The sequence below is a fragment of the Leptosomus discolor genome, chromosome 1, assembly GCF_034619465.1.
Source record: "Leptosomus discolor isolate bLepDis1 chromosome 1, bLepDis1.hap2, whole genome shotgun sequence".
NCBI classification, from domain to species: domain Eukaryota; kingdom Metazoa; phylum Chordata; class Aves; order Leptosomiformes; family Leptosomidae; genus Leptosomus; species Leptosomus discolor.
In genome coordinates, this window is record NC_141391.1 from 18,799,371 (window position 1) to 18,870,596 (window position 71,226).

General features: G+C 44.2%; 2 protein-coding genes across 3 annotated transcripts; both read left to right on the forward strand.

The window, feature by feature from the left end:
- Positions 1-15,902: 15,902 nt before the first annotated feature.
- LOC147416185 (E3 ubiquitin-protein ligase rnf213-alpha-like) lies at positions 15,903-29,329 on the forward strand. The gene is made up of 10 exons (XM_086475008.1): positions 15,903-15,981; positions 16,141-16,272; positions 16,907-17,496; positions 18,530-18,695; positions 18,884-19,101; positions 19,687-19,824; positions 20,361-20,537; positions 21,427-22,897; positions 23,707-23,900; positions 25,649-29,329. Exons 1-10 carry the CDS (start codon positions 15,903-15,905, stop codon positions 29,327-29,329), a joined length of 6,846 nt encoding a protein of 2,281 aa, XP_086331134.1.
- Positions 29,330-37,839: 8,510 nt separating this feature from the next.
- Positions 37,840-60,100, forward strand: LOC104348635 (E3 ubiquitin-protein ligase RNF213-like). Of its 2 annotated transcripts, none has more exons than XM_086476098.1 (29): positions 37,840-37,912; positions 38,173-38,376; positions 39,565-39,755; positions 40,642-40,762; positions 41,183-41,283; positions 41,854-42,027; positions 42,581-42,756; positions 42,835-42,931; positions 43,016-43,130; positions 43,794-43,977; positions 45,897-46,108; positions 46,665-46,766; positions 46,969-47,184; positions 47,973-48,054; positions 49,343-49,377; positions 49,480-49,574; positions 49,935-50,085; positions 50,238-50,403; positions 50,569-50,660; positions 51,090-51,344; positions 51,556-51,691; positions 52,744-52,827; positions 53,095-53,263; positions 53,397-53,592; positions 56,375-56,452; positions 56,984-57,184; positions 57,370-57,459; positions 57,839-57,999; positions 59,370-60,100. In XM_086476098.1, exons 1-29 carry the CDS (start codon positions 37,844-37,846, stop codon positions 59,545-59,547), a joined length of 4,131 nt encoding a protein of 1,376 aa, XP_086332224.1. In that variant the 5' UTR covers positions 37,840-37,843; the 3' UTR covers positions 59,548-60,100. The 2 variants fall into 2 exon arrangements, with proteins under 2 accessions (XP_086332224.1, XP_086332231.1); XM_086476105.1 differs by having other exon boundaries at positions 45,903-46,108.
- The last annotated feature ends 11,126 nt before the right edge of the window (positions 60,101-71,226 follow it).

A 71,226-nucleotide genomic window follows, 5' to 3' on the forward strand; every position in this document is an offset into this window, starting at 1 on the left:
TTAGTCTGCAGCTCCCTACAATCACTGCCATGGGCCCCAAGGCTTCCTGTGCCTCTCTGCTAGCCAGCTAGTGGTTTTGGACCACAGAGGGGAGGGCAGGCACCTGTGATGGGATCAGGTGTAAACCTTCATCTCACTTTGTGCTCAGCTCCAAATGCCGTAGAGGAAGAGAAACTTCAGGCACGCATGACAAGTGCAGAACTCTTGGTAGATCACCGTGCTGGACAGAAATCATCCCCCAAGTCCAGAGATGACACTCCTGCCAGAGCTAATGAGGTGAGAGTTTTTAATTGATTATCACTGATGTCGAATGAACACACTCAGGCCAAAAAACTGGTCATGCAGATAGAAAATCAGGCTTAACCTAGGGCACTTTCACAGAATCATGGAGTCACAGAATGGTGGGGGTTGGAAGGGACCTCTGGAGATCATCTAGTCCAACCCCCCTGCCAAAGCAGGTTCACCTAGAGCAGGTCGCACAGGACTGCACCCAGACGGGTCTTGAATATCTTCAGAGAAGGAGAATCTTCAGCCTCTCTGGGCAGCCTGTTCCAGTGCTCAGTCACCGTTAATGTAAAGAAGTTTTTCCTCATGTTCAGGTGGAACTTCCTGTGCTCCAGTTTGTGCCCGTTGCCCCTTGTCCTGTCACTGGGCACCACTGAAAAGAGTCTGACCCCATCCTCTTGACACCCACCCTTTAGATATTCATAAGTGTTGACAAGGTCTCCTCTCAGTCTTCCCTTCTACAGGTTAAACAGCCCCAGGTCTCCCATTCTTTCCTCATAAGAGAGTCCCCTAATCATCTTTGTGGTCCTCCTCTGGACTCTCCAGTAGTTCCCTGACTGGGGAGCCCAGAACCGGACACAGTATTCCAGATGTGGCCTCCCCAGCGCAGAGTGGAAAGCTTTGCTATTATTGGTGATTGAAACACTTAATCTGAGATATTTAATGCTAAGGAAGATATTTGCCTCCTCTGTCTCACTCAAAAGGCCACATTAAGAAGCTTGAGTATGGTCCTTGCTTGCTCTTCCAAGCATGTGATCCCAAAGGGATGCTCTGCCCCAGCACAGGGCTCTGGCATGTTTTGGGGTGGAAGAAGCAGAAATAAAAGGTTGGGTCTGACAATACCAGAGTAGCTTGTACTCTGAAGAGACTTCCATGTGGCCATATCAACTCAATATCCAGTTGTCTTATAGATTCAGGATAGTTCTGGGAACTTCTTTGCCTTTGGCTTCTTTACCATCATCATCATGGCAAATGAAATTGGGTGTCCCGCTTCTTTTTCTTTATCCATATAAAGCAAACAAAAAAGTAAAATTTGAGGTCTGACCTGTTTCTTTCCCACGGAAGAAATCAATTTTCAGAAAAGAGTTTGGAGAAAGCAAATTTCTGCCAAAAGACCATTTGATTTTGTTCACATAAAAAGTAAAATCTTTGCTTGAAAATTCAAGATTTCCCACTGAATTTCTCTTCCTTCTGCTGCTGGTGATCAACCCCCCTGCAAAATCATAAAAGTTTCAGTCTAACAGACTGTATTGATGCATTACAGTCTAGGAGCAGGGTAAAAACTCTGAGTGCAAGTACACTTCCAAATTCCAGAACTTCTTGTGAACATTTGGGCATTACTGGATTGGGCTAAAATATTCTAAAAGCCTGGGATTTCTGTGCCACCAGTATTTCTGCTTTGGGACTGTCATGGAGGCTCACACAATCGAATTAGGCAGATGTTAAACTTAACGAGATTTATTTTTTATTAAAATTGTTTAGAACTGACAACATTAGCAAACAGGTTCAGGATGTAAGATGAGGTTAATATTGCACAAGTGACTTAAGAACTCTTAAGCTTTAGAAATGCTGACCCAAAATATGCAGATGACTCACCTAAAAGATTAGGGCTCTCAATCTCAAGGGGTTTCCTTAGAAGGCATCTCAACCTAAGAAGAGAGTCCCCGACTGCAGACCCACTGCTCCAAGGAGGACTGGCTCAATTTGCCCTCCTATGAGGATCCATTTATACCCTAGTTGAATTGGATCTATAGTCATATATGATCATTGGTCTAGAAACTTCTGTCGACTGAGGTGTTTCATTGGCTGAGGGCCTTGCCTTTCAACCTAAGTGTGGATGTGACAGTTGTCAGCAACTGAAGTGGGTATATGACCATAGTGACCATGCAGGCTGGGCAGCTCAACCCCCAAACTGCAGCTTCTAGTGGTTTTTTCTCTTCTCAGCAGTCAAGAAGTTTTGGTCTTTATTGGGGCGGGTGCACCTACTGCAGAGACAAACAATATTAGGAACTACTCTGTATATGTCTTTTTCTTGTCTGGTTCAGTAGGAGTTATTTCCTGGCCTGGCCACAGCCATGCTTTGCTTTGACATGGTCTTAAATGCTGGAGTTCCTCCAAAAGCCCTTTGACACTGGTGGAGACCTGGGCTGATGTGGCACACAGCCGGGAAACTCTAATTACCGCCATCAGTACACATATTCTTCTCCTTTCTATGGCCCAGCTGTCCCATCCCAATAGGAGACCTGTACCAAACAACTCCTGGCATACCAACAGCAGTCTGCTGTGTCAGTGGCGAGGGAGCATTATTCCAGTCAAGTGGGGCTATCAAAAATGCAGGACTCCCAGCATTCAAGGAAACCAGAATGCCTTCTGAGTGGGAATCACACTGTAACGGTCAAAGAGCACACTCATTCATGGCTGAACTCCTTGGGAACCCCTGAGGACAATGGATAAGGGCTGTATTTTCCACTCCTACAGCATGCAGGATAGCATTGGTTTTTTGGGTACAGGAGGTCACTAGCATGGAGTTTGCAAGGTGATAACCTGATTTCACTTGCAGTTACGCTGAGATACGACTCTGTTCTTTGCATTCATAATGTGGCGCATGCAAAGCAGAAACCGTGAAAAGAAATATTGGAAGAAAGGCTGAATGACTTCTTCAGCTCTGCACCCTCTCTGGCCGTGTGCCTCTTCTGTCATTCGGGCTTTTAGGTTTGAATCGTTGCTGGGGGTCTCCTTTTCTTTAACTTTAAAACTTTATTTTCCAAGAATAAGATCCTGGGTCACCAGAGAAGAGAGGAACCAGTGGAGCAAAGAAACTGTAACAGAAGAGGTAACTGATGAATGTATTTTAGCATTCCCATCTGTGACTATTGTAAAGAGCAGGCCTGAGTGTGCAGGGCCTGGCTGGGAGTCAGAGGCTCCTGGCAATGCCATATGTAAATTGTTTGAATGCCTAGAGGTACTTGGCTTGCTACCAGCTACTGTCCATGGAGGAGAAAGATAATTGGTAAGAAAAGCCTCAAAGCTGATTGTTCAGTGTAATTGTACATGTCATCCTTCCTCCCATTGCCCCCATCCTAACTCCACCAGTGTGGGGTGTGCTAATTATTGTCCTTAGGCCCATTCCCTGTCCCCACCCTCGCTCCCAGAAGCGCAGATTGGTCCGTGTCCCTATCCCCAGGAAAGCTGTACCAAGCATTGGTGGAGCTTGGCAAGATAGGTAGGAGGTCACACAAGAAGTGAGCTGGGATTCTTGATTCAAAGACCCAGAGGACTATACTTAAGCTGTGAGGATTTTAAGTTCAAGAGCTTCTCTCCCATTCCCAGTATGCCACTGCCTTCTAGTTTCTCTTGACCTGGTGCATCTTCTGCTGATGTTAACCCAAGCATTCTCCTTACTTGCAGATGACCGTGAAAGCAAAGAAAACCTAGGAGCCAATAGCAGGTTTGTTAAGTGGAGATCTATGCTATGGGATTTCCATCAGACCTTAAGAAGCGTGAGATCTGGGAGCTTCCTGGGAAAAGAACTGTCTTTGGGAGGAGGTGTAGGTTTAGTACTGTAAGGCTACTTCACCCTTAAACTCCTTCCTCCACAGCAGATGGAGATGGAGACAGGTAGAGGCCCTCCAGGACAGGAGTCAGTCTCTTTGCAATGCCCCTTGGTCTACAGCATGCTGTCTATATCTGTGTTATTCACACAGTGGTTTGATACTTGCATGTGAGCTGCTGGGACCACTGTAAATGCTTTATGGTAATCAGGATATTTGTACAGGACTGGAAGAAATTATGTGGAAGATAATCCTCTTCCAGGAGCTGCAGCCAGAAGCTGGGAGAAATGCATGTGAGTGTCTGAATGTTGCCTTGAAATCCTGAGACAGACCAGGTGAAGTGGTGGAAGGGGGCTTGATGTTGACCTTACGCTATTTCTTTCCCTTCCAATAGCTGCCTAGAGAATCCGTATCTGTTCAATGAAAGACTTCGAATAGAAGAAACAATGACACTAGAGTTTGTGGCTGTAACGTCAGAAAAGTTCAGGTTTTCTGAAGAGACATCCAAGATCTGTGTTGCTTTTTACAAGCAACCTGGACAATACCAGGAATTTGCTGTTCTGAAAAAAAGGTAAAAATCGTACACAAACGTATGTTGATGTCACATTTTTGGAAAGCATATAGCTTACCCCAACTTTAGGGTCTTAGCCTGGGACAAAGACATCTAAATTTAGGTGTCTGTAGAACTGAATTATAGTGTTAAGTTTAATTTCTGTAGGTCCTGTGTCAGGTCTACCAGATCTGCACGGAGGTCTAAAACATTATGGAGCTTCCCAAATGTCACCAGATGCCTTGCATGAGAGAAGATGGAGTGAATAGGGTCACCTCAGTTTTGGTACAGTTGCAGCACTCAGCAGGAATATCTCTAGATGTATTTCCCATCCTTTTTACAAGGCAGCTGCAACTTTGGCTGGGGGCAGGGTTATTCACATCAAGATTTCTTAGCAGTTATTTTTATTTCTTTCCTATCTGATAAATCTTCAAGCTCAGGTCAGAGTGTCAAGTTTTTATCTGCCATTACAAAGGCCAGAGGCATTTTGCCAGACATTGCATTTTGACTGAATGTTGGTTGCCCATTCTTGCTGCATGAACTGATCTGTACAGCCAAAGTCCATCTAGGGTTGAAACTGATGGAAGCTCCTTGTGGTGTAGTAAATAATTAATCACCTTCTTTATTCTGTTCTAGAGGAAAAGTGATCACGGGCCATGCAATGATCCCCATTTCTGACCTACAGAGAGGACCAATTTTTTATAAATATGCTATCCTTAACAATGTGCTCTTACCTGACTATGAAATGAGATTGTGTGATTTAGAGCATATTTATGATACGGATTCCAAGAATACAGAGAGTCAATTACATCGAGTCATAAACATTCCCAAGGAAAAGATCAAAGCAGATGGTAAGTGTTGTACTTTCTTCAAAGCTTGGACTGGGGTGAACAGCAAATTCTTGCACACAGCAGGTGACTATAAACTCTCCTTTGTTTTGCTTCACAGTGGGGAAGCACTTGTTTCCTACAACAGAAGCATTGTTATTGTGAGGATTTTTGACACACAGGCTTATGGGCTATTTATTTAACACAAACAAATTCTTTATATAACACAAACACAAAGTATTCTGGAAGGAGTATTTAAGTTATATTATTTTTTCCCAGATTAAACTCAGACTTTTCATTGTTGGGCAAGGGAGAGTGTGTAATGAAGCCTTGAATCACCTTTATGTTTACCATCAGGCCTTCAGTTAACATTCCAGAAGGGTGCAGGTTAGCTGGAGGTCCAGTGTCAGATCTACCACACTGTACAGAAGTTTTGAATATGCCAGGATGATTCAAAAAGTAGTAGAGGCCTATTATTTGGGCAATTGAATCAGCCATAGGCTATGGACACTAGGCCCACCTAAAGTGTAGGTGAGATAACCTAGGGCTGAATTTAAATATACATGGTGAGATTTGTACGTTAGTGGCTCAGTTATGGCTCAGCTGGGCTTGGCATTCATATAAAGCAATTGGTATTGTTAGCTCAGGGCTAGTTTAATGCTCTTCATTTACGGGTCTGAAGGTTCATTCACAAACTCTGATTTCTCCCCAGGAACATGGACCATTTTTGAAAATATGAAGTGCTATTTTCAGGGGAAAAAAAAAAGTTACTCAAAATTCTGGTCTTCAACAACAGTACCCCGAAAGTCAGTCAACTATGGTATCGTAGAACACCTTGCAGATGAATTTCTCCAGCCCATCAGGCTCCAGAAGGGCTTTAGGAACATAGAAAGGAAACTGAAGATCTACACGGAGACATTCAAAATCTATCTTGGGGATGCAGCAAAAGGAAATACCCAATCTCCAATTAATCTTCCTGAGCAAGTGGTAAGTGTACAACAAGCCAAAGTAGCAAGGAGTTTCCAGGTAGACAGACGCCCGAAGAGAAATTTCTGTAGCTACCTCTAATTCCATGTAGGGTTCATTCTGAACCACAGCCAGAGAACATCAAAACATCAGACCTTATTTTCATTGCTTTTTTCAGTTTTTCAGTTGGACCCAAAGCCTGATGAGGTCAAAGGACATCTTCTGATCCACCTGAACATGAGGAAAAACTTCTTTACTTTGAGGGTAGCAGAGCACTGGAACACGCTGCCCAGAGAAGTTGTAGAGTCTCCTTCCCTGGAGATATTCAAAACCCACCTGGACGCAGTCTTAGGCAACCTGTTCCAGGTGAACCTGCTTTAGCAGGGGGGGTTGGACCAGATGATCTCCAGAGGTCCCTTCCAACCCCTACCACTCTATGATTCTGTGATTCTATTGGAATCAGACCCAAATGGTGTCATTTGTACAACCAGCTTTGAGTCTGGGTTATGGAAAGACTACCATGTTTTTGAGAATCCTGCACAGAAAAAAAATAATTTCACATGCAGTTATGTTCTGGCTTCATTGCCTCATTTTAAAGTCTAAAATTAGATTCACATTTGACTGACTTCTCACAGGTATGAACCAAAGGTAGGATGCATTTTAAGGTTGCAGACACCTAAAATAAAACTGGCATACTGAAAAATACCTGGGTGCATACATGCTGTATGTCTTAGCTTCTGTTGTAGGTGCTGAGAAGTAGTCAACAGAGTCACTAAAGGATTGGAGAGAGAGTCAACCATCCAGTAGGCACTGACGTTTGGTCAGAGGAACAGCTTATCAGTCCTTATCGACTGCAATGATGGATCCTCTCTGGGCTGAAATTGCTTTTCAGGTGTTTACTTCCCTGAGCCGAGTACTACTTTCAGTGTTAACAGGTCCACCCGGGCACACCCTGCTCCCCAGTTCCCTTTTTTACTAGCAGAGATCCATCTGCAAGAGACAAAAGGGAAGGATGTTTGTCTTATCATAGGGTGGACAGGTGGAATTTTGCCCTGGACAAAATCTCTTCCCATGGATTGAGCAATAATCCTGGAAGAAAGTGTTAAGTCAATAATCTCATTGTTCATGGAAGTGAATCCCTATCCTGCAAATGCAATAAAAAGGCAAAATTTCCATGGCTAAAGGAGACCACTGATGTTCACTCCCATGCCAGCCTGGCTTCTGTCTGAGATGTTACTAGGTCTGGCTGGGATGGAGTTAAATTGCTTTATAGCATATGGTGCTGTGTCTTGCATTTGTGGCTAGAACAGTGTTCATAACAAACGAGTGTTTTGACTGTTGCTGAACAGTGCTTGTACAACATCAAGGATTTGTCTCTCCCCTCTGCTCCCCACAGTGAGTATGCTAGTGGTGGACAAGAGGTTGGGAGGGGACATAACCAAGACACTGACCCAAAATTGACCAAAGAGATATTTCATACAATATGATGTTGTCCTCAGCAATAATAGCTCAGAGAAATGAGGAGGAAGGAGATAAGTTTGCAGTTATGGCATTTGTCTTCCCAAGCAACTGTTATGCATGCTGAAGCCTTGTCATCCAGGAAGGGGCTGGACATCTGCCTGCCAATGAGCAGCAGTGTATAAATAGTCCTTTTTGCTTTGTTTATGTGCACAGCTTTTGCTTTCTCCATTTAACTGTCATTATCTCAGTTCACGAGTCCTCTTCCTTCTATTTTCATCCTGGCCCACAGGAGAAGAGATTAAGTGAGAAGCCTCATGGGTGTTTGTCTGTTGGCTGGGCTCAACCCATCTATGCTGTTTAGTGGAAGTCCTGTTTGAGCTGAGGTGCCACATCCACGTGGCATGGTCTGAGGCTTGCCTCAGAGGGAGTCAGCAGGGTACATCCAGAAGAGGGCTGGGTACCTAGGTTACAAACAGCTAGGTACATTGTGGAGGTATCCTAAGAGGTCATCCTTTCCACTTAGTGGAAAGCCTGAAATATACCCAGGCTACACAAGATGCGGAGCAATGCCTTGCAAGTCATCTGTAGGGAAATCACAATGAGAGGAGTTGAGTGGCAGGTGCTGCATCTCTGCTTAGGTGAAAGTTGTTTATTTGCCCTTTGGGTTTCTCAGTCATGGAATCATACTCCGACACTATCCTAGGCTTCTGAGGGAATGTTTGCTATTCCTTTTGATCACCTTTGATTTCCCAACTCAGCTGGGAGACTGAAGATCTGCTTACCTGTACTTCATCTATGGTAGTGCTTGAGCATCCTAGAATAGATGGCTAATAGGTTCCTAGTGCTGGTGTGGATTCAGCACATAAAAACTGCTTGGTAAACTTGTGACAGCCAGGAAAACATTCTGCCTGGGGTAGTGCTATCTAACAGCAAGTCTTTTGCCTCCAAATAATAATTCTTAGCAACTTCTATCTTCTGTCCTCCTTCCTGAACCATTCCCAGCTTTACCTTCAAGTAAAATTGTCTTGACTATCTTGGTGAAACACCTCTTCCTTATTCTCATTGTCCAGTTACGTGATAACATGAAAAAGTTCATGGACAAGATCATTGGATTCCTGGAGAAAGAGGAGCATAAAGATGATGGGCTGCTTTTTGCCTTACACATTTTATCTTGTTATAAAATCCCACTCAGCAAAGAGATAATCGTCAAGGCTGAAAAACTCTTCCAGGACATTGGCCCGTTTCAAGGCAAATTCAAGCATCTGAGGGGAAAGAGGTAATTAAAAGTGTCATCCTACTCTCTTGAGTTACAGATCCTCTGTAGTCATTCAGTTCATTGGGCCATTTTCTCTACGGAGCAATTATGTGAAGATAAAGGTAGAATTTCAATGCTTCCTAGGTGTATTTCTGCCACTGGCTGTCATAACCTGTGCAGCCTGTCCCCTTTGCCAAGTTTCTGATGGAAGTAGAGCCATAGGTCCTATTTTTGGCAGGGATTGATTTGAGATTCAGACCCTTATATTTATGTGCACTGTAGGTGTCTGTGCTTCTGTTATAATCTTTGGAGATCCAAGACTCAGCTGTGCATCAGTGTTGTCTTAGATGCCATGTGCTATGTCACCAAGCCTCCTGCTGACAATTTGAAAGGATTAATATCTCCCAGAAGTTCTGGTTCATATCTGAAAACACTGTAGATCTGTCTTGGATGTCCCAGACTCTCAAACAGAATCAGAAACTTTGGCATAGACAGTTGAATTGAGCCCTACAAAAATGGATATATTAGACCACAAAGTCAGATTACTATATTCTGTCGTGCTGTTTTGATGTAACCTATATCATTTCAGTTATTTTTCTTTTGATTTTATTTTTCTACATAGAACTTATGGAGGGAGACTGTTTTGGGAAAGCTGGGGTGGGATTTATTTGTTGTACATTAATGCCTGCTGATAAAGTCTCTAGAACCAAGCTCTTGCTCTCACACACCCACATGCATCTACATGTTGGCTAGATGAATGCCATCGGGTTGAGGGGAAAACACACAGCTCCCACTGCCATCCTAGGAGTGATTATGGGAGCTCAGACCACTGATGGAGATTTTTGGTGGTTATCTTTCTTTTCAGCCATTACAGTTTAGCTGTGAAGGAAATTTGCTTAAGAAATGAAGACAACATTTTGTGGATTTGGCTGATTCCATTGCTGTATGCAATCACAAAGAAGACAGAGGACCCCTTCTTTCCAGAAACCATTCCCTTACAATACTTTTTGCATCTGAGAAATGATGAAGAGAAGCAGAGGTAGGTTTGAAGGGAGAGAGCATCAAGGCTGGATCAGGGAAACAAGCTATTGTACTGTTAGAATAATTTTTCATTGTTCTTGATTGTGGAGTTGCAACCACTAGAAACTTTGTGTTTCTTCCCTGGGATGCAAGCCATTGCCTTTCTCATACATCCTACTCCTGGCCTGGACTCTAACTGGAAGGAGGATGTCTGAAGTGAATTGAAGGAAGGGGAAGTCTGAACTGAGGACTGCACAGTCTCATTCAGACAGCCTGTTGGGAGTGGCCTTAGGAAGAGAACTATCCCTAGATCCTCATTTGGGCACTGTTTCACAGGGAGAAAATTTGGCTCACACAAAATTATACTGTCTGCAGGCAAACCAGACAGGAAGCAAAGGCACATATGTGTATTCACACAAGATGATGTCACCTGGACTGAAAGTCTCAAACACAGAATTTCTTCTTTAAAAGCCTCAAAAAACCCCTGTGTAAATTCATTTGCTATAAAATTCCAGGTATCCCATTCAGTGTCCAGACACCTCTTCTTTCAGTCCAGTGCCATGTTTGCCAGCCACAGGAGTGTATAAGAAAGCATAAAGTGCCTCCTGATGCTCCAAAGAGCATCTGCTGTTGATGTTCCATTTTCATAGGAAAGTCCTGGCAATGATTGAGATTCACAAGTCATTAATTGAAAGCTGCTTTCCACTGGCAAAGACAGTCTTGGAGATGTTGGCACTGAAGAATTTCACCAAGGACTCCCTGCTCCAAATCAAGCTTCCACCTCAGCTTCTCCTGGATACTGTGTACCAACGCATTGTTAACATCCTCTGTAAACCATCCCAAGTGCACGTAAGGCAATCAGACAATGCAGTAATAGATCAACTTCTTGTTAGTGTTTCTTTCCTATGTTATGGAAAGTTGTGCAGATTTGTAACAAGTGAGCCAGAAAGTCTCCCTGGCTTCTGAAGAAATTTTCAACAAATCCAAAAGGGTTGAATCATAGGAACCTAGAGCAAGCTCAGTACCCATGTTTTGAGAGAAGTAGCAAAAGAGAAAAGGCAAGGGGATCTCATTGTCTTTTGTCCTGGTTGGAAAATGACTAGCAAATGCTGTATCGAGCAAATTTTAATCAGAATCTTTAAGCAATTTTTATATCCTGTCCCCGAAAGCAGTACCCAAAATGAACACTGGGGTGATCAAGCAGTGGGAACTTCGTTGAAAGTTGGAAAGGATGAAAGAAGGAAGTTAAAGTTCTAACTTGCATTTTTGGGAACCTGCTTTCTGTCATTTGCACTTATGTTTTAATGAGACTGTTGTAATATCCTTTGAGGCCCTGGAGAGGAATTCCACCTAAAACCTACTTCTTGGGTCTTATTAGAGGGTTTAACCCCAACACACTCTGATTTGTACTTGAAAAAATCTGAGCTAAGCCCTCCCACACCATTCTCTGAACTCCAAAGGTCTTGAAGACAGATAGCTTCTGTGGGATTTGAAGTGATTGTTCTAGTTGGAGCTAGATCTGCCTTTTCATCTGGAAGCATTGTTTTGTTTTGTTTTTTAATCAAACATTGGCAGAAAAAAAATTCTCTGAAGGTTTAACACTTGCCAGTTTTCATAAGAGACCTGCTTAGCTCTAGGAGTGGATGTGTTTTCACAGTTGTTTTCGGTGTATGTTTTTACCCTCTATTCAGGAAAAGGATTTGAATGGAGTTTTGAACAACATTGCCAAAAGGATGGAATTCTGGTTCGAGGACTTGTAAGTGCTAACCTTTTGAGAGGAGAAATACTAGGACAGCTCTGTGGAGGAGGTGGGAAGAATGGCTAGACTTGTGGTTGAGCAGAACAAGGGAGGTTGTAGTAATTTGCTTTGTTAGTTGGATGTCATAATCTTTTAAATCCCTCTGAGGCTGAGGTGTATCATGTGGGAAGGAGGTCGACAGGGAAATCTATTCTGTCAGACAGTCTACCTCCATCTCATGATGTGGGATTCAGCTCCAAATTCAGACACATAAGTGGCCCTGGTTGGCTGAAATTGCATAGTGTTGTCCAGCAAATGAAGGACACTTAAGCTCAAGGGTTTGTTGACCATTTTTTAAAACTAATGTTAGAATTAACACAAGAGGTGTACAGTGCTTTTTCGTGTTCACAGGTGCCTGCCAGGGAGTACGGAGCAGCTGACAAACACCACAAATAGGGAGGATGCCATGCCGTGTCTGCTTTCAACATATGCGTTGCTTTCACTTTCCTTAAAGCAGTGGCATGCAGTGCCATTTAGCTTGATAATGTCACTGCTAAGGATACTTCACATGTTTGCTGCAAAATCAGACGTGTTGCAAGCAAATCAGGTAAAAACAATACTCATAGCTTTCATGAAGACATGCACCCCTGTCTTTTTAGCTAAGAAGGTCCAGGAGTTCAGGTTTGCTTCATTCAAACGTGGCCAACTGTAGGAGTGACAGCAGAGCATGTAGCTACCTTTCTCAGTTACTTATTCCAGCCTTGTCAGACTTTGTGCTGGGGTGAACGAGGAGGGTTTGAATGGACAGAGAGGTTGAAACAAAGCTGTTAGTATCACAGAGTGTGCCAGCCATTTCTCTTCTTGGAGGCCCTTGATGGTTGTGGGAAGGACCTCATTTTCATTTTGTACACAGCAGTTAAGGATCAAAAGCCAAAGTGAAAATCTGGCTCTCCTTGCCAATTCTCTCCTTTTTTTTTTTTCATTTCCCAAGGAATTTCAGCAGTTTATTTCAGAAAGGTTCAATGAGTTTGGAGATTACATCAGCGAGTGGCTGGAAAAATCGTTGCCCAGGCCACCCACGGAAAATAGGCAGTTCCTAGAGAACATCAATGTGAGTAGCAAGAACGCACACAAGGGATAACCACCCACCCTGGAAGGTCTGTCTATACCTTGAGGCTCAGCTGACCAGCTTTGCTTTTCTGCCACAGGTATGGCATAAGCTGTTCTTGTTTGAGATCCTCTGTGTGGAATGGACCCAGAAATGGCAACGCCTGATATACAGCATGGTTGAAAGATGGCTGGGGAAAGTAAGTTATAGTTACTTAACTCCAAGCAGGGGAGTGATGCTCAGACTTCTCCTGACCTCAGGATGCTCTGTTTTGTCACAGTCAGTGTTTGGACAATAGGAGCTCAAGCACTCAGCTCCTTGCCGGTGTAGAGGGACATAACTCCTCACCCACTGTGAGAACTCAATGATATTTGGCAGAGCCCCAGAAGGCATCTGCAGCTTAAACACTTCATTTCTGCAGGTAGATGGCAGAAAACTTCTGGATTTCTACTTGGAATTCATGAAGAAGGACAAGTGCTGGAATACAAATCTGGAGAGCTGTTTTACAGATTGTGTCATTCAAAGGATTGAATGCTTTGAGAAAAGTGAGGTACAGAGTTTTTATGTAAATACCACCACCCATTCTTGCATATCTGGGAGTTTCTACCTCCTGCCATACCAAGCTGACCGACTTTGGTAGCTGTGCTTATTTGGTCTGTGGTGGGTTAATGGAGTGGGAGAGGAATTTTCTGTAAAGCTACAGGTTCTGCGAAGCCTATTTACAACTAAGAGAAGAAACTTCTTGTTCTTACAGGTAGGAAAAATGGTTTCCAAAGTCCTCAAGACAAACAGGTCCACTGTCGGGAAAGTGCTTTCTGCTGTTATTGAGAAAATATTCTCAGACAATATGAACATGTTGGAAAAAGGAGACAGATTTGTTGACAGCACAGGCCCAATTCTCACTGAGGTTCTCAGCTCTTCTGTGGTCTATGATCTCCTCTCCACTTTCAGTGAGTTTCCCACAGAGTGGCGTTCTCAAAATTCTTGTTTTGGAAGTGAACTTTGATGGGCTCTGAAAGCCAAGCAACATCTGACGCATGTATCATTAAAATCCCACAGGCACGGAGCTGGGTGAAGTTTGCGATCAAGTCCTTTCTTTTGCTAAAAGAAATATGAGGTTTCACCAGCTCTGTTCAAAGTTCTTCCAAGTTTGTTGCCAAAACAAAATGGAAGGGACAAAATACTCACATATCCTGGAAAAATGATGTTTCATTTCAGAAACTAAGAAGCATCTCAATTTCTTTTTCCAGTCAAAATCGTGGTTTGTTGCACATTCATGGGAGATGTTTCATTTAAAAAATGAAACACCTGAAAATGGAAAAAAAAAAAACAACAGAAATGCTAACTGAAGCACTCCAGAGGTTTGTCTCCTGCATGAAGGAGGACTATAACCAAAGCTAGGCCAGGGTTCTCTAAAGATATCTTCTGGTTTTCGTGTACCTGAAACAACTGAAAAGTGCTGTTTCATATTGACTGGGAACAAAGTAACATTTTTCCCATATGCTGGTGTTGGCCACTTAATTTGAAAACAACCAAACCTGTAAAGTCCACAAAGGTGGCTGTAACAGATCCCCTTGCGATTCATGGTTTGGAGGCAGTGTGCTGCAAAGCTGTTTACTCATCCTGAGGATGTCTGTTAAAAAGAAATCCAGTGGGGAAACTGCTTCTTTTGGATATCACTTGATTTCATCTATTTTACAGAAAAATCGGAGCACAAGCTTCAAAATCAGATTAATGAAAAAGCAAAATTCCTGCTTTCCCAGTTTGCCAGTTTCTTCTGCAGTTTGAAACATCAAGTTTTCTCAGGAGACATCCCCTGCAACATACTGTCAATTATCTTACAGCATCAAGTGCTATTTCAGAATATACTGTGCATCTGTGGTAAGCCGATAGTTTCTAGATTTATTTCCCAAAACAATAGTTCTGTATGGTGTGTTTTCCTATGCAATGGGGCCAATAGAAAATATATCTATTGAAAAGGTACCTAAAATACAAAGAAAACAAAAAATTTTATGCAAGAGAACAAACATAAAGGCAAAAAATACAAAAGTTAAATACAGGCAATATTTTTAAGCTGTGTTAACTCTCTGAAGGACAGAAAATAATACTCTTCTTCTGTGCAGTGGATAGCAATTAAAATATTGCAGTGTTCTTATGATTTATTTATAGAATTTTGTTTGCATTTTTAGAATCATAGAATGGTTTAGGTGGGAAGGCATCCTTAAAAGTTGTCTAGTCTAGAGCAGGGACACCTTCCACTAGATCAGGTTGCTCAGAGCCCCGTCCAACCTGACCTTGAATCTTTCAAGGGATGGGGCATCAACCACTTCTCTGGGTAGCCTGTGCCAGTGTTTCACCACCCTCATCATAAAAAATTGTCTCCCTTATATCTAGTCTAAATCTACCCTTTTTTTAGTTTAAAATCATTACTCCTTGTCTTAATGCAACGAGCCCTACTAAATGTTAGTCCCTATCTTTCTTGATGCCCCCCCTACAGTAAAGTCTCCCCAGAGCCTTCTCTTCGCCAGGCTGAACAACACCAATTCTCTCAGCCTGTCCTCACGGGGGAGGTGCTCCAGCCCCCTGATCATTTTTGTGGCCCTCCCCTGAACCTGCTCCAACAGGTCCATGTCTTTCTTACGCTGGGGGCCCCAGAGTTGGATGCAGTACTGCAGGTGGGGTCTCACCAGAGCAGAATAGAGGGGGAGAACCACCTCTCTCAACCTGCTGGTCACATTGTTTTTGATGCAGCCCAGGATGCGATTTGCTTTCTGGGATGTAAGAGCACATTGCTGGTTCATGTCCAGTTTTTCATCCACCAGTACCCCCAAGTCCTTCTTGGCAGAGCTGCTCTCAATCCCTTCACTCCCCAGCCTGGGTTGCCACAACCCAGCTGCAGAACCTTGCATACAGGCCCACCTCTCAAGCTTGTCCAGGTCCCTCTGAATGGCATCCTGTCCTTTAGCATGTCAACTGCACCACTCAGCTTAGTTTAGTTTAGTGGTTTTGTTTTCCTGTTGCTATTTATGCTGGCTACAGAATAACCTTCAAGGTCACAGGCCAGTTTCAAAATCTGCCTAAATTTTACAAAAACTTGGAAGAAATTTCTTTCCAGTTCTTCTGCAGTAATAAACTTCATCCATGTGTCTCAGAGTGTTTCAGACTTTGGCAGTGATCACATCAGAATGGCTCTGGTTTGATACTGCTGCTTTTAGACCAAGTGACGCATCCTTTGTGCAAATTCAAGCATGGTGGGGTTTTTTTAATGGCCATTGTTATGTTTCCAGTAGTTCTTCTCTCCCTCCAAGTGATTTTTTCTCAAAAATCCTTTATATCTGAGGTCTGGGCATGGGTGTTTTTTGTTTTTTTCTTTCCCCAGATTCCTCTGTCTCCAACTGTATATCAACAGTGCTGAAAGACAGAAAGGAGGAATATGAGCAACTGGAAGAGCAGAAGAAGCACAGGCGCTCATTTCTGCGTCTATGCAGCAGCATAGATGGTGTCATAAGAGGTACCAACCCATTGAATTTGAGAAGATGTGATTGCTTATGCGTTTTTTGCAAGGGGAACTGTCTCCTGAAATAAAGAGCTAGTAGCAAATCCTCCAGAAAATGGTGCTGCATGACTGTCTAGTGGCAAACAGTAGTTGGGAGGAGAGAGTAAGCAGGGAGCTGTTTAAGGAAAAAAAGGAGTGGGGAAAGGCTTGTAAGGGTTTATACATGGAAGGAGTTCAGAATAGTGGGAAAATCTGTTGCACTGGGGAATATTAAACAGTGTCAGGTACTTAATTTTTCTAAGAGACATGTAAGGTTGAGTTGGCCAAATGGTGGAGTAAGTCTCCTCAACTTCTACTTCAGGGCCAAGTTGTTTTCCAACAGTACAGACACTATTACAGATTTCAAGGATATGGTTTGAAGGCTCCCTTTCTCATCATGGAGAAATTGATTTTGCCCACCATTTGTTTTGGTGTTGAAATTGGCTTCAGTTTTGCCCAAGAACTTTGCCATAAACAAACAAACACACACACCACACACATCTCTACCTCTTTGGTCTTGCAGTCAGGTTCAGAACACTTCCATACTTAGAGGGTAAGTGTCTTTCTAGCTGGAGAAACGCACTGATTTTTTTCTTTCCATTTTGTTCAGTGGATAGAAGTGCTGTGGAGAAAAGCATCAGTGAAAGAGGAAGTTTTAAGGATCAGATGTCTGCAAACATATTCTCTGTGAATGGCAATAAAATTCCTAAATTGCACTTCCTTGCAAAATACAGTGAGATGATGAAAAAAATTCATATCTTAGAGGAAAGCAATTATTTTCGGAGACTGTGGAAGCAAAAAGCAAAGCAAAAAGCAAAGCAAATCAAAGCCATAATTCCCAAAAAGAAAATTTTCTTCTTGATAGAAGATGTGCAAGAAAACATTTATAAGCCAGCCATTGCTGAATTTCAGAGTACCTATCTGGCCCTCAAAGACTTTTCCATCACCCTTGGGACTGTGCAGAGCCATTTTGAGAAGCAGTTATCAAATGAAAGCCAACTCACAAAGGAATTTAAAATTATGGAGAGGAGCGAAGGGAAAGAGAATGGAAAAGCTGCCTGGATAGATGCTGCAGTAGAGAAGATTAAAAACTACCTGACCCTGTCTACAGTGGTGAACACTGCCAAGATGATTGATGAACTGCGGAAGACACTTGAGCTTAATGGAAATTTTCAGATTCTCAACGACCTAACAAAATATGTATGTAGGCTGCACATGGATATCTGGCTTATACTGAGTGCTCTTGTGGCTTCTGTGTTGGCAGGCCTGAATGGGGAACCTCTGTTTTCATGTGTCTTATCTTTAAATCACACTGGACACAGTGGATGGAATCTTTCTTCTGGAATAAAAATTTCACAGTTGTAGCAGTCTCTCTTTTAGCGTGGCACCTTTATAGTGTAGTGAGTGGAGTCAGGAACATGATTCAGCTCAGCCTTAGTCAGACTCTTGGTTGCCTGCAAATGAGCTCTCAGTGCTATTAGAGATGCCCGAGGGCATCTGAGGCAACTGTGTGAGGCCAACGGATGCAGGCATCTGTGTGTGTCAGGAACCAAATTCTGCATCAAGTGATCTGGAATAGACAGGGAAGTATTAGCTTCACAACCTCCATGGAAACTTCCTGGCACAACCAGGAGCTAAAAACTCCAGGAGTTAAATAACAGATCCCAACCTAACATTCTCTACCAACTCCAGCAATTCTTCATTTGGCTTCCACATGTTTCTTTTTTGCTGATCTCCATGCCTGATTGCTCCAACCCTTGTTATTGGGTTATATTGTCATAAACTTTCTATTGTGGTAGCAACGATGGGGCACTGCATGGGTAGCTCCCAAGGAGCAGCTGGATGTTCCATGACTTTTTGTACTTCAGATAACTTTCCATTTTTTGGATAACTTTCTCCAGAAATTTAAAATTGGAGCAGACCTTGTAAATTTTGTGGAAAGGTCCTATTAGTGATCAGGACTTCAATACAGACATCAGACAAATTTTGTATCGTCACTCTGTGCCTCTCCTTCAGGGAGTTTTACTGAAATAACCAGACTAGGTTTATAAAATAGATTGGATGAGAGGAATAGGAGTCTCTGGGGAGCTAGCTGGCCCTTTGAAAAAGACCCTGAGTAGCTGATGAAATTTTGACGTGCAAGGCAGAGGCAGAGCTTACCTTCCCTTTTCTCTTACCATGGTATACACACCAGTATGTCTTGGTTGTTTGTTGTGTTTTGGTTTTTTTTCAGGAAGAGCAGGAATTCAGGAATAAGAGACTTGATTATATGACCCAGGACTTAATGCAGGTGAAAAATAGCTTGAGCAACCTCCCAGAAGAAATGTTAGACTTTTTGAGGGAACTTCTTGAATGCACAAGGACAGGCTTTGTCTCTTGGATCAAAACCATAATAAAAGGTGAGTTGTACTGGGACGCAACAGAATCATCAGGTAACAGAGGCAATAGAAAAGGATCAGTTAGTTCCTACTTGTCACAACAGCCAGAGGCATCATATGAATCAACTATGAGAACTCCTCAACTATGTCAACTATGAAACACTTCAACTATGTGTTTCATTTTTGGATTTTTTTTTCTTTTTTTCCAGATAAAACAGAAATCCCTGTGTTTGTGGAACTGGCATCAATTTCTGCAGGTGAAAATGACATTGATATTGATAAAGTGCGGTTCTTCCGTGATGCCATGGTTGCTTCAGCACCCATTATATTTGACCTGACACCCACATCTGGATTTGAACAGCTCTCTGCAGCACTATCATTCATCAGTGAAGCCACCGCAAAAGACAATAATCTGCCCAAGAAGTTGGTAAGTCTACACACCCCATGTTCCAAAATTACTTGGACTTGTACTAGAAGAATGAATTGTCAAAGTCTGGTGCCATGCCCTAGGGGAGTCAAAACATCCAAGTGGGTGTAGCAGGTATGAAATAAGACCTACAAGAAGTATGTGCTATTTGGGACTGAAGTCCAGTTGGGAAACTTTAAAAGACATCACATGCCTATGTGAGGTCAAATGAGAGACCCATTAGGTGTCATAAGCAGAAGAAAGTTAATATGATGCTCTGTGTTTTAGGAAAGTCTAGTCTAGCACTGGCTTGCACAATCCTCTCCACAGAAACTATAACATCCTACTCAGGGTATAATTTAAGTGACACCTTTCCTCCAAATTGCCAAAGACTGGCAGGGAACAGCAGCTTCACAAAATACATATTCACTGGTTTCGGCTTCCAGAAAGATTGTAAGATAGGTGCAGATTTGGGTACAACAGTTGTGCTTTTTCTCTTCAGGTGCAGCAGGCACAAGAAACCCCACTCTTACCAAAATTGTCCTTATAGAGCTGCCAACTGGTTGTTAGGTTTCAATCTGTCATGTTGGGTTTTTTCTTTAACAGAAAGATTCTTGTGATAACAAAGAGTGGATACAGATGGTTCATGACTCTCATGGCTCCATAGAGTGTTCCTCAATCTCTCAAGCCAAAGACATCAACAGCAGTGGGATTTTTATCGTCTCAGCACCTCAAAAATTCAAGGTAACAGTTCTTCACACTTTGAAGAGTGCTTTTGTTTTTCGGGGGGCTCTTTCTGCCCAAAGAAATGAATGTTCTTGAAATCCATTTCCAAGGAGTATGTCAGATAGCCAATAGATCTATAGTCAGGTTTGAAAGAAGCACAACCTCATGTCATATTTTCCATTAAGCCTTGGTTGTTTCCAAGGCAAAACAGGCAGGTTTTGTCCCCAAGGGAGGAGAGGAAGCAATATTTTAACACAAAAATTAACTCACCTGATCACTGAGAAAGTGAAAAAAAAAGAAAGGGAAAGATTTAAAATGAGAACAGCCACTTCATTGTTCAAGGAGAGTGGTGCTTGCAGAATACCCTGAAAGAGTCAGTCCTGCACAATAGAAGAGGGAAGGAATGATCCATATCTTAAGACATGGGAAAATTTGATGTTTGGCTGTGATATGCAGGGATGTGCTACTACTGTTCTTGAAGGCTTTTTGCACAAGGATGGGGAATTACACAGAGAAGAGGGAGAGCAGGGCTGATCCTCTTACCTGCATTCCAGGCTTCCCTTGAGGACTGTATTTCAGTGCTACTGCTGAAGGATACCACAGAGGAAGCTTCTCAGACAGATCTGAAGGCTAAATACAGCCTGGCTCAGCTCACAGAGCTCCAGCACAAGCTTGTGTTGATCACCACAAAAACTGAGCAAGGCGGAGAGGAGGCAAACCGCTTCCTGGAGGTAAGCCACAGTGAAACACCAATATGTGCTTGGAAAACAGTGTCCATAAGGCATGGGGTTTTTGCTAGAATTCTTTCATGGAGATTCATCCTTGACTCCAGCTCTGACTCTTCAGGAAGCAGACTCCCAGATCTCACATGTAAGGCAAATTATAAATACAGCCATTCCTTTGCAACTCTCTGAGGTCTTGGCTTCACTTGCATGTTAATGATGTGGATATGTCCACCCAAGCAAGCCATTTAAGCTCCTACTTCAGTGAATGAAAAGAAATAGGAAACTCCAGGGATGTGGTGGAGGTCACGCCAATGTGGGCGCTCACCACAAGCCAGATGCTTCACATACCAAAAATGCCTTTTCCTTATTTCCTATAAAAGCTGTTCGTTCAGAAGGCGTTTGAAGTGAGGTGTTGTCTTACATACCTGAGGAATCACCTCTACTGCTTGCTGTCTGATCAGTTGTAGGCAGTGCAGTGCTTCAGTCAGAGAAGAATAAATCTCACAAGGGCCAGAAGACCTCACCAAGAATGGTGATTCTGAGGTTGGGACAAAGTTTATCATAATCTTTAGGGCTGGGATTTGCTTGCTACCTGAGGCAATGCAGCTGTCCTTCCTCTATAGACCTCCTTCCCCCAGTAGACATGTGTCAGTTACCATGGAACCGGTATTTTTGAAGAGTAATAGAAGTCTTCCAGGAAAACTTGCACTTCTAGAGCATGTCCTTGGCCAGGGAATGTATCCTGTACGTAATAATTGAGCCAAATCCTTTTTTGTTGTTGTTGTTTAACAAGTTTTAATAGATCTTTGGAAGAAAATACAATGTGAGAAGTATTCTGCAGTTGTTGAAAACACATGATAATCTGTTTCCCTATTTTGTCTGTGGCATCTTACAGATCCTGGAAAAGGTTCAAATGGTTGGAAAGTTGTACTTACAGCTTCTTAGTGTTGGCAATATCCTCTTCACAGACTGGAAGGCTGATATCTACTGCAATCCCCAACACAGGGTAAAAGTTTATACAGAATTTGGAATTGCTGGCATCCTTGTTCAGAGCACCAGACCCATCCTGGAGGAACTGGATGGCCTTTGTAAAGCAATGGAACACTGCCTGGTAGAGTGGAAGAAGTATCTGGAGACTCAAAGGGACACCTACTGTCATCTTAACCTTTTCACTGCACACCAGCTCTTCTATTTATGCAGCCAACTGGCCAAATCTCGCAATGGTGTAATAGAGCCACAGATTCTTAATATGCTTTCTGTCATAAAGCACGACATTAAAGCAGAAGATGTTAGAAAAGCTCTGGAGCAAGCCCTCATGACTCCACTTGACTCTGTCAACACATCAGCAGGACTAAAGGAGTCTGTTACCTGGCATGACTATGTCATTCGTTTTCCCCAGCTCATCAAAAGCCTCACTGAATCTGGCTACGATACGTCAGTGGCAAAGGCAGCCCTGCAGAGCTGCCTTCCAAACTCTGACATTACAGAGCAGAAGCTCATGAATTTTGCCTTTGATCGAGGCAATAACAAGGAAGAGGTTGAAAATCTGAGCAAATTATATGATGAGCAGAGAGAAGCCTTTCTGCAGAAGTCAAGGAAGTTTAGAAACGAGACCAGAGATGCTGACCAGGCAACTCTTAGCAACCTTGCAGAAGATGAACTGGCCACGTCCTTTGAGAGTTTGCCGTCCATCTGTGACAAGGTGAATCTGCTCTGGGACGCTTACTGTAAGAAATTCAGTGGCCTTGTGTCAGACAAATACATCAGCCTGGATGTCTTTGGTGAAACACTGAAGCAATTAGCAGCTCTTGAAACCACATGTATCAAGAGACATTTACCCGTAGGCCTTGAAGCCAGGAAACCTTCTCTCATCATGTGTAAAGAAGAAGAAATGTTACTCTACATGCTTTCTGTTTACAGACACACCAAGACAGCACCTCTCCCAACATACGATGAGGTCCTTGTGTGCACACCCGACACAGAGGAGGAAGAAGTGGAGCTGATTGTTAGGAGAGCTCTTTCATCGGATTCTCAAAATGAGAAAATCTACTGCTTGCTTGGTGCTGAGAAATTAGTGTACAAAGTTTCCAAACAACTAGAGTCCCACTTCTTCCGCTTTCTGCAATCTTCTACAGTCCCTGACTACAGATTCATTATCTTTTGCAATGCCAAAGCTCACAATTCTTATGTTATCACAGCCTTCGACACCTACAAAGTTACTATCCCGTGCTACTCTGAGACAGAAATCCAGGCATACTTGAGCACACACCTCAAAGTGCCTTGTGGGACAGCCCCTGTTGCTCAGGCCTTCGAAGAGCCCTATCAGCAGAATGTGAAATTCATATTTTCAAATCAAGCAGGAATGGGTACGTGTTAGTAGTCCTACTGTGAGTCATGTCTCAAACCAGGAGGCCTTGAGAGGAACATGGCATGCAACGGAGAGCCCTCCATGCTCCTACATGTATTTAGTTTTGGGTAGTGAATTTCAAGAGGAATTTTAGGCCATGTGGAAAGAGTCCAAAGGGGAATGAAAATGCCATCCAGAAAACATGACCTTCAAGGGAGCTACAGTTGTCCAATCTAAAGAGAAACAAATAATGGTGTGAGAGTCTGGGAAAGAGCAAGAAACAGGACTGTCTCCCTGGGATAAGCTAGATCATAGGGATGAGAGTCAGTTGCCTAAATAAACCCAGATGTCCTCTGAAAGACCATAGGCTAGCCCAGCTGGCCTCCACCTGCCGTTCCAGAATGGAACAAGTGATCTGTAGACCCTTTACAAGCCTCAGCAGGAGGTTTCATGCTTCCTACCATTTCTGAAATCTTTCAAGACATGTCTTTTTAGACAGTAAGGTGTTCCGATATTTGTAGGACACATCTGAGGCAAGCTGGTCAGGATCCAGGCCTTCTGGTTATGTCTATATTGGTAACCTCAGTGGGGTTGGAGTGGGGGCATGAGTTCTGTCTTGCAATGTGCCATGTTGCTAAAATTGTAAGCACAGACTTGGAGGCCCTCATGTGACTGGGTTCTGGTCCCAGGCATTGTTCTAAAGAGGCTGTTGAGAGATGACCGCTCAGTTTGGTGGGTGTTCAGATGTCTGGAGAAAGACTGTCCCATGCATGTGAAAGGGCAGACTGACTCCAAGGGTGAATCTTGACCATCTCTTCTGTTCCTTAGGCAAGTCTCTCTTCGTGGACAATACCCTCCAAAAGATCCGTGCCCGGCTGGATGATTTACCAGTGGTTCACAAAACCATTAGGCTGATGGAGTCAGAGATTGATTTCCAGTTCCTTCTGGAGGAGCTACTGTCTGTTGAGGAATTCCCAACTGAAACTCAACCCACTGTCTTCCATATTGATGTGTCACCAGTGGTGAGAGTCTTAGTGTTTGAATGTGGAGTGTCCAAGACTTTTTTAGGGGAGGGTATTTGGACAGCCTCCTGTTCTGGCTTATTCTCATCTACAGTAGTGACAGCAGGTGCTTAAAAGCTAAAGTGAACAACGAGAGTTCTGGGTACAGTTTGGAAGTTCAGGTACAGCATTTGTCTAGTTCCATGCCCACAGGTGGGAAAGCTATGTGAAATGGGTCCCATTTCATAAAAGCAATCTTTCCTCCTACAGTGGTATCCATCAGAGTGTAGGGCACTGGAGGATGGCTGAATTCAAACCAAGTGATCAGGCATTGAAGCCCCTGTACATGGGGAGAAGAAGGGGTGGATTCTCCATCTCACATCCAGCCTTGTACCTCTCTGGAAGGGACTTTATTTAAAGAAAACATAGTGGGCTTAGTGCAGAGGGTGAATCCAAATGATCTAGTCCTACCTTGGAAGGGTTCAGTGTACCAAGGAGCCAATCATATTAACAGTTACGGCTGTCTCAGTGTGTGCTAGAATAGCAATCCTACATAAGAATGGGAGCAAAGCTGCAGCCTGGCTACAGGTACCACTACCTGTCATAGGTAATGGAGTAAGTGTGTTTTGATAGACATTTCTTTCACAGACTTTCAAATGTTTCTTCCCTGTCAGGTGTCAACAGGTCTCTACCGGCTGCTGATTGAGCTATGCATCCTAAGACACATCCAGAGTCCAGACGGTTTGGTCTGGAAGTGCAGATCCTCTCATCTTTACCTGATTGAGTGCCTAGCAAAAGGGAAAGGCTTTAGCAGAATACGGAAAAAAGAGGTATTTCTTTGGGGATGGTGTGCTCAGGTCAGAGGAATAGTAAGGGAGATATTGTTAACATAACTAGGCCTGTGCCTGCAGTAAACCTGTTAAAATCCAGTCTTTTAAAGCTATATGTAATTTAGGGTCTGTCACTCCAGTGGAGTGATGGCTCATCTACAGAGAAACAAGCAGTCCCAGCATGTGTCTACTCTGGAAAGTAAATGTAAGGTGCTGTGCAGGGTTGGGTTTTTTTGGTTCATTCCTGATGTAACATAGACATCCCACATGTTCAAAAAATAATAGATGTCTTCCATGTGAGAAAAGGGACGACACTTTAAAAGAGGAAATTAGCAATGTGTTGACAGTTACAACATCCTGAGTAGCCTGACGAGGGTGAATGGGGAGCAAGCATCCACCATCTCTTCCAACACAAGAATACGAATTATCAAACAATGTTAACAAGATCAGCTTAGAACAAATTAAAAGGGGGTGATTCTTCATAATATGGGCCGTAAATCTGTGAGGGTCCTTGCCAAAGGGGGCTGTGTGTGCCCCCTTTGATAGGTTGACACAGGTGCAAGGTGAGTCTGGCCATGTACTTGGAAGGGAAAGCATTGTGGCTTACTAACTAAAAAAAGCAGATGAAGATGGAGAGTAGCCTGTGCTGAAACCTGTCTGGCAGATCGTTTTGTGGGTGGAAATAATCATGCTTGCTCTATTCTAGCTTGTCATTGGACACTCACTCAACACTAGGACCTTACAGGTTATGGGCATGTCAGCACATATCCATCTAGGAGCATGCATGCAGGCTTGGACAAATTTGATCTACATATGATTTTTCCAGCTTCCTGACCTATTTGTGTGCAGAAAACAAAGCTCTTGAACTATAGGCAAATGCAGGCGGTTGGGCAACTGTCCTTGTTGTAAGCTGTGCACTCCTTATTGACTTTATTTTAGATGTCCAGTGAAACAGAAGAAAAGTTCCTGGATCTTTTTCCTGCAGTGAATTGTGTATCACCAAGGCGGGCACTTGAATTGCTGGAACACCCCAGTTCTGGTCGTCTTTCTGAAATTAAAGAGGAGCAGTTTGACCAAGACAAGTTAAAAAGTGAAGCTTTCCAGAGGTCTTACCAGTACCTCAGCAGATACAAGAGGAAGGAAGACCTTGACCATTTCCTTTTCATCCCTGAGATGACTGAAGGGACAGAGAAAGAGTGCCTGAAGCTCTTACTGGAGTTCTGTGGGAGGCACAACCCTTCCTGGACTGAGCTTAGCAACTTCACTCATTTCTTAAGCTTCCAGCTAAGCAAGTGTGAGAAATCGGTTTTCTGTAGCCCAGCAGTCGGAAAGGATTTCCAGGGGTTTAAAACATTTGTGGTAAAGTTCATGATCACCATGTCCAAGGACTTTGCTGTGCCCTCTCTTGACATTGCTGATGAAAGTGTGTCAAGTGCAGAAAATGATGATGAGGAAAACAGCATTATAAGACAATACCAGCTAAGACGAAAATGGGAACAAGAGTCCCACCCCTACATAGTCTTCCATGCAGACAACGACTCCATGGAGTTCTTGGGTTTCCACATCAACAATAAGTTGGATGCTATTGATGCCCATTCTCAAGCTGTTTTGGAAAGGAATGTTATCAAAGATGAATTATACCGCACTTTGAAAGCCCAGCATGTTCCTTTCAATAAGAAGTTTGAAGATTTGCCCAGAACAATGCAGCTAAAGGCCCTTTGCAGAGTTTTTGGTGTGAGCTACACCCAAGATCCAGATGAATCATATCAGCTGACACTGGACAACACCATGAAGATGCTTGCCATTCATCTGAGGTTTCAGTGTGGGATCCCTGTAATCATCATGGGTGAAACAGGTTGTGGGAAAACAAAGCTTATTCAGTTCATGTGCAGCCTGCAAAGGGCAGGCAGAGACATTCAGAACATGGTGGTAGTACGTGTTCATGGTGGCACTACCTCCAAGATCATCCGCAAGAAAGTTAGGCAGGCAATTGAGCTGGCACGCATCAACGAAGAAAGGCACAAAGTGTATACTGTACTCTTTTTTGATGAAGCAAACACATCGGAAGCTATCTTTGCAATTAAAGAGGTGCTGTGTGATTCCAGCATAAATGGAGAGAAGATTCTCACTGACAGTTTAAAAATAGTAGCTGCTTGCAACCCTTACAAAAGACACACCAAGGAAACCATAGAGAAACTTGAAAAAGCTGGCTTGGGGTACCGAGTTCGGAGTGAAGACACACTGGAGAAAATAGGCTACGTTCCTTTGCGACAGCTGGTATATCGAGTTAAGCCTCTTCCACCTAGCTTATTGCCTCTTGTCTGGGATTTTGGAGAGCTGAATGAAAAGACACAGAGCTTGTACATCAGAGAGATTGTAAAATCCGCCATGAAGAACAAGATCAGCATGGGAAATTTGGACATCTTTGCCAGTGTCATTTCAGCCTCCCAGAAGTTCCTCAGAAAGAAGAAAGATGAATGCAAAGTTGCCAGTCTTCGGGATATAGAGCGCTGCATGAGCGTTGTGCTGTGGTTTTATAAATTAAGAGACCTGTTATTTCCTCTAATTGATGAGAAGAAGTACAAAAAGGAACAGGAGCCAATCTTAAATGATGCACAAAGGGCCTTGGTCCTTTCAGTGGGAGCTTGCTATTATGTATCTCTGGAGAGCCGCAAAGATTACCTGGAGGAGGTCGCAAAATGCTTTTCTGTCCCTGCATCCCTTCTGAAGCAAGAGATTGAGCTTTGCCAAGAGGTGTTTCTTGATAACCTCTCTGTTCCTGAGGCAACAGCCTGCAATGATGCTCTGAGAGAAAACATCTTCATGATAGTTTTATGCATGGACCTACGAGTTCCACTCTTTCTGGTTGGGAAGCCTGGAAGCTCAAAATCTCTGTCTAAAACCATTGCTGTAAATGCCATGAAGGGCAGGCTGTCCAAAAGCCCATTGTTCAAAAGATGCAAGGAGATCCAGCTGCTGTCTTTTCAGTGTAGTCCCCATTCAAAGCCAGAAGGGATCATGTCCACTTTCCGACAATGTGCACAGTTCCAGAAGGGAAAGAATCTGGATGAATTTGTGTCCGTGGTCCTCCTGGATGAAATCGGCCTCGCAGAAGACTCACCAGAGATGCCGCTGAAGACACTGCACCCTCTTCTTGAAGATGGATGTGTTGATGATGAAAACCCAGAACCTTACCAAAAAGTTGGCTTTGTGGGCATTTCAAACTGGGCTCTAGACCCTGCCAAAATGAACAGGGGTCTCCTTGTATTTCGGACTGACCCTGACAAAGAAGACCTAATTAAAACTGCAGAGGGCATCTGTGCTGCACAGTGTCATCTTCAAGGCATTGAGGATTTCTTCCCTGTGCTAGCAGAATTCTACTGCAAGGTGCTAAAAACACAAAAAGTTGAGTTCTTTGGGCTCCGTGATTTCTATAGCTTGATCAAAATGATACTGTCCTACAGCCAGGACAAGAAGTGCATCTCTCAAGAGGAGATAATTATGAAGGCCATTCAGAGAAACTTTGGAGGCTTCAGTGATATCAATCCTGTTGAGCTCTTCCGAAACCGCATCAGTGAGGTGTATCTTCCTCCTGACTTGGAAACCAGCCACACACTTCATTTGCTGAAGGAAAATATGGGCAAACAGCAGGCAGGCTTAGTGTCTCGGTACCTCCTGCTGCTGACAGTCAACAACGCAGCTTTTCACATCATCCAGATGACACAGCTTATAGATACTGAGAACTGTGAAATCATATTTGGCTCTGGTTTTCCACAGGACCAAGATTATTCCCAGGTATGCCGGTCTGTCAGCAGAGTGAAGATCTGCATGGAGACAGGCAGACCTGTTGTTCTTTTAAATATACACAACCTTTATGAGAGCATTTATGATGCACTCAACCAGTGCTTTGTTCACCTGGGGGGAAATTCCTATGTGGACTTGGGTCTTGGCACTCACAGGGTAAAGAGCCGTGTGAAAGATGAGTTCAGACTCATTGTGATAGAGGAGAAGAACATAGTCTACAACCAGTTCCCTACCCCTCTGCTAAACCGGCTCGAGAAGCACTGCTTGGACATGAACACCATTCTGAACTGGCAGCAGCAACAGCTGAAGCAGGACCTGCAGACCTGGGCCAGGTTGTTTGTCTCTATTGACAGCAGCAAGTTCTCCAGTCTTTGGTCCACCAAGCTCAGCCCCAAGGAAGAGGACGTCTTCATCGGTTTCAGCAATGACACGTGTGCAGTTGTTGCTTTGGAGAGCACTCAGAGCAGGTGCTGGGGAGACCTTGAGCCCTATGAAGAGCCAGTGCTCTCCATTGCCAAAAGGAAACTTATTCAGTGTGCAACCCCCGACTCCATCCTGCGCCTTAGATACTCCTTTTTGCATGAGGCTGAGCAAATCCAAGACTTGTACTTCCACAAGCAGAAGCACAACAGCCTTGTTAGTGTTTTGGAAGAGACAGTTAACCAGCAGCCAAGGAAGGAGAAGACCACTGGGTTCTGCCTGCAGGTACGTGTGCTTCACTATAAAGCAGTGAGAGTGGTCTTTGTTTTCCAGATGGGGGAGATTGTCACACAACCTCCATTAAGGCACTGGATAAGTTCCACTGTTGAACAGTGATGGGCTTGTTTGGCTTCTGACCCATCGGTTGTATCACACATGTGCCTGACTTCTGCCTTGTGATCCTCTGCAGTCAGGGTGGGCTCTGCTTCTCATCTTGACCCAGATGTGGTGGATCTGCTAACAGACCAGCAGTGGGTGCCAGCTCCTAACTCTGAAGGCTCTGGATGTTCAAGGCTAAGATACCCAGGGCATCATGCATTGCGTGCAGACAAGTGAAGCACCATTGGTGATGCTGTGGGGATCTCACCAAGCCTCCAGCAGGACTTTAGGTGGTTCATATAATTCTGCAGGTCCTGGTTCATGCCCACTGCCCCCTGACATCTGTTTTCAGGAGTTATTGTCCATGCCAAAGAAAGCATCCTGATCAGTTCTCCAGTGACCATCACAGGAGCTCAGGAACCTGTGTTGCACAGACATCTAACAGGATAGCAGCTGAAACCCCAAACAGAACCTACAGTATTGGGAGCCTACAGCTTTGGGAGAGAGTCAGCCCAGTAGAGTCACATTTGGGGACCATCGTGCTAGGCCCATAATGTTGCACAGAAAGGCTTTCCAGCCCTCAGGGTTTGAAGTGCTCATGCACATCTTCCAGCAGGATTCCTTTGGAGGCACTGCCTCAGATACTCTGAGTCATTCCTAAAGATGCAGTTCAAGTCTAATTCTCTTGCAGCACGAGGAATCAGGGTTTTTCTGGTTAACGATGCTTCTACACTTTTTCCCTGTAAGCAGGGCACATTTCTGAGTCTTGACTTTAGGAAGTACTTGAAAAGGTCCATCAGGGGATCACTTCAGTTTTGCCACCTGCTAGGGTTGGTAATACAACAACTGCACAATATTTCCCTGGAATTTATTTCCCTTTCACTGCAGGTTTCTACACACGCAAGACTTCTAAATGACAGAGATTTAGAAGAGATAAGGAAGAAACTTAAACTTCAAAATAAAATCCACTGTCTCTTCCTAAGCCAGTTTGACACCGAATACACTTTCCGCCAGGAACTCAGGTGAGGAGAGATTTCCTTCTCACCTTTGTTTGTTAATTTTACAGACTGGTGTTTTGGGGAAAGAGGGCAAGGGGGAGCAGGGAGAGGGGAGAACAGAGGTGGTTTTATGAATAGAGCAATAACAGACCCATTTCATTGTCTGCAGGAATTTTTTTGCACAATCATCAGAAGAAAAACTGCTCCTCATCCAGTTTCACTTTGATGAGCCACAGAGCAGCAAAAGGCTTCTCACTTGTGCCAGGTGAACATCCTTTCTTCTTTCTTCTTTCTTTCTGTATTTCTTTAGTCAGGTGCAAAGGTAAGAGAAGATGCAGCAGCCAAATAGCCATGGGATATAGCACTGGGTTTAGAGACCTTTTCAGTGGAGTCATTGCAGATGTTCTCATATATCTTCATGTGTATATCTCTGTGTGTGCCCTCATGCTTATGTTCTGTAGCTTAAACTTCCAAACCTGTGTTTGTTAAGATATTAAGATAAAATATCCGTAACATCTCAGCTTTTGTTTGTCTAAAAGAGCATCTTCTTCATTCTAGGAGCATGCTTTATATATCTTTCCCACATTAGAACTACCTACCCCAGCATGGTTGACTCACAGCACAAGCTACTCCAAACAGCGCCAAGCACCAAAAGACTTATTTCCCTTTAGTCATCAAAACAAAGGACTTAAAATGACATCTGGTGTTATTTGAGACATTGTAGGGATCCAAGACACCTCTCAGGGCTGGCTAATAGGACACAGGACCTTCAGGAGACTTAAGCCCCTCTGGACACCAGTGAGGGCTGAAGTCCTTGACAGTAGCACTGTATGAGTTTGGTCTCAAGCCTTGAATACATTAATTACATCCTCCCCCAGCCAGACACATCCTCCCTCGATATGATCCCTCTTACCTGCTTTCTCACTCTCCTATATTTCCTGTTCATATCCCTTCTTCACCATCTCATCTAACATGCATGTTGTCTCCTGAAGTGCTTTGTTCTGGGTGGATTTGTGCTTTTGTAGAGACAGTCTTGAACATTTCTGGCCCTACTTCTAGGAAAGCTATGCTGGGTTTTGGCCTGTTTCCCCGCAAGTCCTGGACTGGTCTGTGTTGTGGCTTTTGTTGTCTGATTTATCTGTATGTTTGTGGCAGATATTGCTAATGTTATTCCCATGATTGCCAGAAAGAATATGATTGGGCAGAGACCAATACATACCACAAAACAAATTCAGTTTAAAATAAAAATTCAGTATTCATCAAAGAGGGAAATTTGTCATGAAAGAACTTGCTGAGGCATGTGACTGAGTCATTGCTTGGAGATGGTGTAGGGGAGATACATAGGCATGAGTCTTGAAGTAGCCAGCACTATCTTGACTCTTGGTCTTGCCAGAGCAGGGCTGGGCTGAGCTGAGTTTCTCTCTTCCCTTTCCACCACTGCAGCACAGCCACACCTTGAGCTGTTGGTCTTTCCAAAAGCTCTGCCTGAGCCCTGGAAAGGCAGGGGAGGGCTTTGGGAGACTCTCTGCCCAACTGACAGAATGGACTTTTTATCCTCTTTGTCCTGTTTCTAGGTACTGTATTTTAGATGAGAGGAGGCAATCAACAGGCACAGGCCCATCATATGTTGTACTGGCCACTCAAATCCCACGAGTTCTGGGAGGCTGCAGCTACCTGGCATTTGATAGTGGTAAGCTTGAAATTGCTATTTTGGATCAGGGAGAGAATGGGAGGGAAAGGAAAGGTTGTGCACAGGCAAGAAGAAGGATCAAGGAAAGTAGATACCAGATGATAGCTTCACATTGATCCTTGGAAAGATGATGCAGCAAATAATCCTGAAAACATTTCCCAACCACATGAAAAGCAGTAAGTCAACAAGGATTTATGAGTGAGAAATCAGGTCTAACCAACCTGATAGCCTTCTATGATGAGATGATTGGCTTGATGGATGAGGCGAGAATGGTGGATGGTGTTTATCTTGACCTTAGTAAGGTTTTTGACACTGTCTCACATAACTTCCTCACTGACAAACTAATGAAGTATGGACTAGATAAATGGACAGCGAGCTGGACGGACAAGTAGCTGAATTGCTGCACTTAGGTTTAGCTCAACAGCACAAAGTGCAGCTGTAGGCTAGTCACTACTGGTGCTCGCGGATCGATACTGGGGCCAGTACCATTTAACATCTTCACTAATGACCCAAACGGTGGGACACAGTGTACCTTCGGTAGGTTTGCTGATGATACAGAATGGGGAGGAGTGGCTGATACACCAGAGGGTCATGATGCCATCCAAAGGGACCTGGACAGGCTGGAAAAATGGGCTAACAGGTACCTCATGAAGTCCAACAGAGGGAAGTGCAAAGTCCTGCATCCAATGACAAATAACCCCAGGCACCGATACAGGCTGGGCACTGACCAGCTAGAAAGTGGCTTTGCAGAGAAGTACCTGGTGATTCTGGTGGACATCAAGTTTAACATGAGCTAGCAATGTATCCTTGTGGCAATGAAGGCCAACTTCATAAAGTGGAGTGCTGCCAGCAGGATGAGGAAAGTGACCCTTCCCCTCTATTCAGGACTGGTGAGACCATACCTGGACTGCTGTGTCCATTTCTGTGCTTCCCAGTATGAGAGAGACATGGACATATTGGAGCAAGCCCAGTGAAGGGCCACAAAGACGATTAAGGGACTGCAGCATCTTTCATATAAGGAGAGGCTGAGAGAGTTGAGACAGTTCAGCCTAGAGAAGAAAAGGGTTGTGGAATCTTATCACTGTGTATATATGCATGATGCAAGGGTGTAAAGAAGATGGAGCCAGATGGGAGCCAGATGCTTTAGTGGTTTCCCGTGACAGGACAAGAGGCAATGGGCACAAACTGAAATGAAACTGCATTCAAACATAAGAAAATACTTCTTTATGTTGAAGGTAACCTTTTGGGTTACAGGGCAATTTTCTTCCCTAGTTAATGGATGAGAATGACAGTTAGGGCATTAGCACTGTGAAGATGGAGAGGAGGGAACAGAATGATATAAGAGAAGCATGTTCTCCTTCAGACCAAAAAGAAACAGGAGGTGGTAAATCTTCCATCTCTCGACATCTTGTTATCCAGGTTTCTGGTAGGTTCAGGTCTCCAAGTTTGTTTTTCTGGATGGGTGTGGTGCACCAAGGAGAGCAGGTCAACTGTTCACGGCAGTTGTGTCCAGTCCTACTATTTCTGTCATGCTTACTGCCTCCCCAGGTGAATGGATATCAATCCACTTGGATGAACTGATGCCCCCAGACAACTTTACAGGCAATCTAGGCCAGCTTGCCAAAATGACCATTGCTGAGATTTTCATGACTGCTTTCCATGGGTGTCTCCCAACAGGTAACCAGCCACTTGCTTTTCACCCAATACCTGCACAGCTCTGTCCCTTCCTCTGTGTACCATTTGCTCCACCTACAGCTTTAAGTACAGCTAGATCAAGTGGTCTGCGGAGGCAATAGCCCTGGGTCTCAGCAGGACTTACTGTATTTGCTGTTTCTGAAGCCCTCACAGCAGTACTTTTTTTTTTTTCCTCCTGCTTTGCAAGCTGTGACTGTTAGGGTAGCAGGGTTCCTAAGCTAGTTCTTCACTTACAATAGCACATTGGCTGTACTGCTGTGGCATTCAGTAGATACACGTTTATTCACTCTGATTCCCAGCAAGTCTTTCTGTCCACCTAGACCAAATAAAACCACTGGTGAGTTCAAAGCCAACTCAGTACATCCCTGCCATTGTTTTCAAGATGTATGGATAAGGGGAGGCTGGAGCAGTTGGGGAGGAACTCCACTTCCTATCCTGACACACCCGCATTTCCTACGGGGTGCCAGCTAAAACTGAGATCTGGTTACTGGACAATTCTCCCAAGTGGAGAAAAAGTCCAGCTTGACATTTCTGAGATTGACAGCTTTTCAACACTTTGTTGATTGTTGAGAGACTCCAGTTGCTTCATTTGGATAGAGGTACCTCTTTTTCAGGTTTCTACATTTTTTACAAAGGAGTCTTATGCATGATTGTGATTTTAGGTTCTCCAGAGGAATCTGCCGCTCTTGAAGATCCAGCCAAGTCCAGCACAGAAGGAAGTGTAAGTTTTATTTCTTTTTTCTTATTTCATCTGCCTGACATTATTCAGGAACTGGTTTAGGAAATAATAGATTTCATAGTACTTTAGGGATCCAGTTATGCTGGTACCTGGTTCTGATGGTACATTTGCCACAGGAAAAAGTAGTTACAGGTCTTTGTGAGACACACAGTGAGGGTGAAGTGGTCCCCACCCTACGACAGATAATCACAAGGCCAGAGTAGGCACATTTAAGCCTTTGACAAAGCATGAAATCTCTTTCCCCATCTCTCCATCCCTTGCCAGGACTTAGCACTCTTTGTAATGTAGAGATTGATTTCTAGGGATTGAATGGTGAAGTAGACCTATACCTAGGTGTTCGTTGTGTCAAGTTAAGTAGGAACTGACAGAGCAAACGCGATGGAGTGTTAGGCGATATACTGACCTCCAATCTTTTCCATTCACAGCTACTCAGCATGGAATCTATGATCAAACAGAGCATCCAGAAAGCCATAATCCAGCTGGAAGACAAGACAGACAACAGTCGGCGTGCCACTGAGAGAATCACGATCATTCACAACTTGCTTTTCCAGGATCATAGTAGAACCACATGTGAGTACAAAACAAGGCCCAGAGTAGGTCGGGGTTTTTTATTTACGTGGCTGCATCTTGCACAATGTAAACCATGGAACAGGGGGAATGAAATGAGTAGTTTAATGACCTGTCCTGGTGCCTGTCTAGGCCGTCATGGGTGGAGGTCCCAAAGGAAAGAGGACTGTTTGCTCAGGGCCCCTTCTGCTTTACATGAACCCCATGTTGTATATTCTCAGAGTCTGTACTGAAACATCCAGTTTTCCCCATGACATTTGTTGGAGACCTTGGTAGAAAAATCTGAGGCAGAAGTCACTTTACACCCCCATGAATATTTTGGAGTCCAAAGCCATCAAACTGATTTCTACATAGAACTGATACAAATCATTTGTGCAGGTGATGTGGTGTCTTGATAGAAAACTGTGGCTTCAGCAAAATGGAAAGGGACTGGTTTAATCAGAAATAAAGCACCAAAATCCTAATGTAGGAAATTATTCTTTCCTGCATATGGAAAGACTTTGTCACTGTGGTGCATGACTTGCTCTTCTTTGAATAATAGGTTCCTGTCAGGTACTTAAGATGTTTGTCAGTGACCGAAATAGAAAAGAGACCCTGTTACCACTTCAAAGATGTGGTGGGTCTGGAAAGTCCTTGTGGTCATATGGCAAAACCTAAATTTATTCTGTACTGAATTTTGACTATAAGAAAATATCCCTCAGGAAAATATGTTTTATTGTGACTGCGTAGTGACATCTTCATTCCTCAGCACAATGCAAATTGACTTTTGAAAACAATTCCATAAATTTTATTTTGTATTGATACCAATGTCATACAGAAAAGAACAGGATGTCAAGCCTTCTGCAGCACTGTGACTATTCTTGTGACATACAATACCAAACATTTTTTCATATCAATATGAATATCAGAGTCTTTATACACCAAAGAACCTAATCCACAGAATTATTTTTAAAAGACTGAGACAGAGAAAAGTGGGTTTTCTTTCCTCCATCAAAAATGGCATGTCTTTACTAAATGTTGCCCCAAAATCAACTCACTAGAAATAAAGAGGAAAGGGAAGAGAGTAGCATAGAACATAAAGCCCCTGGATTTTATTGTGAAGGAAAACCAAGATCTTTCATAGAGGTCACTTTCTATGACTGGCTTTACTTTGACTGTAAACTTTGCATGGAAACGCCTCTCATTCAGATGTTTTAATAAACATTGTTTTATAATTAGTTTCTAGTAATTTTATGACTGTGCTGAAAAGGAGAATTTGCCTCCTCCTCCAAGAACGTGAGAAAATAAGCCTTGAGCCAAGGGAGTGGGTTTCCCACAGAGCTGTCTCCAGTGAGTTCATCCTTGAAGACACTTCATTCAGGTACTTTTGTGTGTGCAGCCCTTTCCAAATTTCTAACAGGCCTGTTTCAGAGACCGTTAAAAGAGCTGTGGTGTGAAGCACAATTCTTAATGGGGCTCAGATATGACAACCAGGAGGGATATTGCTATCTGGTATACAGAAGCAGATGTGAGCTTCTGATGGATAGAGGATTGATCAGGTACAAGGAAGACACCTGACAGGCCATGTTATCACTTCTAGGCATGCGCTCTGGATGCATTTAGAAGACATCGTGGCCAATTTGTTTGCTCAAATTCTCGCAGTGGTGGATGCGAACAACAACCTGGATCATCTCTATCCAGTGTCTCCATTCTCAGAACTGTGGCTTCAGATGTTCAAAGAAGAATCATTCTTGAGAATTAAATATACCAGCAGGTAAGAGACTTGGTGGAAAAATACATTATGTGCATTAGAAGAATAAAAACCTGCTTTCATAATGCAACCCTCTGCAGAAAGAAATAGTAAAACAACAAGTCTGAAGTTAAGATAAGCTCACACAGTTCATGACTTATTATGGATAAGTCCTTTCTGTCATGACATTGGAATCAGAACCTTCCAGCTCTCTTAAACCTTCAGTAACTCACAAACATTAGCAAGGTACTCTAGTTCCTTGGAATAACAATTAACACAGGGTAAAGTCAGAAACAATAGGTCCAGAATTTAGAAACTTGAATTTGAGTTCCCTAAGGTCAGAGCAGACAAATCCCCTTCCCAGCACAAAACGCATTTAGTGTCTAACTGTCATATTTTAATTGATCAGTCAGCTTACTCTGAACAACACCTGTGGTCAGAGAAAAGACAGATGTTGTCTGACTCAGTTGCCTTTCCCCTGCTGCAGTCTTTTTTAGCCTTCAGCTCCCAGTGACGTGGACTTCTTCTGCTCCTGCCTTGTTTCCACTATTGCTGATTTTTTTACAAAATATTTCTATGCTTTTTAACCTTTCAAGCAGAACATATACCAGTGGCAGTCAGAAATTTCTCTGTGATGATTCATTTCAGTACACATAAAGCATATTATGTGATTGCTTCATTCTGTGCTGTTTAAGGAAACAAGATGCTAAGATTTCCATGACGTCAATGACTGAAGACCCCAATACATCTGTGTTTTGCCAGTTCCCGTTCAGTTGGGTTTTGAAGGACTACCTGGAGGAACTATGGGAGAGAGTCTATAATACAAAAGGTAACATCAGACTTTTCAAGCAGGTATTGTTGATATTGTTTCAAGAAAAGTTGATCCCCAAAGTTTCTCACAACAGCCAGAGGTTGTGGAAGAAGCAACCATAGCAATTCTGTTCCCCATGCAAACATAATGACCTAGAACATCTGTTGTGCACTCCTGTTTTCTGGTTACCTGACATCTTTGTCCTTTCCTCTAGGTCATCCAAAAGTGCCTATGAAGGAACCAGCCGAACTGTTCCAAGCGCTGATCAAGAACGTGTTGATGCCAAATGGCAGTAATCCAGAGATGATGCAGTGTTACACCAATGACTTTCTAAGGATGACTTTCCCTGGGCAAGATCTTTCTGTCTATGAGGTAAATGGGGTTTGCTGGAGTACAAGGTCTAAATGAGTCACAGGGCTACAAATATCTATGGTTCCAAGAACTGGGGGAAAATATTTAGATTCTCATGTTCTGCATATTTCCCAGCAACTAGTGGTGCTCAGTCTTAATTCCACCTTAAGAAAAATTTTTTTGATGAAGAAGCTTGACTGGAATGCTTCAGCAATGACAAACGCCATCCTCAGTCCCCTGCTGTTTGGAGCAGAAATAACACCTTTTGTTTTATCTTGCAGATTCTGTCAAAAGCTCTCATAGTCAATTCGAAACAGCTCTGCTCCTCTGTGGGGCAGGAGGAGATAAGCTTTTCCCCCATTTGGCTTCATATGGAATATTTTTACCTACAAGAGGAGTATCAACTCTTTATTGACTTGGTGAAAACTGATGAGACTGTGACAAGCGAGCTGCAAAAAATGTACGAGAAGGACCTGCCAGAAATGGTGAGCAAAAGGGAGCAGATGGTGTTTTGCAGAGCAAAGTGGCACAACCTGTTTCTAACAGTGTCCACTAGAAAGTACTCAGTGAAAGTGTGTAAGAAAAGAGTCAAGGCTTCAGGTGATCTTTCCCTGGAAGTATTTTCCAGCTTCCAGTAAGTCTTAGGGAGTTTCTGAGCTACTAGTCACATGCAGCTCATTCCCTACCAAAGGACCTGTCCTTCATCCTCCTCTGACTGTTTTTTAATTCCATATATACTTTTTTGTCTTCGAAACTTCTAGAATTTAACGTGCACTCTGTAGAAAAATATTACACATCCTTTTGCTTGTGTTATTCTGATAATGACATCTCCTGGTAATGACATCTCTTCTTAGACCTTATAGTCTAAGACCTGATGGTCATAGTATTTAACTTTTGGGGTGAGGTCCAAGTCTGAATTCAGATACTGTAACTTACATGTCTACAAGGATGTGTCTACATTTGCAATGGTTGTCTGATCTCCTGTGACTGCTAGTGAAAACATGGGTTACAAAAACAGTGGAGACTGACTCACAAGTGAAGGGAGAGGTGCAGTTCAGTTCACAAGTAGGCATCTACTGACATTTCAAATGCTGTTTGGCCTCCAGCTCCTGCTGCAATAGGGCATGAGTCTCCTGGAGGTCCTGTGCCCTATCTGCCAGCTCTGTATAGATGTCTCAGACATTTAAAGGCATTTCAACTGACAGTAGAGACCTACAATAGGACAACTGGATCCCACCTAAACATCTAACTCTTTCCAAAGAACAATTCATTCAACAATCTTAAAACATCTCTCTGTGAAATGGAAGAACTGTTCTTTGGAGATACTATTTTTCCCTCCTGAATGTCAAGGGGACTGAAGGCAACAATCTTAGAACCTTAGAGCTGAAAGTTTCCATATGGAGGGAAACCGGTGCTCTGGTTCAAGTATTCAAACAGTATTCAAGACACCAGTGCAACAGAGAGTTACACTATGGTACAATTGTGGTTTCTGTGCTGTTCTCACTTCCTTACCTGACAAATTCCTACTATATTTGTTGCTGTGTGCGCCTAGCTAAGTTTTTCAGAGAATTTCCCATCACAGCCTCCAAATCTTTTTTTTTCTCCAAGGTACAATGGGGCTAGGTCAGCTATAAAAGCTATTTTTATTTCTCTCTTTTTAAATATAATTTCAGTTTATCACTCTTGACGCCTTGAACATTCTCCTGAAAAAGGTGCAGCCCACAGATAATCTTCTGTCATTTAAGGCCTGTACAGAATGGCTTAGAAGGGTCAAGTCCATTAAACCCTGGATGAAGTGGATCAGTATGGACAATTACCAGATTCATCTTTACCAGAAGAAAAGGGAGCTCCTGAAGAGTGTGCTGTAAGTCCAACATTTCTCAACTTCATCTTTCAAGTAACACGTCCTCTTTCTGACAATATTTTCCTTCAAATTCTTGGCATGTGTTTGCCAAAAGATTCTGCCAACTTTCACCAAGACTTGAAAACTAAAATGCTTGAAGCTTAAAAATACAGTCTGTGGAAAAGGATTGCTTATAGCCTACTCTTTTTCCCTGGAGTTCTTAATCTGGTGTTTCAATGAATTGAAAGACTTCAGGCAAATATATGTGGCCTTATCTCACCTCTTCCATGAGCTAGGTGTCTGCACTCTGAGCTCAATCAATCCTTTCCTTGGGAAGCCGTAGTAATTAGTTTGAGAACCTTGATCCCTGAAACTGTTGTCTCCTTCCTAATCCTTTGCTCATTCTGTTGTCTGATTATCACAAAAGCATTGACAAAATCACTCCAAAAAGCTGTGTTAAGAACTACATGTTTTGATCACAGTCACACACCTGTCATTCCTTGACAATAAGATCTGTTTTCCTGAATATCTGACTGGATGCTTGATCATGCTGAGGATGCTTTCTGTAACAGAGTAGATATCTCCATAGACAAAACCTGGTAACTATTCAATAACTCAGTTTGGTCTGTGGACACTTCAATAAGAGAGGTAGACAGGACCATGCCATATTTTTCTCTCCTTGCTTAGTCTAGTCAACCAAAGCTAGCTCAGGAGTTCTTGTGTCTTCAAATCATCTCACACTACCTGGGACCTGTCATAGAAATCTTAGTTGGAAGGGACCTCAGAGTTCTGTAGGCCAGCCTGCCATTTAAAATTGCACCATTGCCCACAGTAGAGTAGGTCACTTGTGGCTTTCTCTGGCAAGTCTTGAAGCTTTGTTCAACATCTCTGTGTGTGTGTTTTCCAGACACCAGTGGACCTGCACCAATATTGTCTACATGTTCTTTGACCATCTGCTGCACAATGAGACACAAATAGATGAGAAGCTTCTGAGACTTCTTGTGAGGCAGTTCATCTTCACCTGGAATGTATGTGCTCCGCATAGTGCTTGCCTGGACAATTCACAGCCTTGGAGACCAGCAGAATTTGGAAGGAGCCTTATCTTCCAGGGGCTCCTCTGATCCCAGCTTGAGGGAGGGAATAGAAATGGGAAGAAAGTGGAAAGGGGGTGGAAACACCATCCAGTGAAAAAAATCACTGAGATTTCAGAATCATCATGAAAGGTTCCCCCCAAATCAGAATTCTATTTAAAAGAAGGTTTTCTTGAAAGCTTAACACGTATTTCAGGCCAATTATCCGTGGCATTAAATGAGAAAAATACTTGGTGGGTCTCTTTGATTTTGGTGTTTTATCATGTAATTTTGTGGTCCTGACATCCCATATTGTTCCTCTTTCATGTGCCAAGAAGGTATTTCCATTGAGCATTCACCATTCGTTCTTTCCTACAGCGTCTGACTGAAACACAAAATTTTGACCCAGCAGAAGCTTTTGAGTTGGTGACAAAAGTGCTCAAGATATGCAATGAAAATGCTGACACTGTGTACCTTGTGTAAGTCCAAGCAAAAAAAAAAAAAACCCAAAACCCACACCTGTCCTGGGGATGTTTCACATCAAAACTGTTTTTTGGAAGGAGCAGGGTAAGATCGTCACTAGTCAATGGGGATGAATCTCCTCAAGCCAAAGGATCCCTCCTGGAGAGTCCTAATGCTAGGACATGCAATGCCCAACCTCAGAAGGCCATGGAGCAAAGTCTTTACCATGCAGTGTTGTGCCTGGCTGGTGACAGAGACAACCCTGGAATTGAATGAGGTGTAATTGACGTAGGTACTCACAGGCCTAATGACACTGTGAATGAGGACCATCCCCTTACCAAGCCAGCCACACTTAGCATGACAGGTCACACGTCTTAGATGGGTTGGTCCTTGGTAGAGCCACCCTCTTATTAAACTGATAGACGTTGTCCTTATTCTCCGCTCACCAGCAAGGCTAGTTAAAAATGACCATCCAGTTTTGGTGCCTATGGCAAACATTGGGCACAAGAATCTCATGCCCACCCTCAAATCTGGCACCAGTGTAACATCAGCCCTGAGTTGCATCTTCCTTTGCTGGCATCTTTCAGAAAGGGTGTGAAGGACTGCAAGAGCTGTCTACTGGAGATCACTGACCCAGGAGAGCTGCCCTGTGGCCACATTTTCTGTTCTCAGTGCATCCGTGAGTGGAGAAGCAAGCAGTGTAAGATCTGCAAGGATAACTTCCCAGAGGATTACACACCCACAGCTACAGTAGCCACAAGGTATCCTGTAACTAGTGAAATAACTAGTGGTGTTGTTTCAGTCTCTATTACTTTGTATAAAATTCTGGAACGGTTACCAGAGCAGAGACTACACAAATGTTATTAACATACAATCTCCATGGAAATGTCAGTATTTTACCATGTATAGCAAACACTTGGTGGTGAAAGGATTCACGTGAAGTGATCTAGGGTCAATTCCATCCCTTTTACCTCCATCTCCACAGGAAGTCTATCCAGGCATACATACTACACAAGAATCCATTTGTCTGCTCTCTAGCTATCTTGAGTGGAGATAGAAGAGAGGGAGAGTAGAGGGAAGAAGAAAGTTTGTCCTCAGTATTCAAGAAAAAGTGCTGTAGTGGGTTTTCTGGTGGTTAATTCCGCTCTTTATTTAAAAAGTGTATTTCTTCTTCATCATCTAGGTGTACCTGGACTCCTGGTTGCATTCAGAGAAGCAGAAAAGAGAATTTCTTTCTTTGCTTTGTTAGGTTTTGATTGTAGTCTTAATTGCATTCCTTACTGTGGTAGATCTTGATTTTATTCCTCCCTACAGGGAAGGTGTCGCATGCCACAACAAATTCAGGAGGAAATGTAACTCTTTCTTCATGGAATTTGTGACCACCTCTGTCTTGGGAGACACAGGCACACCACCCCCTGAAGTCATCACTCAACTGATCAAATTTGTGGCCTGCAAGCCACCCAGCCCTGAACACCAGGCAGTAAAAAGAGGTGAGAACCTGACTTCATTGGAACCCTGACCTGATCTTGTACTGAAGAAAAATAATGAATGTCATTCTTCATTTTTAGTGTGCAAGTCAAACAGTGAGCTCTCACCCTTTGAAGAATGCATGGACACCAGTCCAACAATCAAGTCCTCCCTCTTGAAACTGCTCCTGAGACACGGGTTAGCATGAGCTAGCTCCTAGCCTGATCACTGAGCCATACAGGCTGCATGGATGCTCACGTCCTATGTCTTTTTTTGTCATAGGTTCAATAACATAAAGGTTCACCTGGAAAAATACCTTTCTGAGATGGAGGAAAAGATAACCTCCAACAAAAGGAACTGGAACCATTTCTACTTCATGGTGGTGCATTGTCTGGAGGTAAGTGCAAATATCTTCGAGCTGTTCCTGGAATCTGTACTCAAACTATCATTTCCTGTCCTGCCCATTGCAGATCACACTCTTCCTCTCTCTTTTCCCCTCACTGGCTCCTGAGGCTCTCTGGAACTGGCTGCTGACCTCCCTCGGTTATGACCTCCCTTGCCTAAGCATAGCCTAGAAGAATCTAGGCCTGAGTCAATAAGGTCTAATGTGCAGTCTGAATTTCGGAGCTGGATTTCGTGGCTGCATTTTGTGCCCTGATTTCGTGGCCGGATTTTGTGGCCTGATTTGTAAGCCACAAGAGCCTCCCCTGAGCCCAGCTGATACTCTCAGCAGAACTGTCCCTGGTCTCTGCTGCGCTTTGAACTGGTGTACTACAGATATGCACAAGCACATCTGTTCAACATATGATTCTCCATCTAGTGAATCAAGAAAGGAGGCAGTCCTTTCCTGCCAGAGCAGCAGAGTTGGGGCTACCCTCAAAGGTGATGAAAAATAGTCCACCTGCAAAGCAGGTCATTGCTGGGGACTTGAGATTCACAGGGTACAACATCACAGCAGAAATGAGCTCCGTACCTAGTGAAAAGGCTTAGGAAATAAGGGACTATCCAGAACCTATGGCAGCTTTGGACTCAACTTTCCCTCTCTCTTTCTCTTGAACAGGATTTTATGTATCCTTCTTCCCAAGATGATGTCAACCAGCTTGCTGAAAGCTTCCTCTCCACTGCAGACCTTTCTGCTTTCTGCTCATGCAAGGCCTCAAAAATTGACACCCTCCAGTTCATAGCCCGTCTCCGGTTCTCCATCAGCCATGTGGCCACAGTGCTTGGCAGACAGGTGCTCTACGGTGAGTCCTTCTCCTAGCCACAGAGAGCATGAGATTTGTATTTCCTCTTAAGCAGGTTTTCAGGCCAAACATTCACTGGTATAGGAGGTTTCTTCCTAGAAAAAAAAAAGGAAAAAACTCCAGTTTTATCTGAATTTAAGGGGTTTAATAGATGCATTTTCAAAAGGATTCAGGATCAGAAGGGCTAATTTATTCCTTTTAAATCTAGATAATTGTTAACCCTCTTATTCTGACACTATAAGACTATTTTTTGGCAATATTGAAACTAAATGGGATTAAAGTACATAAATTTTGTATATAAATGTGTTCCATCCAAAATGTATGTTGCACACAAAACATAGATATTACCTAGAACTTACTGAATTCTTCTGAAATCATTTTCATTTTTCTGGATTATTTTCTCAGTATTGAAACATCCAGGTTTTGTCCAGAGTTGAAAGAAACTTCCCTGAATATTGGCATTTCCCCTGAATAACTAGTTCACCAGACTTAAGGGGTGGTGTGCAGCAGTGTATCAAGATAATCACTTAAATGTCTACAAGCAGGTGCATGTGCTGGGACTCTGTTCTCCCATTAGGCTGTTGATAATGACAGGCAGGGTCAATGGAGTTCACACTGAACATGTGTGATTCTCTTGGTTTAGAAGTGGATCTATTGCACTTGAAACTCTGTTGAGTCACTTCCTTACACCTTTTTCAGCTTTGAAGAGTGTCCAAGTAAAGTTTGTGTGAAGAGACTGATACAATCTTAGCTCGACCCATATAATCCTAGAATCATAGAATCTTTAGTCCACCACTAAATCATGTCCCTGAGCACCACATCTACACACCTTTTAAATACATCCAGGAATGGTGACTCAACCACTTCCCTGGGCAGCCTTGTGTTCGATAACCCTTTCGGTGAACAAATTTTCCCTAATGTCCAGTCTAAAACTCCCCGGGCACAACTTGAGGCCATTTCCTCTTGTCCTATCACTTGTTACTTGGGAGAACAGACCAACCTCCACCTCACTACAACCTCCTTTCAAGTAGTTGTAGAGAGTGATCAGGTCTCTCCTCACCCTCATCTTCTCCAGACTAAACAACTCCAGTTCCCTCAGCCACTCCTCATAAGACCTGTTCTCCAGACCCTTCACCAGCTTCGTTGTCCTTCTCTGGACACACTCCAGCACCTCAATGTCTTGTAGTGAGGGACCCAAAACTGCACACAGTATTCGAGGTGCGGCCTCACCAGTGCCGAGTACAGGGGCACGATCACCTCCCTACTCCTGCTGGCCACACTATTGCTGATACAGGCCAGGATGCTGTTGGCCTTCTTGGCCACTTGGGCACACTGCCGGCTCATGTTCAGGTAGGTGTCGACCAGCACCCCCAGGTCCTTTTCCACCAGGCAGCTTTCCAGCCACTCCTCCCCAAGCCTGTAGCGCTGCCTGGGGTTGTTGTGACCCAAGTGCAGGACCCAGCACTTGAACTTGTTGAATCAACAAGGACACCCTGTATCTGATAATCAGCAGAGATACAGGAGACCGTTTATAAGGCCAAGATGTAAAATAAGCCAGAGGATTCCCACTTCTCCCAGCTACCCAGAATGGAGCCATGAGATTGCTCTCTACCTTCTAGACAGTCTTTGAGAGCTTTCCTCTCTGACCTAAGACAGACACTAGAGAAGATTACCAGACCTAGATCCTATAAGGACAAAAGATGGAAAAACAGTGGGTCATTCATTCTCTATATTCACTGCCTAGTATTCTATTTCCCTGCATGCTGTAGGTATTAAGAAGCGCAGGATAGTAGGATTACAGGCCATATTTCTACTCTTGGTGAAAAAATGTTGCAATCTAAGCAGGCGGAGTGTTTGCAAAAAGGATCTATGATACATGACTGCATGGGAGTGAGCCTAATGTGAAATCTCACTGGTAGCTGCAGATCCAAACATACCGTCTCCTTGTGGGAACAAGCAAGAGGAGCAAGACCTGGTGAATGCAATGAAGAAGCTGGTGGAAAACGCACAGACACCATGGCCTCAAACATTCCTTATTGAAAATCTCTGCCACAATTATGGTTTCATCCCAATGCAGAAGATCCTTCAGGCAGAAAAATGGATTTTACCCACAGGGGTTGAAATATCAGAGGTGAGTGTCTTCCAAAAGCCCATCTACAGGCCATTGAAGTTGTGCCACCCAAGCACACAGATGCACCCAGTCTTTTCTTTGCAGACAGTTCTGAGAGTGTATAGCTGACTAACTTGAACCCGGTCTGTGTGCCTTATCAGAGCTGATGGGATAGGAAAAAACCAACTTCAGTAATGAAAAAAAAAACTTCTTAGGGACTTTCTTCAAGTCTGGGAAGGGATATAAGCTCCTCTACAGAATGATTCTTCCCTCCTTCATACATGCTTAGCATTTCACTGTTCCCCTGGAGGGACCTATTCAATTCATGTATTTGCGAAATCGCAGAAATTAAACAATTACACCGTAAAATTCAGGCAGAACAGATTTCAGACCCCATATCTCTACAGCATCCCAAGCTTACCCCCATGATACAAATAAAAATTGTAAAAGATGCAAAACCCATTTGTAATATTCACAAGACAAAAATAACATGTTTGTTTGTGAGGGGTCCATCTGAATGCTTCAGTGGGCTTGAGATGCTGATTACGATAACGTAACTTACATCTGTGTTTCACAGCATATGGGTGCCTGGTCAAATATAACATTGATGTTTTCGGTGCTGGACAGAGCAGAAAATCAAATAAAAAACAAAGATCCCCAGGAAGTCCAGAGACTGATGGTGAGTATCCATTGTGTCTCCTACAGAATATTTCTACAGGATGTTTCTAGAAAGCTACAGGATTTTCCTCCTGAGTTGCAGACAAAAGGATCATCACACTTATATAAAATACCACTTTCAAAGCCTATCAATGGGCACCTCATCAAAAGGAGCTTTATGAGTCTCCTTAGATTCCATACAGTTTGTTCAATTTCTTTGCCAGCCTGTCATAAAACAGATGGAAAACATCCTCCAAACACCATTGCTCCCAGAAGAGCCTCTGGAAAACAAGATGAAGAAGATCGTGGATGCTCTGTGCAGACACAAAAACAAGGTCTTGATGGAGGTGGTGGTTCACACTGCATTTACTCTGGTCTTATCCCCAAGTCCCCTCGCTCAACTTTTCAGAAATATCTGCTTTGAGCCTCATGTGGTGAAGGTAAGTCAAGATGTGGGGATACAGATACTTCCCTTCATGATAACGCTGTCTGGGTGAGACTTGCATTTACACAACCAGCACTGTCAGCTTACAGACAGATTTGCAGCTTTCTGGGTTATTACAGACACCATACGGAGCCCTCTAGTTCTTCCACTCCCTTCCGGACACTCCACTGAGAGCAAACTGAGACTGTCCATCACTATCCATATTGAAAATGGGGCACAGCCTGCTGGAGATGCACTTCTCTCTCCAGTTAGTCTCAGGGAGCCTGTGGGCCTGCCAAATACTAGTTGTTGTCTGAGCTTATATGACTCAAATCCTGGCCCAAAGTTCTTCATTCTGACCACAAATATGCCAGCTGTCAGGTAAAGATAAACTTTCTACTACACTAGGCCCCCCTTTGCATCTAATGATTGTTTCTGTTATTTGAGGAATGCAGAAAGCAATTGAGACATACATTGCCCATCTCTTGGCTGTGCAGACAATGGCAGTGTCCAGATCCTGCTCCTTCCCTCTGAATCCACAGTTTGGTAGGCAGATACCAAAGAAGATGCTAACTTGGCATCACTGTTCTTGTAAGTCCAGCCATCCCTAATCTGTTCCCAGTTGATATAATGCTATGTCCCTCGGTCCATGTCTCAGTCAAGCTTTCTTGTGTACCATGTACCCATTTGCACCTAGTGTGTTTATCTCCAGAAGTGTTATTTATCTAGTAGATAAGAAGGAAACTAGGAAAATGGTTACATAATTCCTCAAATCCTTCTTTACACCCATGTTTCCTTCCTAAGGGGTCCTACCTTCCCACCATGCCTGAAGATCTGCTTTTTGATCAGAAGAACTGGAAAATCGGTGAACGTGATACACCTTGGAGTAAGTGTAGTGAAATTTTACCTCAGTCCAGCCAGCTGCTCCTATATGGATTGCAGACACAGGGAACTTGCTATAAATGTGCCCTGAGACAGACTGGCCAGGGGGTGAAGGGAAAGGAGAAGCAAGTGGATGGAGGGAAGGGTGGCTTTCTTTAAACCTACCTCTGTGCTTCTGTTGAGTACTTTACCAATCTCCTTTTGGCTGCAGCACGTCCAGGTCACAGAATCACAGAATGTTAGGGGTTGGAAGGGACCTCTGGAGATCATCTAGTCCAACCCCTCTGCCAAAGCAGGTTCACCTAGAGCAGGTTGCCTAAGACTGTGTCCAGGTGGGTTTTGAATATCTCCAGGGAAGGAGACTCCACAACCTCTCTGGGCAGACTGTTCCAGTGCTCTGCCACCCTCAAAGTAAAAAAGTTCCTCCTCATGTTTAGATGGAACCTCATATGTTCAAGTTTGTGCCCATTATCTCTTGTCCTGTCACTGGGCACCACTGAAAAGAGCCTGGCCCCATCCTCTTGACACCCACCCTTTAGGTATTTATAAGTGTTGATAAGATCAGTCTCACTCTTCTCTTCCCAGGCTAAAGAGCCCCAGGTCTCTCAGACTTTCCTCATAAAAGAGATGCTCCAGCCCCCTGATCATCTTCATAGCCTTCTGCTGGACTCTCTCCAGTAGTTTCCTGTCCCTCTTGAACTGGGGGGCCCAGAACTGGACACAGTACTCCAGATGTGGCCTCATCAGGGCAGAGTAGAGGGGGAGGATGACCTCCCTTGACCTGCTGGCCATACTCTTCTTCATGTACCCCAGGACACTATTGGCCTTCTAGGTCACAAGGGCACATTGCTGGCTCATGGGCCACTTGTTGTCTACCACAGCTCCCAGGTCCTTCTCTGCAGAGCTGCTTTCCAGGAGGTCAACCCCCAGCCTCTACTGATGTGTGGAGTTATTCCTCCCCAAGTGCAGGACCCTACACTTGCCCTTGTTGAACCTCTTTAGGTTCCTCTCCAGCAGCTCTATAGTCTGTCCAGGTCTCGCTGAATGGCAGCATAGCCTTCTGGTGTGTCAGCCACTCCTCCCAGCTTAGTATCATCCATTTATGGCAAACTCTGTGAGGACCATGTTGTGAGACCAGATCCCAGTAAATCCCAGTAGATAGGAAGAAGGTCTTACTTGAGAAGAGCCTGGGTTGGTGCCCTCCCAGTGAATTTCTGGCTGTGTTTACATCATGGAGGATTTTGTAATTGGGAGATAATTGACTGATTAATCTAATTCCCTTTCATACACAGTTTGTCAATGTGGATCATACTGGATTATCACCGACGTAAGTGTATTTTCTTTTGGTTTTTCTCATGATGAGGGTCTTCTGTCTGCTGTTAGGTTTTCTGCCCGAAGTCTTATGCTGCTGTCATTTCTTTACCTACAGTGTGGGCGTCCCTGGGAAGTCAAACAATGCCTATGTGGTGCCAAAGTTGGAGGAACTAAGCATGAACCTGAGAGAGGTTTCATGAAGGTGAAAATGTAAGTTGATGCTCCTTGTCCTACAGCCCAAGACAGATGAACAGGGCTGTGGCCATTTGACCCTCTTTCCATTCTCTGGGCACAGAGGAACCACTGTAGCTGGGAAAAGCAAGGTCTTTGTGAGCCAGGGTCCAATCATAGCAGGAAATTTTAGAAATACCTACTGGGAGGAACAGAGAGGAAAGAAAGTGCTGGAAAGGGCATTTCTTCAGCAGCAGTTCTTCTGTTCCGAAAGTCTTATCTCATCCCAGGTTCACATTTATTCTGACCCAGTGATGGCCACACCTCTGTCAATGTTAACTTACATGAGAGGAGCCCAGTCATTGGGAGTGTAAACTGAATTACATTTTCCTATCACAGCTCAGAGGATAAAACAGGAAAAGGATACATCCTTGGGAGTCCTTCAATACGGAGAATTGAATTGGAGAGGGACTTGTCACCTGCCTCTGTCTGTCTAGCAAGAGCTCTGCTGCATTCATCCATGCTGCTGGGGTTCTATACAGATAAACAGGTGAGACAGCTGCTGCTTCTTTTCTCTCCCTTGCCTCCTGTCTATCTGTCTACCCCACTTAGCCTGCAGCTTCCATGTGGTGAATAGCTTCTGCCCCACTGCGGGAGGAAGCTTTCTTGAGAACTAAATTAAGAAACCAAGCTGTCTTCCAGGCGATTCTGAGTCTGATGACAGAGAAGCCAAACAATGTGGCAAAATTCTTCTGGGACCACCTTGAAAAAGATATTGAATGCCTGGCAAAGGCACTTAGCAGAAACACGGAGGATGCCACAGTGACTGTCCATCTGTTTCTCCAGCACTTTAGCAACAGTACCACAGGTAAAGGTACATTCCAAGCATTGGGAGGGTACCAGCAGGCTTACATCAGGTTGATTTTCACAAGGCCACTGGAACTGGTGGCTCTCATCCCATGACTGCAGCTGTTCTACACAGACTCCAGCGTCTACTGGGTGAGGACCTCATTTTGCTTTGCATTTCTTACAGGACAAAACGTGACCTTGGATATTTTGCTCAGGCAAGAAGACCGAAGGCAGTGGGAAGCCTGTTTTAAAACTCTGACTCAGCCATTCTTCCAGGTACATGAGGGACTGGTCCCTCTGTTTCAAAGTATCCTATATACAAACTATCACTTTGCTAAGGATCAAGTGCAGAGCCCACATGGGCTCTGGTGTATACCCAGATACATCCAATGAGCTGGGACATTTGCACATGCAATAGACAGGTTTACCACCTCTTTTTTAGGATGCTTTTTATATGCTGATGAAAATCTCCTTTACAAAAAAAAAAAAAAATGGCTCTATGCATTGAAGGGCAAGAAAATTCTCTATTGGTTTCTTCTTGGGCAATTTTGTTCTTCTTCCAGCTTTGTTCTTCAACAGGAAGTTTTTACTGTCTCCTACCTTTCTTCAGAGCCACCATTGTCTTCTCTCATGAGAAGACTTGAAAGTCCTCCCAAACCCTTTTGTAACAAAAGGCAGCTCCTAACAACTCTTCAAATTCCATAGGCCCTGGACCAGAACCTTACTTGTGTCAAGCAGCATAGGTTGAGAAGTCCTCAGGGCTCCAACCTGCTCCTACAAATAGCTTATGGCCAGATGACTCCTTTCAAAGACCAGCCACACCTTGGACTTATTGGCCTATCCTACATGTGGAGATTTGAACAGAAGACATCCATCCAGACCCTGATTCATCTCCTTCAGCAAGAATACAGAGAAGGTGAAGGAAACAGCTACCCTGTTCTTCTGGAGCTCATGTCTAAGGTTTGCTGTAGAAATATTCCTCCTTCTTCAATGCAGAGACAGGCACCACGTGGACTCCCATTGTTGTAGTCAGTGGGGCACTAAGTTGACTCACTTCCCTGTGTTTCCAAGCACAGTGCCCTTCTCCTGAATACCACACAATGCCAGACAGAATCCTGGTTCCTCAGATAAGTTTGTGGATTGCAAAGTCATGCTGAATTTTCCCTTCCAGCTCCAAAACATCCAGCATGTCCAACACCTGCCTGACATTTTCAGTCTGCAGAAAGCTCTGATCCACTTCTTCCAGAACAGCCATGGAGGGGAAATATACTCCATCCAACAGTTTCTGGATCAACAGGAACTTTCAGGTATGACATGGACTTATTCCAATCCCAGTAAACTGGCCTCTATTACTCCTCAACAACCACATGCTCTGCTCTGATGTTATAGCAGGACACATGATCTCTGTTACAAGCTGTCAGGGAGCAGCAAACACAAGACTGCTCCATGAGGAAAGATGAGCCAGGAGCTAAGGGCGAGCACAGCGCAGACCAGGCAGGAAACCAGGGTGCAGTCCTACAGTATTGGGGCTCCCACAACCAGGGTGGTGATAGAGCCAGGTTCTGTCAACAGCCCAGTGATTATAATGAAAGGCAAGGTAATATGTTCAGCAGGAGTCTAGGAAGTCCAGTCAACAAGTTATGAGAGCAGGAGACAGGGCTGCTTACAACTCAGGCACTATCCTGAACTTACAACTTACATGTGTCTCCTGGGCCCGTGGGGAAGGGGTGAGGCAGAGTTCCCAGGTCAGGCTGCTTGGGGCTATTAAGGCATAATGCCTATGCCTTATATATATAATATATATAAAAAATAAATATAGCACTATTAAGGTATCGTGCCTTCAGGGCCCTGACACAAGTTTACAAGTTCACAAGCTCACAGTGGTGACTCTCAGTCATCTCCGTCTTTATGACCATCTTTGGGGTTTGGGGGAGAGCGTAGAAATCTCTGAGACATTGGAATGATCTCTGAAACATTGGAACAGGTCTTGGGCAGATTGCCTCCCACCCTCAGAGTAAGTATAGCCAGCAGGACTTAAGAAACTTGTAGAGACTTTTCCTGATATTTCACCCATGGATAGGCAACATACAGCAGATGGCTTTTTAAGACTGAAAGCAGGTGCATTAGCATGGTGCATGTGAGCTGGGATTCAGCACCCTTTAATGCCAGATATAATATGGGCTAGAAAAAAATTAACTCAGCTGTGAATGGCAACCAAGGCCCAGACTAACACAGTTCACTGAGGAGTTGCACACCATAATCAATATCTTTCAAGGAGATAAAAAATAAATCTTTTTTCAATTCCTTTCTCTTGGGAGCATGCATTAACACTGTTTTTCTCCCCTCTCTGTGCCTGCAGAGGACCAACGTTCATCTTTCTGCCGAGCTATAGGAACCATTCAGAAAGTCTGGTGCAATATTAGAATGAAACCATTGTGCTCAGGTATTTTGACTTCCCTGACATCACTGCTTCCCTTTCCTAAGCCATTGATGAAGGCTGGAACCCATGCCAGTTGCTGACCTTGCTTTGTTTTGCCCCTCTAGTGAAAAACAACTTAAATCCGCACCCACACACACACCCCCCTCAATACAAAACCTAATATAAAAAACCTCAAAGAGGTTTTAACAAAGGCTAGCAGGAGTTTCCACCTTGAGGGAATTCTTCCTAACACCACATGAGGCAGAAGAGAAACCCTCCGTTTTGTTACAGATGCCAGAGTCCCCCAAGACCTGTTGCCAAAGGACATCAATGCCAATACAGCTGTCCTGAAACTCCTCCCAACTCCACTCTCTATCAGCTACTTTGTGACAAGACTCCTCATACAGCTCCAGAACAGTTGTGTGGAAACAGCTACACAAATCACAAAGGAGAAGCAAAGGTACATTTCAAACCATCCCTCTGGAGCAAATCAGGACTCATCTAGAGCTGCATGTGTCACTGATTGCAAAGTGGGGTGAGGTAAGAAGCAAGCTGCTATCCTTAATAGCAAAGGGTAATTTCTTCTCTCCCAGGATCATCCCTGCAGAAGAAGTGAAATCATCTTCGGTGCTGAAGATAACTGAGAATGATCTGATCACTGTGACGATGGCCAACTCCCAGTATGTGATAGAGGAAGATGGCACCAAGACAACACATTTTGACTTCCAGACACTGCAGCGGCAAATGATCCAACATTTTATCAGTGGGAAACCTATCATCAAAGCTCAGGTGAGTTTAGAATTATGTACTTTCATCAGAAGCCAAGTTGCCGTGCTCCAGACCAGCAGACGGTGTAGGGTTTTACGTCCAGCACCTGATACTCACCTCTCCAGAGCTGGAGCAAGCCTGTACATTTGGCAGCCCACCACTCTGCATCTATCTGCATTCCTTGGATGGTACTAGGTGTGTGGTCAAAAACCACATCGTGCTCAGCAAACTTTGGTGCTGAAAAAGGCAATGTGAGCCTTTCCATTCAAAGCCTCCAGGGGAGGTTGGCCTGGGTTTTCTTATAACCAAGGAATCGAACGCTACCTAAAAAGACTCAAGAGAGTTTTGTTCCTGGGCACAGTATAGGGCTGGAGTCTACTGTGGGTCTCTGAATCATATTGGAGAAGTCAGTTTTCTGCTGTGGTATTATATTCACTCACATTAGCCTTTGGCTTTCATCCAGAAGCTCTCAGGGGTATCAGATTTGCAAATGGTTATTCCCATCTGAAAAGGCAGGCCAGAGATACACACCTCAAGAATTAAGTCTTGAGGGACAGCAATGAATTTAGGTACCTAAGTCCCTTCAGCTCCTTTAAAACTTCCCATAACCCTCAAGAGATTGTGTAAACTTCGCCTGGAGTTCTCCTATGACTGCTGGGTGCCCTACCTATTTCCTGTCTCAGAGGAAGGGCCTAATGGGTGTTTGGATATGTGAAATATGAAAATCTGGCCATGAGCGAGTGGGAAAAAGGGGTTCAAGGGCATTATAACATGGCTGCCACATAGTGATCCAGGCCTACATGCTTGTCCAGTAGTAGAGCAGGATAAGCAGAGAAACTGACACACAGTCACAGAGAAACTGAAAGTTCTGCTTAAGTAGGAGATCCCTGTTTGTTACTTGCACTTATTGCCTTCACTGCATTCCCCCTTTTAGTAGTGGAAGAGCAATTAGATTCTTCAAATAGAGTTCTTTTACAGGGTGAACAATCCCCTGCATCCTGTTCTGCAGCCCCTCAATCATCTTGTTGGTCTCTGCTGGACTCACTTCAATTTATCAATGTCCTTTGTACTGAGGAACCTCAGATTGGGCACAGTATTCAAATGTAATCTCATAAATGCTAAATACATAGAAATAATCACTTCCCTCATCCTACTGGCTACACCTCTGCTAATATAGCCTTTTTCACCATAAGAGCACACTGCTGACTCATGCTCCACCTGTCCATCAGGACATATGGGTCTTTTCTGCAAAGCTGCTCCACAGCTGGTCTGCTCCACAGCTGGTCTTCTCTCAGCCTATGCTCTTGCATATGATTGTTCCATCCTAGATGGAGTATTTTGCATCTGTCTTTGTGAACTTCATGAGGTACCTGTTGGCCCATTTCTCCAGTGTGTTGAGACCCCTCTGAATGACAGACATGCCCTCCAGCATATCAGTACCTTTCCCCAGTTTGGTTTCCTCCACAAACTTGCTGAGATGTCATGTGAGTTGTTGCTGAACTATCTTAGTGACATCAGCCAACTCCCTCGGCACCATTAGATGCATTCCATCTGGTCTCACAGACCTGTGTACATCCAGCTGTACTGGGTCAGACAGAGCCAATTTTCATCATAGCAGCTCATACCACAGAATCACAGAATGGCCAGGGATGGAAGGGACCTCTGCAGATGATCTAGTCCAACCCCCCTGCTAAAGCAGGTTCACCTACAGCAGGTCACACTGGATCACATCCAGGTGGGTTTTGAATATCTCCAGGGAAAGAGACTCCACAACGTCCCCGGGCAGCCTGTTCCAGTGCTCTATTACCCTCAAAGTAAAGAAGTTTTTCCTCATGTTGAGGTGGTGTAATGCTTTAGATTTGTGACCAAAACAGTGCTGATAACACACTAATGTTTCAGCAACTGCTGAAGAGTGTTTGCACAGCATCAAAGGCCTTCTCCATTTCTCATTCTGCTCCCCCCAGTGAATAGATTGGGGATGTGAAAGAGGCTGGGAGGGGACACAGCCAGGAAGATGTCCCAAATTAACCAAAGAGGTATTCCATGTCATATAATGTCATGCTCAGCAATAAAATGGGGAAGAGGGGGTTTTAGGGAGGTTACCCATCTTTTGCTCAAGAAGTGGCTGGACATCTGTCTACCCATGGTAGGTGGTGAGCTATTACCTTTGCAACACTTGTTTTGTTTTCTCAGTTCTTCCTTTCCTCTTTCACCATTCCACTGTGGGTAATGAGGGGAGGAAAGTGAGTGAGCAGCTCTGTGGTGCTTAGCTGCCACAACAGCAACTTATGTCAGTAGTCTCTAATTTGGTCCTCTTTTTTTGTGACACATCTTTAAACTCTGCCAGTAAACACAGAGGACTGAAAGCAGATTTCTACTGTAAAAAGTGAGGCAAAGAAAACCCTGAGTATCTCAATGAGTACCTTTTCCATGTCCTCTGTCACTATGTCCCCCTCTCTGTTGAACTGTGAGACCAGTTTTTATCTGGTCTTCCTTTTGTTACTGATGTACTGATGTAGCAGCCCTTCTTGTTGGCTTTCACATCCCTCAGCAGTTTCAACTCTAGATGGGCTTTGTCTTTCCTAACTTCATCCTTGCATGCCAAAGCAATGTCTCTATGTTCCACTTGGTTAACCCCTCCTTGCTTCTGCCCCCCCTATATCTCCTACACTAGGCTGTCATTGCCACTTGGCCCTGCAGCCAAGACATGGGTAGCTGTGTCCTACTGCGTGGTCATGGGTTTCTCATTGGACATGTGCCAAGTGGTACCGTGTGTCTTCATAGCCACTCATTTTCTTTCCAGACAGCTCCATCCTTTGCACTAAACAGCATGAAAACCCTGCAGAACACAAAAACAAAACTGAGAGAACAGCTGCAACAGGTATGAAAAGAGATTACCATCCTTTTTTTCCATCCAAGTTTTCTTCTGCCTTGTAATGGTTATTAATAAGCCACCCCAGGGGACGGAGAGAATATGGCACCTGCAAGATATGTAGAAACATCCAAGTCCAAATCAGGCAGATAGCTGGAGCCTCACAAGGAGTCAATTTTCTTTGCTGGCTCTAAAGGGAATCTAGGCAACTCATTCAGATGGACTCATCTGTATAAGTGTCCAAACCAAGGGGATATGGCAACCACAGCATGCCATGCACTGGTGTGGTGGATCAGCACAAGCGGTAAGTGTAGGGTCGTTGTTCCTGCTTGCAACTAGGCTGGGGAACCCATGTGCTTATAGAGTCTGTGTCTTTCCCATGTAAATCCTGGACATCACCCAGGTATCTATAACCCTCCCTCTGATAAGAGAACAGAACTGGTGCCAAAGGTTATACAGTCACTTTTCTGTACAGACATACTTGCAGGACCCAGACCTCATGTGTCAGTCACAGGCTGGCTATATTTCTCCTGTTGATAGGAACCACTAAGTGTGAACCAGCTGAAACAGATCATGGAAGAAGCCAGATCAGTGAATGCTATTTCCCAAACACTTGCCACCTTGAAAGTGGCTGCTGAGTTCCTGGCTGTGACCAGCGGAGACCCAGAGCGCCAGTTGTCTGAGTACGTAAAAAATGAGCTGAAGATGGATGCAAGTGTAGAACAGTTCAGAGACATGCCGGTAAGTAAGGCACTTTGCTTGTACTGAATAGGAAATTGGCTGAACATTTCCATCCCTCTAACCTTCCCTGAGGATTAAGACACCACCTTTTAAGTCACACACTTTTTTGTGAGCTAACCCAGCCATGGCCTCTCTGGGGAGCAGGAACTAGCTGACTAATTGCCCCTTTTTTACTCCTCCTCCAGGTGGTACCGAACGCTCAGCTGAAGCACATCCTGTCTCTGTGGCAGACATTGTCAGCAAAGAGATCTGTGCTGCTGGTGCAGATGAATCAGGTGAGTGAGATAGTCCGGATCACAAAACTGTCTATAAGAGCTAGAGGAAGAGAGAAACTACTTGACAAATTTGATTTTCTGTGGAAAACTTTGTGATTTGTGAAAATGTGGTGATTTTGATATCTCACAATTAAGCAAGAGCTAAGTAATATTAATCTACTTAAGTCACATCAGACCCTTGGAAAAGGGCCATCCTCAAGGTTTTGTTCTACAAGCAGTGGCGCATTCTGGCATGGGTCACATCAGCAGCTGCTTCTGTGGTCTCTGGGGGCCCTGGCATAAGAAGGTCTCAGCTCTACCTCTTCCATCAGATGTAGCCAAGATGGTCTTTGAGGTGAGTCCCAGGCCGTCCTCTTGCTGATGTTGTTTGTCATTGCAGAATCCCTTCTGCCTGGTTTCTAAGCAGTACCACGAGGATTTAAGTGCAGAGGAGGAGAAGGCTCTGACTACTGTACTCTCCACCGTTAACCTGGACTTGTTCCTCATTGAGCTCCACGAGATGATCATTGTGCCTCTGGATAGCTTTAATCCACAGTGGGGGTAAGAATAGATTTTTCCTAGTTTGTTCCAGGGGTAGATACCAACTCTTTAGATCTAGATGTAAGGGGTCTTGAAGTCCCTTTTAAGGTAGGCTTTTGAAGCTTGCTGGAGAGAAAGGCTATGCCTTCCAAATGTGGGAGTTACCACAGCTGTGACGAGCATCATCGAGTCTTTTTCTGATACCCAGCTAAAGAAAAGTGGGAGTAAAATACAACAGAAACCCCAGCACTTTCAATTTATCTGGCATGTCATGGTGAAGCAAGGGAACCACTAAAACCATACTACCATGGACGCTTAGGTTGGGAGGGCCCTCTGGAGGTCTCTAGTCCACTCCTTTAGTCCAAGCAGGTCTCACTTCAAAGCTACAGGAGACTGTTCAAGGTCTTGCCCAGTTGTGTTCTATCTCCAAGGACAGTGTCATCACCACTCCGCATTGTACCAGGGCTGCATTCCCCCCCATAGAGAATATTTTTTTCTTTATGTTTAGTCAGGATTTCTAATGTTGTATCTTGTACTTGTTAACTCTTGTCTTTTCACTGAGCACTCCAAGAAGAGTCTGGCTTCATCTTCTTGACACCCTCACCTACATACCTAAAGATGCAGAGTTTCCCTTTACCCTGTCTGCTGAAGGCTGAATAACCCAGTTCTCTACCTTCTTTTCATAAGTCCTGTGCTCCAGATCTCTAATCATACTGGTTGTACTCCACTGAACTCACTCCAAAACATCAACATTTTTCTTGTACTGAGAGCACAAAATCAGACACAATCCCCCAGATGTGATTTCACAAGTGCCAAGAGAGGAGGAAAATCACTTTTTTTAATCAGCTGGCTACATTCTTGTTAATACAGTACAGTACGTGTTTGCACTTTGCGGGGGCGGGGGGGAGGATCATATAAGGGAACAAAACAGGTGCCCCCTATACAAGACCAATGAGAAACCCCAATGTGAGGATATGGCCACACCACTTCCCTTTGCCTGTTTCTTTCACGAGAAATGTCGCAGTGGCGGCCAACAGACCCCATAAAGGAGAGAGCTGGGGATATATCGTGTTGAGTACAGATAGGTTTAGCATGCTGTGTTATACCTGAGGTGGGAGAGGAGGTCAGTGAAGTTGAGAAAGCCTCAGCTTTGAGGAGTCCACAACCTCCACTTGGGTCCTGTTGACAATGTTGACCAACAGTTGCCCATATTGTTGTCTGATACCAATGGGATAACCTAGAGAATACTGCCTGGCTTCCAGCTGCAAGGCCATCTCAGGGCTACCAGCACAGAGTGTCATTGACTGCCAGCATTGCTTGCCAAACATCAGGGCATTTGGAAACCCAGCAGTCCAACAGACACTTAAAATTATTATCTGTCTCACCCACAGACTAAAGGAAACTTTCAGACTCTTCCTGGAAGACAGGCAAGATGAGGCCTACATTGCAAACCTGACAGACACTTTGAGTCCAGACCTACTGCTGAAGAATGTTGTTTCCATCTGGAAGACAGCTGTGAGAACCAGCAAACTTCATAGCCCAACTTACATCCAGGAGAGACCAACCTAACTCTTGCTAAGTCCCCCAAGAATTAACTCACCTTCAACTTCTCCAACCCAGTTGTCTGCTCCCTGAGTGCCATAATTGTCCTGATTGGCCTCACCCAGCATTTCCACTGTTCACTTAAGCTCAGCCCTGGGCCTTCTGTCCCTGCCTAAGCTATGTTGTAGGTGTCCAGCTCTGTGCCCTGACAATCCTGATTTGCTCCCTAGTCTTCCTGCTTTGACCTTGGACCCGTCTCATCATCTCACCTTGTTTGATGATCACTGGGCAGTCAACAGAAACCAGCTCTACCAAATTCTGTGAGACTGTGCCTGGTCAGTGGGGACACTGTCCTGCCTCTGCTGTGGTCACATTCTGCTCTCAGCTCATTTTCCTATGTGAAACAGCCCCACACCTGCTGCTCCCTGACAAAAATCTCCCCTGAGGGGAACCTCATTTTAATGCTTAGTACTGTATTTGTGCTTTTTCCTAATAGCTCTGACAGCATATTCAAGGCAGAAAAAGCAATGTAAGCAAAAATATACCCAGAAATAAAAGCAAAAGCAAGAAGCTTACAGCAGCATGTATCAGCAGTGATACTTCCACAACAATTGCAGTGAAGACCCGTTTTATACCCGTATTTGGTGACTCTGCACCTTGAGAGAGAGTATAAGTCACCCCTTCATTTGGCCCAGATCAGGTCTTCAGTTTTGGTTGCCCTGACCTAGAAGTACATGCTGTGCTTCCTTATTGGTCCCAACTTTTTTTTCTTCGGTATCCCCAAAACTGATCCTTGTTCCCAAGATTGAATTCCCATGGTGACAAATGACTGATGATCAGTGAGTAGTTTATAGCCCCAGGGCTTCAAATATCACCTTGTGCCTGTATTTACAGGGCCTCCAGTCTCATCCCATGCCTGTACACCTCTTTGCATTTTTATTCTAGGGTCATACATACTTTATTCTGCATATAGTAACTGTTTGTTTCTAGTGTTAGTCACTATATATATGTGATTGTGTGTGTGTGTATATACATACATATGTGTATATATATATATGTACATATGTATATATGCATGCATACATATATATATACATACACATGTACAAATATACATACACACGTGCACACACAAAAACTTTTCTAATGGTAAAACATACAGTTGTATAGCACTAAAGCTCAGACAAGTTTAGGTGCTACAAGCTCATGGAGGAAGAAAGGAAGATATGGGTCCTCCTGGCGCTGGTGCAAAGCAAAACCTAGGCTTCCCCCTCTCCTCACTGTAACTTTGCAGTTGAGTAGGAAGAAGTAGAACAACTGGCTCATCTCCTTCCACCAAGCCAGTGGAGGAAAACACAGGGAGCTGAGCCAGGCCTCTGTGGGAATAAACAAGCTGGGCTCACCCACACAGATGTCTTCTTGGAGCAGCTCTGTAGAGACTTGGATGTGGGGTTTGCCACAGGGCGAGGGGTTGAGAGTCAGGGGCCCTGCTGGCACACCAGGCTCCAAAACTGGCCAAGACCTCTGATGGGAACCGGGAGCATACTGAAAACTGTTCCGGTACAGAGACAGGATATGAGAACAAAATGCAGAAATATTGTTGCTGTATGCAACCTCTGCACCTGAGATGAGAAACTGCTTTTGCTTAATTAAACTTAGGTAGGTAAGTAAGGCTGAAGTAAGGTAATTCTGACCCAAAATGCATAAAATGTAAGTCAAATGCTACCAGTGAGGACCACACAGTCAGGAGGGAGTCTTGCAATGTAAGACATCCTTCCTCTAAAGAATTGTATCAGTAATACCATAATAGGCCTAAAATGCCCAAGTAACAGTGTCAGAAACACTGAGTTTGGGTATGAATGTAACAGAGTTGAGATCAAAGAGTAATTAAGGACTGTTTAATTGGGAGGAGTCTGAAGGGCAAAAAAAGAGGTGCAAGGGAGGCCAAAATGTGGATTCAGGTAAAGGGAAAAATGGGCAATGAGGTGAAAGAGCAGGTGGGGAACAAAAAGGTGAGAAGGTTCTGACGGAAGGAGTACAGATGCCGAAGCTGAGCTGTGGACCCAACACCACTGGGGATGCTGGAAGGAATCCCCTTTGGAGAACACGCTGGTCTTTCCACCAAGTTGGTCCACAGGACTTGGTGTGTGAAGGTGCAGTAAAAGTGTATAAACTTCTAAGTAAGGATAGGCCTGGTACATTAATACTAAGTGCAGGAAGAAAGGCAATAGAATTGCAGCTTAGTAAGTGCTTGATTTATAAGATTTCTTTGTAGGATTATAATTATGTATCAGTACTAATACTAGTAATAAGCAATAGAATTGTCACTTCATATTACTTGCTGTGACATAATTGTGAATTATGTACCAAAAAGTGGTATGTTTATAAGGTAGTTGAGGTGTTATGAGCTTTTTAGAGGTGTGTTTTGCTTAATTAATCAACACCATTACTATCTCAGTCCACTACCTCCCAAGCCTCCAATCAAACAAGAAGAGCTGGACTTGGGGAGCAGCTGCTTTCCACCCTTGAGAAGAACAGGAGACAAGGAGAGGTGATTTAGACATACAGTGGACCTTTCCTCAGCAAAAAAGGGCTTTTAATAGATCTAGGGAGGTGTAAACCCTTCACATGGGGCTTCTAAGGGCCTGTGGCCACATATACCCCATAGCATAGCAAAGAGAGCAGGGGTGACAGGAGCTGCTCAGCACAGTTAAAGGGATGTGATGGGGGCAGACCATGTCTCCATTTCTGAAAGAGGGAAGTGTGTCATGGTAGGGCAGTACATGTCTTGCATTTTCCTCCAACACAAAAATAAAACTCTACATCCAGGTTTGGAGTGGAAAGCACATAGGGTGGTGAGTAAGCTAGTACGTTTGCAGCACTCCCCAGACTGTGGCCTTGGTATTTGACCAGCCATATCCTCCTCCACTTGAATGGGAAACTCCTTCTCCATTCCCTCCCAGCACAAGGTCTCCTGGTGGTCAGATTTTCCTTGGATGAACGTTGGTGAAGACAAAGACTGACCATACCGTGTAATGTTGCCCAGACAGCTAGCTGATGGCATCTCCATCCTTGGAGTCACTGAATGCTCAGTTGGCCATGGCTGATGCTAGCCACGGTCAGATGTCACAAGCTCGGATGGGGCTGAGTTCTTCAGCTTCATCTATCCATCCACCCATGGCTTCATGCAGAGCTGCCACAGATCCCTGAAGTGCCACAGCTGTTGCAGGGTCCGGGTCAAGGTGTGCCAGGTCAGGCTGACAGGTTCAGAAATGCCTGAGCCTTGGCCACTGCCTATTTCAAGGCCTTTCTTTGTAGCCAGTTGTGGGTTGAGGAGAAGAAGAGGAGGGAAGGATGGAAATCTTTTATCATCTGTCAGAATTCATCCAAGAGGAAACTAAATTCTTCCAATCTCACTCTAGGCAGACAAGCTTGGTTTTATTAATACACCAAAACTTCCGCTTTTCGCTTTGTGACACATTCCCAGAAAAACATAACGCCATAAATCACAGAGCAGTGGGATGATTGATTTAACTTAATAAAGGGAGACGGTAGGAGGCAAAAGTAAATCATACAGCTAGGCTTGATTTGTGACTACAAAAGCAGTGTGCTAGCCTACATACACAGACAAAACATACAACTTACAGTTCTCTCCGCGCCACTGCAACTGAGCCCTGTTATTTACTGCACTCCTATAATCACTGCTGCTCAAATATCCTGCTGATACACCCCAATTACTGCCAGTTCTTTTGCTCAGAAGAAACCCTTTTGTTCTGTGCAGGAGTGAAAAATCTTAATGATACTCCTAGTGTTCACCAGCATAGGTCTCTGTTCGGTGTGTTACAGCTTGCATGGTGGATGACAGCACCCGTTTTAAAACTGCTGTTGCTGGAATCAGGAAGGAGACGTTGCGGTCTTGGAGACCTGGTACTAGCAGCACCCATTTGTTCACATGAGCTGAGCAGGGGAACACCAGAGTTCCCTGACCTGCTGTCTCCAGCAGCAGCTCGGGATGTAAACCCCGGGCTGTCACCTCCTTATCCGCTTGAGGCCAACAGCCTGTGCCTGAGGCCTCAAGGCCCAGCTCTGATAAAACCCTCGTGACTTCATGGCTGTGGCTCAGGCTGGTGCGGGCGTTGCACAGTCGTCAGGAGGAGCCATGAGATATCTGTAAAGCAGAGACAGGAAAGGACACAAGGTGACACGATAGGCACAGAAGTAGGGCAGTTGAGATGGCATCACTACCACCTCAAGGGTTCATGAGCAAAACCCCAGCATGGGAAGGTATAAAACCCTCAAGCAGCATACAGGGAGGTGAAATAAGGAAACTCAGCACCATCGAGGATGTGTCCTGTGCAGTCAGCAAAGGCGCTGGGGTGCCATATGGGGGTGGTGAGATCCCTGTGCTCAGCTGGGCAGATCTTTAAGCTCCAGCTATCCTGTGTGTGTTAGGTAGCAAATACTAGCTTTGTTCTTTGGAGCTATATGTGTCCTTGCAGCACCTCCTTGCATGTGCTGAAGGGTGCCCAAACAGAGTGACCACAGGGGGAGGCTCAGATCTCACTGGGGCTCCTGTATTAAGCACCACAACCCAGATACAAACAAGACTGCTCACAGGTGGAAAGACAAACTCTCCCATCCACAGCAAAGTTTAGGATCTGGATCATGGAGTATGAGCCCAGCCACAGCAGCTGGTGAACTGCGTCAGCGGAAGTCACCCGGGGGAGGCAGGAAAAGCAGTTACAGTCTGCCAGAAGAGCATTGAAGTCAAGACTTATTAAGCTTGCTGGCTACGGGCTTTGTGGAAAGTTGCAGCTATGCTGACTAGGCTACTAAAAGTGGTAAAGAGAGGGTTGGAGAGAAAATTGCGGGTCTAGGAAAGGGAAAGATGGATTTAAAATAAAAGACTGAAATGCTGAAGGAACTGAGGCAGAAACACATGAACCTCTGCAGCAGAGGTCCTGCCGTGCACATCAGTGGGAGAGCGAGCCCAGGCAGGGTGTGAAGGATGGCTTACAAGAGATAATACAGCAGAAACTTGAGATCAGGATCCAGATCAGCAACAAGTACCTGTGATGACAACGGCAAGAGAAACTCACCATCGTGGATCTGATGCTTTGGTTTGCCAGAGGACTATTGAGTCTTTAGAAGAGCTGTGCAGGAGCAGGCTGTGGTTGCAGCCCTCTGAGGGGGATTTCTGGGGGAGATATTGACCCCTGGGCCAGGGAGGGGTGGCCTGATCTCAGGCTGGCTTATGCAGTTACTCACCTCCCCTCTGACTGCTCCTTAGTGAAGTGCTGGATCCCTGACCCTCTCCATGTCCCTGGTCATCACTGGTGCACAGCTGCTGATGACGGGATGCAGGAGTGGGTTTGAGACAGACCTGAGTCAGAGCCTGGAACAAGCCAGAGGTGTATGATGGCTGCTAGGACCCTGTGTGGATACTGCGGTACAGGAGTGGTGGGACTTGCCGGAGCCCCAGAAATGGCCATGAGTGAGCATAACCCCACCGCAGTGCTGTCCAACCTTGTCCCAGAGTCATGAGCACTGCGGGAAGAAGCTGGGGGGCAACACTGGGGCCTGTTGCAGATGACTGCAGAGGCACTGCTTCCCTCCCTAACCGTGGTGCGGTTGCTTGGTTTGGAAGACGAGAAAGCTGAGGAAGAACCAGAGGGGGGTTTTTTAATCAAGAAAGCGGGTACTGAATACAAGATCAGATTTCATGAAGGAGGGACTAAGACAGCAACCTACTGAGGTTCAAAATTAAACTTGCAGTGATGGATGGATTGGTACCAGCTGCTAGGACAATTGCTGAACCTGTATATCAACAGCATTGACTCAACTCTACCTTAAAATGAAAGTCATTCAGGCAGAACAATTTTACCGGACGCAGATAGAAAGAAAATGTAAAGAGAAAGAAGAGGGTCTGTGAAACAGTCCAAGCAGTAACATTTGCCACTAATTTTTTTCTCCAGAGAAAACAAGATTAACAGAGAAAAGACAGTATTTAACAGTTGAGGCAAAGGCCACTGATTTTGCTGGAGTACCAGAGACAGAGACAGAAGATGGAATTTCAGCAGGTCACGGAGCTGAGGACTGAAGGAGAAAACATAAATGCTGGGAGAGGGGCACCCTTTAGTGCCTTTTAAGAACAACAACCCGAATGAACTAAACCACAAGAGCTGGAAAAGGAAAAAGCAGTAAAGCCTGACCCAGACAGACCTGATTCTGCACAGCAGGGATGCTCACCTCCTCAAAACCTCCAGCTGCTCCTGCCCAGACCCGTCCATACTTTACAAAGGGTAACCAGCAACTAGAGCACTGATCACAATGAAGCAAATACACATAGTCCCAAAACCCTAACAAGTGCAGAGGCCTCAGCTGGCTTAATGCAAGAGCCCCTTGGAGAGCCCAGAGAGCCACCAAGCAAAGCAGCCATGATCTATACTGGATATGAAGTAGAAACACAGATTTTAGGACTGTTTCATACTCAGATGGGGCAGACAGTGCTTTAGGGATCCTAATGCTTTGGCAACCTGCCCTCTGTGTGTTACAGTAAATGTGGAGAAGATCTTGGAAAAAAGCCAAACTTCAGTTACACCTTCTGTAGATGGTATCTTGGTCCATGGACCCTCTTGTGTGGCCACGAGAGCAAATAAAGAGATGGTGCTGCAGGTAACAGAGGAAACTGTCTTTCAGTTTAGGTGACCAAAGACATAACCGGTACAGTGGGAACTTAAAGAGCTGGGCGTGATTTGAGTTCAAGAGGACAAGTTTCTGACAAACAGGTAGAGCTCGTTGAAACACACACATGCCCCAGTCGTATCAAGACTATGGGCCTTGCAAAGAATATTTAACTTCCCAGAAGTTTGTTTGTTTGTTTGTTTGTTTATTCCAACAATAGCAGACAAAAGCTGGATGCTGACCATGTCCCTCAAGGAGAAGAGATGGTAACCATGGGGCCTGGACCAGGCAGGGGCACCAAGGTGGCTAAAGGAAGATTTTGCCCAGGCTCCTGCAGTAGCATGCCCTAGTGTAGGGGATCCACTGCCTCTTCAGTGACCCATCACTGACAAGGTGGGGGTAGTCTTGACACAAAAAGAAAAACTGTGTGCAGGCCAAGAGATCTGACAGCACTGCAGCCAGCTTTCACACAGTGCAGAGGAGCATGTATGGGCCAGGGGACACAAGGAAGTCACCCCCAGTGCAGACCTAGCAAATGCACAGCACTGGGAAATCTCAAAACACGTGAACAACAGCTAGTGCTGCAGATGCCAGCCTTAACGAGTCAGGGGAAAACACTGAGAAGAAGAAAGGTTTTTGCACCTCTACCATGTTACAGAAAAGTCCAGGGGGACCATCTGCCTAGTCGTGAGGTTCAGACTAGACTCCCTTGCTTTCTAAACTTCCTCTCAGAAGGGAGTCTCGGTGCGGCTGGATCCAGTCCTAGACCCTGACCGTAAAGAAGAATTTAGACTCTTGGTTCTACCACGGAGCCGGTTTATTTCAGCCCGAGCTGGGACCCTCCAAGAGGGACCCTGAACAAAGAAATCCCTGGGCAATTATACCCTTACAACCTAAGTTCCCCTCCCCTCACACTACAGTTCAGACCAATAGCAATATTCAGGTTTGGGGTCCTTTTATTCTTCATTGGATGCTTTTCTTATCTTGAGGATGCAGCTTCTGTTGAGAACACAGGCACCTTATTTTCCACAGGTTGCAGTTTCCACTGAGAATGAGGCTGCCTTATATTTCCCTGGATGTAGCTGTCTTGAGGCCTCCCTTCATATACTAAGTTCAGCATAAGTTCACCACTTGTGGCCTAAGGCTTTGGTAAGTCTACTTACTCACGCTAAGCAAATTATGCTAGATATTATATCGAATTGCACAAAGTGATTCATTCCATATAAAGCTTACTTGGGCTAAACAACTAGTATTCTTTAACACATGCTAAGCAAAGTCACTCATGCTAATCAAAGTAAAACAAGTCTCAATTCAGCTAAATTTAAGTGATTACATAATTAATTCTAACATTCTACAAGTAAACTATTTTAATCCCCAACAATCAAATATGAGGATCTGAACAGGAAAATAACAAAGCAAATTTTGCTGTTAAATCCAGACTCAGACTTAAAAAAACAGAAGGGAAGAAAAAGAATAGAATCACAGAATGGTTTGGGTTGGAAGGGACCTTAAGGACCATCTAGTTCCACCACCCCTGCAACAGGCATGGACACCTTCCACCAGACCAGGTTGCTCAAAGCCCCATCCAGCCTGGCCTGGAACACTGCCAGGGAGGGGGCAGCCACAGCTTCTCTGGGCAACCTCTTCCAGTGTCTCATCACCCTTTCACCGAAAAATTTCTTCCTAATATCTAATCTAAATCTCCCCTCTTTTAGTTTGAAACTATTACCCCTCATCCTGTCTCCGCACTCCCCAATAAAGAGTCCTTCCCCACCTTTCCTGTTAGGTCCCCTTTAAGTACTGGAAGGCCACTATAAGGTCTCCCCAGAGCCTTCTCTTCTCCAGGCTGAACAACCCCAACTCTCTCAGCCTGTCCTCATAAGGGAGGTGCTCCAGCCCTCTGATCATGTTTGTGACCATCCTCTGGATCCGCTCGAGCAGGTCCATGTCTTTCTTGTGCTGGGAGCACAGCACTGCAGGTGGGGTCTCACTAGAGTGGAGTAGAGAGGGAGAATCACCTACCTCAACCTGCTGGCCAAAATGACTAATACTGTTTACTGATGGATTCAGTTATTGTAAATATGGGGAACCCAAAAGAGGACTTGCAACAATCTGGATAAGCACAAAAATATACACAAAAATTAAAGTACTCCTCCATTCAGCTCAAGCAGCTGAAACTTGGGCTACTAAAGAAATACTATAAAATGAGGACTGAGAGAAACTACTTGCTATTTTCATAGATGTTTGCCAAGTTATTGCTGTCTGGATGCCAAAATAGGGAAACAAAGGGTCATATTCAGGGGATGGCAAGCTAATACTACATGTTGCCCTCTAGGAAAAAGTGGCCCAAACCCTAAAGAAAAGAAATGGTGACAAACAAGTAATACATTTGAAAGTCCACCAAAAATCAGATGGAAAGAGGTGACTGAAGTAACACAGTGGATGTACTAGCAAAGGCCACAGAGCTGTGGAGTATTCAGAGACACAGAGATGGAGCAGCTGCTCCAAAATGGAATGATGTTTTAGGAGTCAAGCAATGATATCACATAAAAGGACATTCCCAAAGCTCTGACTCAGTAGGCAAAGTGAACCAAACATTAAAGGAAGCCTTGGGAAAGAGAGACAGCAGCACAGGAAAAGACTGGGATGAAAACCTTCCAGTCACGCTAATTGTGCATGTTCTGTCCCCGTTATTCATGGATCTTCTTCTCACATGGCAATGACTGGCCAAGAAATAAGACGCCTCAGTCACAGTGCATTGATAATGAAGTACCAGATGAAAATCAGCTAAAAATATTAAGTATTCAATAGCTACATATTCAAACAAAGCAAATTGTAAAACAAAACAAAAACAGCAACCAAAATATAGCTATCCAGCTGGGCTGCAACTTGAAAAGGAAAAGGAAATGAAAAAGGTAGAGGACTTGGAAAGCCCCAAAACTACAAAGAGTGCAATGCAGGAGGGCAGGCTGTGTGCCAGCGCTTCAGTGAAACCCCACAGAGGCTTTCCAGGAAAGGTCAAGGTCCAGTTGTAACCATGGAAATTGTCAGACCTACAGTGTAGCACAGAGAAATACCAAAACAAAAAGCAAACCCATCTTGGAAGAAGAGACTTCATCAATCTTAGTGCAAGCTTTTGGAAAATGTGCTCAAAAATAAAATAAACACCTTGATTGGTTTTGTTGGGTTGTGTTACAGGGTAGTCCACCATGGAACACAAACTCAAAGGGAAGCAGCTCAACTTACTGATATTACTGCTGACTCCAGTAAGTCCTGGCAAGCAAGTGTGTAAGTATGGAAAGAATCTCAGACAGGCAAGTAATAAATAAAAAAATACTATGATTGAATTGTGATAGAAGTAACAATCTCAGGTTGTACAGATATCTATTAGAGTAAAACCATAAAATACTATGTCTAGTAACTGGGGCTTTTTACATAATGGTTCGAATGCAAATGGTTAACTAAAAAACTTAATTAGTAACTGATAAACTTATTCCTTAATCAGTTTTAAATCAACATCTCTTTAGAGGGAATGAAAAAAAGGTAAAGACAACGATTTTTAATAATATTGAACACCCTAGACAATAAAAATCTCTTTTTCCATCCAAGCTGCCACAAAGGAGTAATGTTAAAACATCTCTGCAGTAAGACTGACTATGCCTAGAAAACACGAGGATTTCAGTAGTTGTTGTTCTGATGCACTAGAATGTCACGCTGGCATTACCACTTGCTTATTTATGCCAAATACAAAGAAAATTTGTTCACTGGTGGAAAAAGATGGTACTGATGTATATCAAGCAAATAAAGAACAAAAGCAATCAAAAGATCACAGAGAAATAGTGCCTTGTTGGCTGGAATATTAGCTAGTAAATTAGAACAAGATATTTGCTTTGCCTCATGGATTAACTTACAACATAATAACTGGCTCTATGGGTGATCAGTTCTTACCATCCCCTGTCATTACAAGCTACTGGAGTTTATACAGATTACTGACATCTGCATAGATTAACAAGGTGAGACAAATATATTTTATGTATCTACTAGAAAATACACAAATGTGAATATTACTCTCATGGAAAAGCAAGAATTAAAACACCGGTGAAACCCACTTTTATATGTCTGAAGTTGTTATGCAGTTTAATGCTCTGTGATAGGTATACCTTGATTTGTAGATGTTCATGCTGGAGAGAAAGATTAACATCTGATGTCTTCACAATGCTAGCACTAAGGCTGCACTGCCAGGTAAAGAAACACTGTCAGGTTTTGTAAACACCTCCCAAACGGTTAACGCATCTTTCAGCACCATCATCCACCATGTCACAGTTCCTCGCACATTGCAGCAGCCGATCTTACCGCAGGAGGTAACAGCACAGCTCCAAGCCTGGGAGCAGACCAGCATCACACTCCACATGGACGAGGAAGCAGGCCAAGGCTGGCTCCTGCAGACTTGAATAGACCCTCATCCCAGCTGGTGGCTGAAGCCCATTAGGCAGAAGTTCCAGGGGAGGCTCAGCCTGGTACCAAGCCACATGTGAGGATGGCAACCGGAATCAAATTATATCAGGCTATAGATGCTGGGAGCTGTAACCTCTGGCTGCAACTCCACCTGTCACCTCCTCATCCCTGGCCAGGGCAAACTGCCTGCACCTGTGGCCCCAAAGCCCAGCTCTGATACAGCCCTGCAGTTGCACAGCCACAGCTCTGGCTGCTGCAGCCATTGCACAGTCATCAGGAGAAGCTGCGACACATCCGCAGAGCAGAGCCAGGCAAGGATGCAAAGGTGACACTGCAGGCAGAGGCAGGGTGTTGACATGGCATCACTACCAGCTCAAAGGTTAGGGAGAAAACTCCAACATGGAAAGATGTGGAGCTGCTTATGTCCTGCTCAGAGTCTCTCTTTGCATATGCCAAATGCTGCCCAAATATGGTGAGGTCACTCTTGTTGAAGCCCAGGTCCCCTGTCCTTCGTGGCACAATAGATCTGGTCTTGAGAGTGTGTTGCTGGGGGAAACCCTTGCACCT

Excerpts from the sequence above, each read along its gene's own strand:
- LOC147416185 (XM_086475008.1), top strand. The coding sequence starts at position 15,903 with ATGTGTCTCAGAGTGTTTCAGACTTTGGCAGTGATCACATCAGAATGG. Across the intron at positions 19,102-19,686 it reads ATAATCTGCCCAAGAAGTTG|AAAGATTCTTGTGATAACAA; the intron begins GTAAGTCTACAC and ends TTTCTTTAACAG. Across the intron at positions 23,901-25,648 it reads ATATTGATGTGTCACCAGTG|ATGTCCAGTGAAACAGAAGA; the intron begins GTGAGAGTCTTA and ends ACTTTATTTTAG.
- LOC104348635 (XM_086476098.1), top strand. The coding sequence starts at position 37,844 with ATGATGCAGTGTTACACCAATGACTTTCTAAGGATGACTTTCCCTGGG. Across the intron at positions 43,978-45,896 it reads TGGCAGACAGGTGCTCTACG|CTGCAGATCCAAACATACCG; the intron begins GTGAGTCCTTCT and ends TCTCACTGGTAG. Across the intron at positions 50,661-51,089 it reads TGACTCAGCCATTCTTCCAG|GCCCTGGACCAGAACCTTAC; the intron begins GTACATGAGGGA and ends CAAATTCCATAG.